At 37.0% G+C, this 72,089-nt stretch overlaps 2 protein-coding genes across 6 annotated transcripts; one reads left to right on the top strand and one right to left on the bottom strand.

Moving 5' to 3' along the window:
- Positions 1–16,907: 16,907 nt before the first annotated feature.
- LOC125683440 (PHD and RING finger domain-containing protein 1-like) lies at positions 16,908–42,598 on the bottom strand. Of its 5 annotated transcripts, none has more exons than XM_056142715.1 (16): positions 42,474–42,585; positions 39,218–39,279; positions 38,384–38,476; positions 37,191–37,426; positions 36,980–37,063; positions 36,409–36,530; positions 34,652–34,749; positions 34,080–34,309; positions 33,327–33,587; positions 30,436–30,638; positions 29,033–29,173; positions 28,459–28,598; positions 24,120–25,112; positions 20,474–23,139; positions 19,115–19,243; positions 16,908–17,827 (listed from the first exon to the last, which is right to left on the bottom strand). In XM_056142715.1, exons 3-16 carry the CDS (start codon positions 38,466–38,468, stop codon positions 17,693–17,695), a joined length of 5,523 nt encoding a protein of 1,840 aa, XP_055998690.1. In that variant the 5' UTR covers positions 38,469–38,476; positions 39,218–39,279; positions 42,474–42,585; the 3' UTR covers positions 16,908–17,692. The 5 variants fall into 5 exon arrangements, with proteins under 5 accessions (XP_055998690.1, XP_055998691.1, XP_055998689.1 ...); XM_056142716.1 differs by having other exon boundaries at positions 42,527–42,577; XM_056142714.1 differs by lacking the exon at positions 39,218–39,279 and having other exon boundaries at positions 42,474–42,598.
- A 10-nt stretch (positions 42,599–42,608) lies between these two features.
- LOC125683452 (cytosolic non-specific dipeptidase-like) lies at positions 42,609–66,327 on the top strand. Its single transcript, XM_056142718.1, has 14 exons — positions 42,609–42,768; positions 50,302–50,425; positions 51,627–51,797; positions 52,313–52,393; positions 53,352–53,426; positions 55,646–55,726; positions 55,922–55,995; positions 56,242–56,316; positions 56,919–57,063; positions 57,859–57,958; positions 60,473–60,644; positions 62,954–63,039; positions 64,376–64,542; positions 65,753–66,327. Exons 1-14 carry the CDS (start codon positions 42,746–42,748, stop codon positions 65,795–65,797), a joined length of 1,419 nt encoding a protein of 472 aa, XP_055998693.1. The 5' UTR covers positions 42,609–42,745; the 3' UTR covers positions 65,798–66,327.
- Positions 66,328–72,089: the final 5,762 nt, after the last annotated feature.

The following is a 72,089-nucleotide window of genomic DNA, read 5'->3' as shown; positions in this document are numbered from 1 at the left end:
TGATCCCACCTCTGGTGTGTCCAGGGGCCCGTGTTTGCCCAACTATCTATTTTTGTATTGCTTATAGGAGTTATGAGATTGATCACTGTTCGTTATCTTCACCTTGCATACAACAATGAATAGCCGTTAAAATATTCAGATATTTTTTTCAAAGTGTGAAAACAAAGGGTAAATCTAGTAAATATATTATAGAACGACAACTTAGAAAGTCATTCTTTTGAAGAGCAGTTGTAGATGAGGTTTACCATTCATCCTTATAATGAATTGAACAGCAAGACGGGGCACAAGGTCTTTGTTGTTTGGGACGCGTGGAGGACGGTAATAAAAGATAAAATAAGTAATACCAGAACCGTAATGCAACTGCAGCATTCCAGTAAAACAATAGCAGCATTCCAAAAAAAAACCCACAATAGCAGCATTCCAGTAAAACAATAGCAGCATTCCAGAAAAACAACAGCAGCATTCCAGTAAAACAATAGCAGCATTCCAGTAATTACAATAGCAGCATTCCAAAAAAACAACAACAATAGCAGCATTCCAGTAAAACAACAGCAGCATTCCAAAAAAACAACAGTAGTATTCCAGTAAAACAATAGCAGCATTCCAGAAAAACAATAGTAGCATTCCAGAAAAACAACAGCAGCATTCCAGAAAAACAACAGCAGCATTCCAGTAAAACAACACTAGTATTCCAGTAAAACAATAGCAGCATTCCAGAAAAACAACAGTAGTATTCCAGGAAGAAAAACAACAGCATTTTAGAGGGAAACAGCCTTCTAGAAAAGCAACAGTTCAGTTTTCCTGTGAAGGAACTCTGTTTGAAATCAAAAGATACTGTCAACTGTGCCCTAGGCCGGTTTACACGCTGCAGTTAACCCTATGCAATTGTTCATGGCATGCACCTCTCTGTACACACGGTGCAACAAAATACATGCGATTCGTTCCTCCATTTTTATGATAATTTAGGGACATTCCACAGATCATTCTCTTGGTCGAAAAGATCGGTCAGTTTATCGATTAGGGGGACGCAACATTATGAGACAGGGGGTCTGGGGGCCACCTTGAGCCTCCAGTGGGCTGGATTTTACAGATTTTATAGGTCTTGAAATATATCTCCTATGTAGTAATTTTTACTATTTTCTGTCATTTTTGATAGAGTAAAATCAATAAAATGACGCAAATTTTAAGGGATTTTGGAAAAAATGTAAGTTCTCCCAATAAAAGTAATTCAATAAATCAAAAGATTTTGTCATTTATTGCTCTGAGAGTATAAAAAATAATTGCTTCTTTTATCGTTTACATTTTTCTAAACAAGAGACCGCGATTTACCTTAAATTTGAAAATTGGGGGGAGGGGGGTGCCCCCCCCCCCTAAATCCGTCACTGGTTACTATACATGGAGACTATTAACTTTGTTAGTTAGAAAATACACAAATGAATTGAAGAAAAATTTTTTAGGAGAAAACTAGGTTAAAAGGGGGGGGGGGATTAAAAATATGGATATTAAGAGTAGTGTATTGCTAAATTGATATTACTATGCTTCACGTCAACTTGACGTAAAATGCTGGTTTAACAGATCTTTGCACTTCTTGTTCATCAGTTCTTGTCACCCATTTACTATACACAAATCCGTTAGTGCTCAGCTATCATTGTAAATGTCTATTCTTGCTCGACCATAGTACATTAGTCCGTTTCCAGTCTGAACACTTTTCCAGTCTGAACATCTGAAATACCATATGATATGAACTTTGAAGGTTAAATGTAAGTCAAAGACGATTCACCAGTAACAGATGAAAGGTGAGGATAACGAACAGTGATCAATCTCCTAACTCCTATAAAGGTGAAGATAACGAACAGTGATCAATCTCCTAACTCCTATAAAGGTGAAGATAACGAACAGTAATCAATCTCATAACTCCTATAAAGGTGAAGATAACGAACAGTGATCAATCTGCTAACTCCTATAAAGGTGAAGATAATGACCAGTGATCAATCTCATAACTCCTATAAAGGTGATGATAACGAACAGTGATCAATCTCCTAACTCCTATAAAGGTGAAGATAACGAACAGTGATCAATCTCACAACTCCTATAAAGGTGAAGATAACGAACAGTGATCAATCTCACAACTCCTATAAAGGTGAAGATAACGAACAGTGATCAATCTCCTAACTCCTATAAAGGTGATGATAACGAACAGTGATCAATCTCCTAACTCCTATAAAGGTGAAGATAACGAACAGTGATCAATCTCCTAACTCCTATAAAGGTGAAGATAATGAACAGTGATCAATCTCACAACTCCTATAAAGGTGAAGATAACGAACAGTGATCAATCTCATAACTCCTATAAAGGTGAAGATAACGAACAGTGATCAATCTCCTTACTCCTATAAAGGTGAAGATAACGAACAGTGATCAATCTCCTAACTCCTATAAAGGTGAAGATAACGAAAAGTGATCAATCTCATAACTCTTATAAGCAATACAAAATAGATAGTTGGGCAAACACGGACCCCTGGATACACCAGAGGTGGGATCAGGTGCCTAGGAGGAGTAAGCATCCCCTGTCGACCGGTCACACTCACCGTGAGCTCTATATCCTGATCAGGTAAAATGGGTTATCCGTAGTCAAAATCAGTGTGCCAAGAACGGTCTAACAATCGGTATGAAACATGTCAGACAGCATTTGATCCAATGATAAGTTGTATTGACGAACTATATCGTTATAACGACCATAACATTTGCGAAAAGCTGACTTCAATAGAGACTGCTGAAACCCCATTACCATCAACTTGTTTGTCAGTAGCTTGCCTCGATTTAAAAATTGATTATACGCAGAACAAGCTCTTGCGTATCGAATCAGTTGTGAGATATAAACACCATATACAGGTGATAATGGAATATTGCTACATAAATAAGGGAAGTTGACGATGGAGAAGCTGAAATCATCCCGTTTGTCATACAGTTGAGTTGTCATTTTGCCGTTAATGTCTACTTTCAATAAAATATCTAAGTATGAACAGAAGTGGTCGACCCTGTGGTGTCTTATATTTCGAGCTCACCGGGATATATCGAATCGACATATGAATGAAAGGTATCATTAATAATAGACAAAACGTCGTTGATATATCTAAATGTCGAATTGAAGGCCACAGAAAGATCCTCGCCCTTTCTGATGTCTTAATTAAGGTAGCCTGCATTGATTTAAAAACTGATCATACGCAGAACAAACTCTTGCATATTGAATCAGTCGAGAGACATAAACACCATATGCAGGTGAAAATGGAATATTGCTACATAAACATGGAAAGTTGACGATGGAGAAGCTGAAATAATCCCGTTTGGCATAAAGTTGAGTTGTTAGTTTGCCTTTTATATCCATTTTCAATAGAATATCTAAGTACGAAGCAGATGTGGAAGACTGTGGTGTCTTTTATTTCGAGTTCACTGGGATATATCGAATCAATATATGAATGAAAACGATTGTTAATAGATAAAACGTCGTCGATATATCTAAATGTCGAGTTGAAGGCCACCTGACTGGACGGCTTCTGAAAGAACTGCAGCATATAACTCTTTTTTGCCTTCCATTTGGTCTGTAGGAATTTTCTAATAAGGTTGCCCATCCATAATTAAGCATATCTAAAACAAATATTGCATATTTTTACAGAAATATAGTCAAATACGTTTACCGAATAGATTCATTGTATTTCGACTTTCTGAGATATTCGCAGAAATTATCCTGTTCCCTTAGACTTCATTGTTAGTTTGCTTAAGCAATAGTTTGAGAGATAATAAACGTGTTTGAAAAATCTCGTGGTGAATCGTTTTGATTTGGTAAATCCGTCGACATGATACGGTGTTGATTTTCATCACCATAACTGATAGATATAAAATGTGGTCGGTTTGAATAAACAGCCTTCATTAAGACATTAGAAAGGGCGAGGATCGTCTTTGACTTACATTTATGCTTCAGAGTTCATATTAAATGGAATTTAAAATTTAGTTCACCTTTTCTTTCAAGAATAAGAGACCACGGAATGGACAAACAATGCAGATTTCATAATTCTGATGAGCAGCAGGCTGGTTATAATGCTAGAATTATAATGAACAAGTGAAAGATCAAAAACGAAAAATGTATGCTCGCAGTGTTACCACCAAGCCATTAACGTCTTCTGTTGATCGACATTTCATTTTCATAACATAGACTCCCTTCTCTACAAAGTCACATGGACGTTCCTATGACATTTAATGTTCATTAATTTAAGAATTTTTTGCTTTACTTTAGTATGCAGCTTTCTATACATACAAAAGTTACAAATTAGAAGATTACTTACTGCAAATTACGAGGCTGTGTGCCTACCATATAAATTAATGTAAGTGTATTATACATTCTGTAGGATATTGATTAGCATCTAATTAGCACCGCATTGATTACAACACACAGAAGAAGCACTCAAATTTGATACATGAGACGGACGGAGTAATATATTACAGTATTCAAACATAATAATGAAAACCATTGAATGATTTACATTTATCAATGACTTTTAATTTTGTCACGTATTAAATTGCTTGGTCCTTCGAGACTACAAATTTACAATACAGTTTTATTTCAAGACTGTTCAAGAGAGTTTGAAGAGAGTTTGAAGATTATATTGCATAATACGTCAAAACATCTTAATTGAGCTCAACTATTACGTATAAAACAATATTGTGATTCATATGTATCTATTTAATTAAACAGTCAGGTAGTAGAATATGTGGGTCCAAGTCGTGCCAGCACATACCCCTGCGGGTTCTCCATATCAGAGTGGTCGGGAGGTTAAGGTTATATCCCCCTGGATTATGTTTGTCTGCTTCTCCTGCCCAATCCTAGAATCCATATTCTAATATCTGCAAAGCTTTGGATTGGTTATTTTCTAATATATATGTATATATATAGGGGCTAAATATGCAACTAAAAATTGCACCCATCCCCACCCCCACATTGTTTAATGCAGTGGTATATGGAATTTGTATGGAAAAGAATTACGTGATCCTATGTATTTCAGGAATGCGGTAGATTTCCATCTACCGAATTTCTGGATGTCTGACTCAGTTGTGCCTTGTAATGCAAGATCTGTTGCCCTGCCGATTCGACAACTGTGTGTGCCGAAATGGCCTAGTATTGGTAAGGTGGTGATTGCCCTTTGAAGAACAGCGTTGAATTGGTACCTTGTTAATGGTTTGGTATCGAGATGAGTTAGATTATAGTGGTTTGCGGGGGTATGGGGCCTAATCTGCACGAAATCTAAGGTGGCTTTAACTGGGCACAGGGTGGACTGTCTCTGGCTATGGATAATGAGGGTAGTGATCTTGCCAACCTGATAAGTTTTGGAGTGTGGTATGGTTAGCTTTAAATAGAGCTTTTTGGGGTGAGCTTCTATGTGTTGAAATTGTATGCAGTGGGACGAGTGTGGTATATTTGGGTTGATTACGGTAAATTCACCTACACGAAAGAATAGTTGCAAACTGTTGTCCGATGACCAGAAGCCGGACGTAATAACTGTGACACCATTAAAGTATTCTAAGAATTGCTGCCATACTGCTAGATCAGCTTTCATAGCTTTATTGACCCTTATCATGTGGTATAGTTTCTTGATACCAATAGTGGCATCAATTAGTCGTCTGCTAAAGGCTCTGCCAGGTCCGACTGTTTTGCAGGCAAAATTCAGTAGTCCAATAAGGGACTGCAAGGTCTTTAAAGATACCTTTTTACTTGTGACCACTGTCTGGATACTTTGTCGTAAAGTGACCACTTTGTCCTGTGGGAGTTGCATTACCATGTGTATGTGTCAAATTCGATTCCTAGAAAAATTATAGTTGTGCTAGGCTCAGTGGTTTTGTCATGAGCTATAGGGATGCCGGTATGGCTAGAAATTTGTTTGAAAAGGTCAAGGGTTAACTGGCACCCATTAGAATTTGGTGGTCCGGCAAAACGGAAATCATCTAAATAATGTAAAATATGAGGGTTGCGCGATTGAGATTGAATGATCCAGTGTAAAGCCGTAGCAAACTTTTCCCAGATCGCACAGCTTATTGATGCTCCGAATGGCATCATTTGAAAAATTTTGTTCCTGGAATTTAAAACCTAGTAGCTCAAAATCCGTTGTGGCAACGGGAATGAGACTGGAAGCAGATTCGATATCAGATTTTGCTAATAAAGTGCCCGCCCCCAGAGTAGCGATAATAGCTGCTGCATCATCGACTGAAGCATAATGTACTGAGCATGCGGCTGGGTCTATGAATGAATTAATGGATTGATGTTCTGGAAAAGACAGGTGATGAATGAGTCTAAACCCCCCCCCCTTTTTGGGGGACGAGTCCTAACGGTGAAATTTGAAGGGATGGGAATAGTGGGTATTCAAATGGTCCCCCAACCCTCGAAGGAAGAATTTTGCATGGAAGGGTTGGGTTTACTTTGGGCCTGTGTGGGTACATAATTGTTGGTGACATGAATTAACCACAATTCTGGGTTTATGATTCCCCAAGATGAATGTGGATCCGAGGCTTTGCGGAGCCGAAACTGTTCATCATAAGAGAACCACCCGTTCCCGGATCTGGCGGCTACCATTCGGATATCTCTCATATATTTTAATAGTTCTTGGGCCCTTGTTTGGTACTTTTCTAACATAATGTTTGTGAAAATAATGAATGCTGAAGTCCATTTGTCAATAGATAAGAATGTACGAGCATTCTGCTTCACTAGGCACATGGTGTCATCTCGTATCTGAATCTGACCTTGCGTATCCACGTGATCAGAGATTTCCCGCGCAGATTTATTAAGGATCGACAGATCGATGTATTTACCCGCCCAGATTTTTTGTTTAATCTTTTGAGGTACGTGGGCGCTAATTGGGTAGAAAGAACTGGGGGTTTGAATGGGTTGGTATTGAGCAATATCGAATGAAGGGCCCTGGAATTCAGTGTTACTTGTATTGTAAGGGAAGATAGTGTCAACGGGAGGTAAAATATTGATTTGAGACTCACCCGATAGCCTGTCTGTTTTTTCATCAGAATTCATGATAGGTGTAGGTACGTGTGTGGGTTCTGCCACTGTTGCTGTGGCATTTGACGTTGTTCTGCGAGCTCGTGGTGACGGTTGGTTTGTTCCGCGAATTCCGTCTCTCCGTTGTCTCCCCCGTGCTCTGGTCGGAGAGCTGAAATTGGCGTCTCTCTCTCTCTCCTGCTTCGGGTGTTTTGATGCCTCCTCACTGGTGGCATGATGTCGATGTCGATGATCGAGTTGGGAAAATTTTTGATAAAACTGTGATATGGCGTCTGCAATAATTCGTGCTGCTTGACTTGTGTCTGGTACGGAAGAGGAAGTGCTGTCTGCACATTAACTCGTACTATGATGACTTTGGTATTGATTAATTCGTTCGATTCTTAGATCGTCCAACATTGGAAAAAGTTCTTCCGTTAATTAAATGAGATTAATTTGGTATTGAAGCAAATTAATCTGTCATAGACGTGAAAATTATTGTTTTCATATGGAAGTTTCCAGAGTGATGTATGCAAATTAAAAGATAACCAAAAGTCTATATAGAAACTTGGTAGTTCGTTCGCCATCGTATGTTCGTCCTTGTGTATAAAATTTACTGATCAATGATGCAAAAACGGACAGACATCAATGCGTGCAAAACGAGACAAGACGCGACAACGCTGGATGGCGCGTAAGTTTTCCACCAAGGGTTTATTCGGAGAATATCTGTTTGTTTTGCCTTGATCACCGTTCGTTTTCATTTGAATATGTTGTTTTGACTTAGCGGTATATTTTATTATTTATTGTTCAATTTGCATAGACGTATTTTGACCACTAAATGGATACACACATATTGAATATAGACATTTGATAGAAGATTTATCAAGAGATTGATACTATTTTGTATATTCATATCTAAAACTGATTCGTTGTTTTGACCCAGTCCTGGTTTCAGTTAGGAGCCTAGTTTTAGTAAAGAATTTGATTCTACAATATCAAAGGATACTTACATATATTGCAGGCGTCACGCTGTCCCGAAATTAACACCAGGTGGTCAGACGAATATGGAATTTTGCGCGAAGATGGTCCCGAAGTTGGTCAAAAGTCAATAAACAGCCGAAGCAAGTAGGATGCCCACAGGAAGTCACACGATGGCACCCAAACCACACACGAAGGTAACAAAAAGATGTGATGTAGTTTACCCGCAACACGACGTCGTATTGAAAGCACGATGCGTTAAAACTAGATAACGAAGGGGTCACGTGATTTCTTGAGGGTATAAAACCTCTAAAATCAATGCGCCAATTTTAACCACATTTGGCAGGGATGGTCCTTAGATGGTTCCCTTTCAGGACTGTATCCGATGATCCCGGCGTACATAAAAGATGGCTATCATCAGCCGACAGTTTTAACATAGGACCCTATGGGGAAAATGTTTAGAAATTTTCTTCGACAAAACTGTTTGGCCAATTGGGACCAAACTTTGGTGGAATGACCCATAGGTGGTTTCCTTTCATACTTATATCTGATGACCCCGACATGCATACCTCAGTACCCCTTGCTTGTCATAAGAAGCAACTAAATGGGACAGTCCTTCGGATGAGAGCGCGAAAACTGAGGTCCCGTGTCACAGCAAGTGTGACACGATAAAGATCCCTCCCTGCTCAAAGGCCGTAGGCGTCGAGCACAGGCCTAAATTTTGCAGCCCTTCACCGGAAATGGTGACGTCTCGAGAGGGACGATAAACAATATAAAATCAATCCGAAATATCCAAGAGGCCTATACAATGAGGTCCTGCAACTGGTAGAAGCCAGAGAAGAGAAGAACACGTGGTACAGAGAGTATCTCCCTCTGGTCTCAAGCTTTTCATCAGTCTACGACACCTTGCCTGTGGTAAAAATTATCAAAGTCTGTCATACAACTTCAAAGTTCCTCCAAACACCATCTACCTTGTCATTAACGAAGTCAGTAATACCACCATAGCCGAGTTTCCTGCTGAGGTGATCCAGTGTCCTACTTTGATCAATAAACAATTTTCAACATAGTCTGTTGTTGGTGCCATGTGTACAAGGGAGGAATGAGGAGGCATAAATGTGTATATAATCTAAATATTTATGTATATAATATAAGCTTTCAACGTGGCTTCCTTTGGTGATTCCCTGGGTTTTGGATCAATACTGCTGATGAACATCACGTTAAACGATGGAAGGAAATTCTTAAGATATTGAAAAGTTTTATTCTATAGTACTTTCCGGATATTTATTTTCCGCTTCTTCTACAAATGATTAATGCTCAGCTGTACAGAATTTTTAACCTATGAGGTGCCGTTTTAATATTTTTGAAGTATTTTCTGATATCAAAAAATCATTTTTTGATATCAGAAATTCTTGATATCAAATAATAACAGTCATTTTCTGATATCAAAATTTTTATTATTTGATATCAAAAAATCATTTTCTGATATCAAAAATTCGAATATCAAATTTTTTGATATCAAGAATTCGATTTTTTTTATATCAAAAAATCAACCTTATTTTCTGATATCAAGAAATTGATTTTTTGACATCAGAAAATGATTTTTTGATATCAGGAATTCTAATTCTTTGATATCAGAAAATGATTTTTTGATATAAAAAATATGTTGATATTAAGGGAAAAAAATTCATATCAAGAATTATTTTTTGATATCAGGAATTGGAATTATTGATATCAATAAATATCAGAAAATACCTCAAAAATATTAAAACGGCACCTCATATTAACCTTACAGAGTATTCGTGCGTATGTGGAGGAGAAATACGGACATGAACCAAACGACCGTCCAGATTCCATTTTAGCATGGAATAATGCACACCGCCAAGATTTATGATTTTTCCAGGAACAGCACGATGAAGAACGATGAATGCCGAGAGAAGGCCAATATGTGAAGATCACGACACGTGTAGTAAGGTGTTTTCATTCAGATATTGTAAACACCAAAACTGGGGCGAAGACACCAAGAAGTGAAAGTAGAATTACCTTCAATAATGAAAATCGTATAAACATTCCACAGGGCGTTGTATTGTCTGATAGGTAAAATGTAACATTTGTTTTTAGTTACTTAACATTGCAATGCATGTTTCTCATATCCATACATATATATTTATAAAACATTGCTTAAATTCGTCAATTATACTATATATATTTAGATGACCAATCGGGTTTAGTAATACACATTAAAATATGCAGAAAACTGCATTTTTTCACGGACTATTTTCGTTGCTTTGTCAGAGCCAACAATGCGTAGTATGTAATGAATGTCGACATATCTACACTCTAATCGCTACAAGACAAAAAAAGTACTATGATTACATGTGTATAATTGGCATAACAGAAACGAAGACCCTGTCGACAAGTAGAAAACCATGCATATATTTCATCTCCCGAGTCTTTGTTTTGTAACATATGGCACATCTAAAAGGCTACTTAAACACTTGGACCGATATTTTTCAGAGGCCTGGGCTGTTTAATTTTGACTAAGAATAGTACGGATATTCCTTAAAAGGACCTAGTTGACACGTGATGAATGATATGCATTAGTACATTCAGAGTTAGGTGGAAAAACTCATTAAATATTTAAATTTCTACATCGTTTGCTCATTGTGGGTGTCATCACGTATCATGTGAAATGTCGGACATTATCTATGACAAATAGCTCGTTAACAGATTAAGGTTTCTGTAGCTAGTTAATGAATACCATGTCCAGATCTCAATACTGTCGACAGCTAACAACGTTGATGGTCTCCCATACATTGTTCCTGGTCCTAATCATTCAAAGCAAGCGCGAATTTAGAGAGGGAACGAGGTGGGGATGGGGGTCGGACCCTTCCTGACAGCCGAGATTAGTTAAACATGATATATTATACTAAATGTTTGACAGTAAATATAGGTTGAATTCACTCACAAAAATGTAAGCCCCGAGAAAACATCCCTGAATCCTAACCTGGAAACCGTTCCGCAAAATTAATTAAGAGGGAGTAGAATAGTACTAACTTATTGTATCGCTAGTGAATCAAAGCAGGGAAGTCATTGTTAGAAAATCAGGAAATCATAATTGTTTGTGAATCAAAACATGGAGGACATTGAATGTTGTGAATTCATGCTCAGTCTAGTAATGGTTCACGGGGAGATTTGACATCTATAAATTAATCCTACCAACACTCTAACAACACATTGAAGTTTCGGAGATCTACTTTCTTTGATAACTTTTATTGTAGACAATGTTGTTACTAACAATCACTGGTCACTGGAGTGGAGGTCCCCCCTCAATATCAACTTCATCGACTACGAAAAAGCGTTCGACAGCGTGGACCACGAGACACTGCGGGAGATACTGAGGCACTATGGACTATCCGAGAAGCTCGTCTCCCTGATTCGTAACACCTCCCATGGGGATCCGGGTTAGAATCTAATATCATTACAAGTGTTTTCTTTTATAACATCCAAATTTGACCCCGTGGTATCCGGGTTAGAATAGGTCTTCGGTACTCCTTGATTCCCGTGTCACAGCAGGTGTGGCATGATAAAGATCCCTCCTTGCTCAAAGGCCGTAAGCGCCGAGCATAGGCCTAAAGTTTGCAGCCCTTCACCGGCAATGGTGACGTCTCCATATGAGTGAAAGATTCTCGAGAAGGACGTTAAACAATATTCAACCAATCAACCTACCAAGGCATGCCATGCAGATTTGCCCATGCTGGCCAGATGTCCGAGAGTTTTGAGGTCAAGATAGGAGTTCGACAGGGATGCTGTCACCACTCCTCTTCCTCTTAGTTATTGACTGGATCATGAGGACTACCACATCAGGCAGGAATAATGGTATACAGTGGACACTCCTGACGCAACTCGACGATCTCGACTTTGCCGATGACCTTTCGCACAACCACAGTCAGATGTAGGACTAAACAATTCACCTTGCAACAACATCAACAGGAACGGGACTCAAGATTGATTGTATATTGCTTAACGTCCCTCTCGAGAATATTTCACTCATACGGAGACGGGACTCCAGATCAATTTGAAGAAATAAGAATTGATGAAGATCAACACCACTGTCCAATTACCAGTCACAGTTGGTGGTGAGCCCATCAAAGAAGTCGAGTCCTTCATCTACCTGGGGAGTGTGGTAGACAGACAGGGTGGCACAGACCGTGACATCAAGTCAAGAATCGGCAAGGCACAAGCAGCGTTTACCATGCTAAAGAACGTATGGGCCTCAAAGAACATCCGCATTAATACCAAACTGCGGATCCTCATCTCCAATGTTAGTCCGTCTTACTGTATGAGGCAGAGACATGAAGAACGACCAAAACAACCCTGCAGAAGATCCAGACATTTTACAACATCTGTCTCAGGTGCATCTTCAACATCTGATGGCCTGAAAAGATCACAAATGAAGAACTATGGGAGAGAGCAGGACAGGAACCATCAGACATGCAAATCGGACGGAGGAAGTGGGGCTGGATTGGACACATCCTTAGGAAAGCCACCTTCCAGCACCACACGCCAGGCCCTGACCTGGAACCCACAGGGCAAGAGAAAGAGGGGGCATCCAAGAAACACCTGGAGGTGTGACTCGGAGACAGAATTAAAAGCCCAGGACATGACCTGGCACGACGCCGCAAAAGCAGCCCAGAATCGTGTTCGTTGGAGGACTGTCGTCGATGGCCTATGTTCCTCACGGAACGACAGGCCTAAGTAAAGTAAGTAAGTAATGTTGTTACTGAAAATTTCGAGTTCGCGTCTTTTATGTCCGTCATAAGGAGTAACACTATGGTGTTTGATTTTGTTGGCACTCCACACGGTCCTCTAAAATCCGCATGCAATGACAAAACAAAAATGTAAAATATTAATCCAGCATTGGTAGTCAATCCATAACTAACTCAAGCATATTTCAACAAATAAATGTTGCTATAGAAATGAATAAATCTTATAAAGACTAGAAACTGATTTAAGTCAGGAAGGGTCCCGCAGAGAACTTGATAGATATAAGTACATGAACTTTTACTTTAAGTTGTAACATTGTTTTACGTGCAAAATTATGAGAAAATATAAGTGCTTTGATACTGCAGTAGTTTAAAACCATGAAAATATCAGATATATTTGATAAATGAATGAGAATTGTAAGAAATCTACCAAATCTACGGTAATTAATAAATCATTGTTAATTGTGACGTTATCCTAATCAAATGTCATAATTTTGTTCTATTTTAAAAGTTTTCAAAACCAGAAAAGCAATCCATTTATGAAAAAAGAAAAGAAAGGAGAATTAATTTAAACTTTCGGTTGACAGTAAGGATTAAGTATTGTGTTTTTTGGTCTTCTATTCGTGATTTTTTCGACCTTCAAAATAAGTGACAAATAATAAAATTGCGCCATATGGAAGTGCTGACCTTCACGTCTCTTTGTGACACATTATGCAACTTTTCTTAATAGTCTTTCTTTCCGAGACATTCACAGAGAGTACGATGTATATATTGGTAAATTTTTCTCAAGTACTAAGAGATTCGGTGCCGAGAGAAGCGAGGGACCAAATCGCAGTGCGAAAGAAAAGATTAACAACAAACTTAGTACGTGTTTCACACGAGAACTTTAAACTTTTTGTGGATTCTGTTTAATTTATTATAACCCTTCTACATCAATCAAGATCATCCATATTTATCTTTAAAATTGGCGCAAATTTGTATTGGTTGGGTTTGATAATTAGTACCCCCGAGAGGGGGGGGGGGTACCTGTACTCAACAGCCAGTCGACGATGCACAGCGAGTAGTTTCAAGAATAAATAGGTTTTTAGTTTTTTATACACATTCAAAATAATTTCATCCATGTTTAAATCGTGTCTGCCATGTCTTTTCAAATGGTTCTGAGTAGTTAAGCACTTGCATGCTAATGCTATTTTTGGGGGTATTTTAGGGCATGATATAAAAAAAACTTAGAACTATGCGTTTTCTAGATATCATTTCCGAAACAGAGAATATGTGGATGACCTGGGTGACCAACAGATCTATTCAGACATGCTGATAGAGTGATATAAAAATGCCCTCTGTCTTTTTTATTTCAAATGACGAGTTATATTGTTAGATGTGTCACTTTGTGACCGAAGCCCGAAAACAAGATGGTAGGTACTCATTTCATACTATTCTAATGAGGTGATGAGGCATAACAGATATGTCTCAGAGAGAGAGAGAGAGAGAGAGTATCGCGCTACCAGCATGTCTGATCTCCTGTTTCTGTTGGTCGCCGAACCCACCCAAACTGTGTGCGGATTTTTTTTTTTTATATTCAACGTCCCATACCAATTCTGTGAACTAAATCAATGGCAATTATTAGTGTGATAATTATACATACAATGGCGTGGTTACCCAACTATGAACCTTGAAGTAATTTGGTATAGGCACACGTCTTTGGTGTGAAACAGTAATTTCTCTTAGACTTCATCATCTAACATCTCTTTGTATGCAGTATGCCCCGCCTCCATCTAGAGATAATGAACACGTGCATGTATTATTGATATACTTGTACTCTTGGCAATATTGTTGTACTAAATGAATTTAACCTAATTAGTATGTTTGCATGAACATTTCTTGGTGAATCATGCATTTTCATTTGTTAAAATCTTTAAGGATGAATACTACACCACAGAAATTTGATATGGATGAAAAGTGGATGTATGAAACAATATTTTTAAATTGAAAACTTTCAAATTTACTTCATTTAGTCAAAACAATGCAGTTTTAGTAGAAAGCAATCTGGAAAAAATGAAAACCCCTGCTGACCTACAGTTCAGTTAAATGTTAACGATCGCTAACCTACTGATATGAAATGAATAAACAAATTATTATTGCTGATATTTATATTTTCATCCATGTTTTAAAAGGAAGTCAGTCATTGTGACGATGCAGAGTGCCTCCTTAAATGGTAATGTACACCACCATTGATGACAAGCACCCCGCACGTGTTGCAGAACATTATAATGCATATCCCCCACGGATACCAAGTCAAGTCGTTTGCACAATACAATGCATTCTGCGCGATTAATCTCACGTCAACGGTTTATGCATAATCAGATAAAAAATTTTAAAAAAATTCTCAGGAAAATTATTTGATAATTCTATAGATATCGCTTAGACCATGTCAGATCTTGAAATTTCAATTGTATCATCGCTATTAGCCATTTTCTGGTTAGCTTAGTATATTCCGTTATAGTAAAACTCCATTATTTGTGATAAACTTAATCCGTAAACAAACAGTAACCACATAAGCATGGAAGTGCGGGAAATGATGTGGAACAGCAGATGTCGAGGAAACCTAGTCCCCCGTGGTTTCACTGGAGGGGACTGAAAATGTAAAACATGACTGCTGTGGATTAACTACCTTATGTAGCTTCAAAACCCCATGTCCGGTTTTCAGAATTTTGTATCCTTCGTTGGCGAGAAAAACGAATGCCACCAGCAATTTGTCACAAATGACGTTGTTCATTTATCACAGGTGCCAAATATCTCTCACTTCCAATACATAATCTACTTGTGCTTTGTTGATATTCCGCATTGTTGAAATTATCTTACTTCAACACCCAATTGCATACGGATCTCCGTTTACCTGTTTAAGTTATAGGGCTCACGGCGGGTGTGACCGGCCGACAGGGGATTCTTACTCCTCCAAGGCACCTGATCCCACCTCTGTTGTGTTCAGGGGTCCGTGTTTGCGCAACTCTTTATTTTGTATTCCTTACATCAATTTCGTTAACTTCACCCTTCATTATACAGGTGCTGATTATCTTAATGACCTGACTTTTACCTATGTTGGTATATGAGCGCAGTAAAAATTCAGATTCGCATTCGAGAACTGCTATTGAAACTTAAGGAGATATGCTACACCGGAGAAATTTGATATGGATGAAAAGTGGAGGATATGTACAACAATATTTTGAAATTGAAAACTTTTCAAATTTACTTTTTAAAGTAAAAAAAAATACAGTTTTAGTTGAAAGCAATCTGAGAAATTCTTTTTAAAAACCCTGCTGGACTCGGAACACGCGATCTACAGTTCAGCAGTCAACGTGCTAACCTACTGAGCTACTCATGTAGGCGAGAATGTTTTAAACAAATAGGCAAATATTGCTAACATATTTTCATCCATGTCTTAAAGGGACGGTTCACGTTTTTTTTAAAGAAATATTTTTCATTCTTGATGTAAAAAAATCAAAAATATGGCTCAATTAATGTTGACAACCAAAATTTGGACCGTCTGAATGTAAGGATAAGGGCAATATTTTAGCTTTGATTCTGTGTTATGTAAACAAAGACTCCAGGATTTTTATGTAAACAAACAAACTAGTGAAACATTAATTTTGTAATTTAAAGCATCTTCATTAAGTACAATCACAAATTTTAACTTTTAAATGACACATTTTATCTAAAGTATAATTGAGATGTGATATATATAATAAACTTGGATCAATATCCATTTATTTTGAAAACCCGTAAACAATAACACACCTCAATCTTTCAAAACGCTTAATAAACTCTCTTATAATGAGCTTCTGTCATGATGAATAGCTTTAATTTTTTGTGAAACCTTCTAAAACATATTAGACTGTAAATTTTAATCATCTAAAGTGAAAAACAAAATTTGGAGGAAAATCCTTAATCAGGAAGTCAGCCATTATGATGATGTAAAGTACCTCCTTAAGCCAACTAGTTCCCTTCTCTCATATTGCCACTGGGATCATATTTCAAAAAACATAAGAGGGGTGCAAAGCATACACAATCTCTGGTAACCATCACACGTACTTTTGATACTCCTTTCTTGTTTGTTTTCATAGAAATAATGTAAATCCAAGTTTTGTCAAATTTCATCATTTATTGTGGGTCTACTCCTCACAGTTTATCACTCCATCAGAACACATTACATAAATGTCACAAGTCTGGGTTTTCAACATTTAAAAAAGTCTCCATTGTAGTTCTATCAAAATATTGTATAAACGTTGTAAAAAAAAAAATGACTTGGGGAGTTTCAATTAGACAATTACCTAATTGCTGATGAAGAAAATTAAATACATGATGTTTACAAACACTCCTACATTTTTATTCCCATGTATATAGTTAGATAAAACCACGCTTGAAATGTAAACATAAACTGTATAAAGGGAGACAAGTTGTAATACTAACACCAAATTGGATTGCTGCCCACAGTATTTGACAGCACTTCTGTATCATTTGCCATAATCATTTTATGAAATGGAAAGTGAAAACCACTCTTTGACGTAAATAGTGAAAATCCTATTATTTACAAGTAAATGCAATCGTCCACTCTACCATACAAGGACAAACCTTGGGAGTAACTTTATACACAACTTCAAAAGCAGAAATCTCTGCAAACCATCTTCATGAAATGTCTTTTGATACAACTCAAAAATGATGCGCCCCTGCCATCTTACAGTAATCAATTAATTATGCTGCCCTCCAGCTTTCCTTGTGAATTCTGCATGGTACCACCAGTACACCACAGCAACACTTGGAGCTCTACAGGATAATTGGACAATCTCCTAGAATTTGTTTTCAATTGGATTACAATCCTTCACTCGGACTTTTTCTTTAAGCAGTCTTCTAGCTTTAGGGGAGATCCTTAAGACTTTTTCTTTGTTTGATCTCCATTCTCTAGCTTTGGGGGAGACATGTTTCTGTTGAACTTGGCAACATAAGCATCTACCAAAGCTCGGATTTTTACTGGGTTGATGTCACCACTCTTACTGTGGCACACCTGAAATATACAACAGGTGTCAGTCACCATGGTAACACAAGTACATACATGTACAGCTGTGCATATATACCTTATATGCAAGTAGGAACCTTGGAATGTACAAAAGGTTTAAGCTTTAATATTGTTTTACCCTGCTCTGCCTTTCTTTCTACTTTTCTTTTGAATGCCGTAACCCAGTTTTAGACAGTTCTACTTTTCTTTTGAATGCTTTAACCCTGTTTTAGACAGCTCTACTTTTCTTTTGAATGCTTTAACCCTGTTTTAGACAGCTCTACTTTTCTTTTGAATGCTTTAACCCAGTTTTAGACAGTTCTACTTTTCTTTTGAATGCCGTAACTCAGTTTTAGACAGTTCTACTTTTCTTTTGAATGCTTTAACCCTGTTTTAGACAGCTTTACTTTTCTTTTGAATGCCGTAACCCAGTTTTAGACAGTTCTACTTTTCTTTTGAATGCTTTAACCCTGTTTTAGACAGTTCTACTTTTCTTTTGAATGCTTTAACCCTGTTTTAGACAGTTCTACTTTTCTTTTGAATGCCGTAACCCAGTTTTAGACAGTTCTACTTTTCTTTTGAATGCTTTAACCCTGTTTTAGACAGTTCTACTTTTCTTTTGAATGCTTTAACCCTGTTTTAGACAGCTCTACTTTTCTTTTGAATGCCGTAACCCAGTTTTAGACAGTTCTACTTTTCTTTTGAATGCTTTAACCCTGTTTTAGACAGCTTTACTTTTCTTTTGAATGCCGTAACCCAGTTTTAGACAGTTCTACTTTTCTTTTGAATGCTTTAACCCTGTTTTAGACAGTTCTACTTTTCTTTTGAATGCTTTAACCCCGTTTTAGACAGTTCTACTTTTCTTTTGAATGCTTTAACCCAGTTTTAGACAGCTCTAATTTTCTTTTGAATGCTTTAACCCTGTTTTAGACAGTTCTACTTTTCTTTTGAATGCTTTAACCCTGTTTTAGACAGTTCTACTTTTCTTTTGAATGCTTTAACCCTGTTTTCGACAGTTCTACTTTTCTTTAGAATGCTTTAACCCTGTTTTAGACAGCTTTACTTTTATTTTAAATGCTTTAACCCTCATAGAGTTGTTCTACTTTTCTTTTTAAAAGCTTATTACCTTGTTTACCCTCGCCCTACCTTTTTTCGTAATACTTTGAACATAATTACATCGCTCTGCTTTGCTTTTATTTATCCAGCCCTGCTTTTCTTTCTAGTGCTTTAACCCTATTTTACCTAGCTCTACGTTTCACTTTAGTGCTTTTTAAAACTTGTTTAACCCTGCCCTACCTTTGGCACAGCTCGGCGCAGGATTTCCTTGTATTGTTCCTTATTGACTTTCTTGGCGCTGTAGAATGGTTTCAGCGCTGTCTTTACTTCATCTACAACCCTCTCTTGCAGGTGAAGCTTTTTGAGGTACTGTAAAAAGACAGAAGTATGCATGTTTAGGGTTTTTTAAATCTTAAGTTCACTTTTCAACACAGGATTTTCAGTACTTTGTACATTGTGTCATTACAAAATACATTTACAACATTATACAAGTTGACATTTCTTCAAATTCTCACTCAAAACAGCCAGTAAGAAATTATTTCAAAATTGTTCATGCAATACAACCCGTTATCTTAACATTATAAATGCATACTTCATATTTAAATCAAGGGCTGCGCTAAAAATCAAATTCTTTGTAATATTCTATATATCAAAATGTATAATTCATCAATAATTTACTAATTTTTATTCTATAATCTTACATGAACTACCAGCTTTCCATTGAATAAAATACCAGCATTTCTTACTATAATCCAGTATAAACCATTTTCCTTTCCCAGTATAAACTAGCAGCATTTCCCAGTATAAACTTGCAGCATTTTTCCAGTATAAACAAGAGGTACTGTGAGCAATGCTCACTAAGAATACCCCCCACTTACCCCAATCTCCCAAAGGGTGTTGTTAATAGGTATAAATTACCTCCTTCCTGAGTGTAAAAATATGGTATGCCTTTGTAGAAGAAAATGGAAGATGTAGTCCAAACACAAATTCATGGCATAAACCTATAATTTTGACCTTGATATCAAAGGTCAAGGTCAAAAGAGGTCATGAATGTACATGACACATAGTCTCATGGTGATACACCCATGTCTTATGGTATGACTATGTCAAAACCCTATAATCAATTTTGACCTTGAGGTCAAAGTTCAAGCTCATATAGAGGTCATGAAGGTACCCGACACATTGTCTCATGGTGATACACTTATGTGTCAAACATGGTATGCCTATGTCAAAGAACAAAGAAGTTATGGCCCAGACACGAATCCATTGTAAAAAACCTTTAATTTTGACCTTGAGGTCAAGGTCATATAGAGGTCATCAAAGTATTCGACACATCGTCTCAAGGTGATCCACCTGTGTGTCAAACATGGTATGCCCGAGTCAAAGAACAAAGAAGTTATGGCCCGGACACGAATCTGCACAGACAGACGGACGGACAGAGTGATTCCTATACCCCCCCCCAAACCAATCCCCAGTATAAACTAGCAGAATTTCCTGGATAAACTAGCAGCATTTCCCCAGCATTTCCTGTATAAGCTAGTAACATTTTTCCAGTATAAAACACATTTTGTCAGTATACACTAACAGCATATTCCATACCTTTTCCTTATTGGTCAGCTCTACAGCTGAGGACGGAATCTCATCAGCATTGTTCATTTCTTCCATCATCTGATCAAACGTCCTCTGTGGCTCTACAGTGGACGACACTCGGTCCTCATGGCTGGACCTGTGGCGGTCCCCGGACCGGTGTCTGCGGCTCTTCTTCTTGTCCCGCCTCCTGCTCCTCTCCGACTTCTCAGAAGATGAGGTAGGGATTTCAATATTTCCGTTGTCTTGAGGTGATGACATATCCATGTCGACCATTTCCATGTTCTCTTTCTCTGATTTGACCTTGTTGATTGTGTGGGTCAGGATTGGGGGCAGGGGAACTTTGAATACACTGTTGGTGTTCTTTCGTTCCATTGGCTCCTGCTTTTGACTAGCATGGTCTAGACCTTTTGGTTCTTTCCCTAACATGGCCAGTTGAGCCTGAGTGTTCAGCAGTTTGGTGATTTGAGAAATCTGTTCTAACTGAGATGCTGATGGAATGATGTCTGACTGGTTCATGGAGAGAGCCTCACTAGATGATACAGAAAGGGGTATGCTCTCAGAAACAGTAATGGGTACTACAGGAACTTCTGGTCGTATCGAGATGACGTGAGATTCTGCGTGGGGTGGATGATGTAACCTAGGATCACCACGGGGATCCGTAGTTAAAATTAAAGGAGGATCGTGTGACAGATGATCTAAAGCTCCATTTATAAGCCCTGGCTGTCCCGATAGTGACACAAGCGAAGGTATTCTGGGTGAAAACTGGTTCTGTACAGTAACCATGCCTGCTGGGGTGGAGACAAGACGAGGCTGTAGAGGGTGACCTGCAGGGAGTTGGTGTAGATGAGGAAATGATCCTGGGCGATTGATAAACATAGGATGATTCACAATCAGTTGCCTCTGGGGCGGCAGACCCCCTCCCTGCTGACCATGAAACCCTGGAGGTATCATACGAAGCTGGAGTGGCATCTGCTGTCCTGCCCCTTGTAGCAGAGGCTGTGGAGGCTCTCCTACAGATGATGGAAGGAGAATGGAGGGTTCCCCCAAGAGCCCCTGGCCCGGCATGGGAGGTGGAGGTGGACCTGATAGTGGTGAAATCCTTTGCATAGAAAAATCTTTATGAAGCAGTGGACTGACATGCAGATGGATTGGTTCAGCTGCCTCTTCTACATCTGATGGAGACTCTATAGGTGACTCTTCCATATCCACTGTGGGAAACTCGGGATCGTATGCTAATTCTTCATCATTCAAATCAAAATCGTCTCTTTCTAAAGTTTGTTTTGTTCGATTCTCTTCTTTTTCAATATTCTCTTCTATTAAAACTTCTTTAAGGTGACGTTTGTCTTTATTTGGCTCTCTGGCATCAGTTAATACTTTGACATTGGAAATCACTGGAGGCATGGGTGGTAGACTAAGCTCTTCCGTCGGGAGAGGAGGCTCTTCCACAACACTGGAAACATTGGACCGATGACTTGCAGACGAGCGCGGAGTAATTATAGGCTCAATTCTATTTGAGATCTTATCTTCTAAATACCTTTTTTCTGACTTCCTCTTCGGAGTTGGATCTTGTTCATCATCAGATAATATCACAATAGGTTCAGTCAGCGTTGTTTTTATCTTTTTCGCTTTTCTCCCTTTACCATCATGTAGACGTTTTATACCAGAGCTAAACAAATCTAATTTCTCTTCCTTTGGATAAGATCTGTCCTCACTCTCTCGTCTATATGGACTCCGACTTGATTTGGAGTCTCTGTCACGACGCTTTTCAATCATTTTTTCACTCTTAGTTTTCTTACTTGTGCGTTCCAAGGACCTTGATCTTCTCCCGTCTGCAGATCTTGATCGTTCACGCCTCTGCTCTACTGACATAGATCGATCATGCCTAGATTTTCTTCGATCCCGAGACCTGGACCTATCCTTTCTTTCTTTTGACCTGGACCTGTCACGTCTTTCTCTCAATTTGAACTCAATTGACCCTGATCTGTCTTTCCTTTCTCTTGATCTTCTGGTTTTCTCCCCTGACCGATACCCATCATATCTCTCTCGAGACCTTGACCTTTCTCTTCTGTCTCGAGATCTTGACCTCTCTCTTCTGTCTCGAGACCTTGACCTCTCTCTTCTGTCTCGAGATCGAGACCTCTCTCTCCTGTCTCGAGACCTTGACCTTTCCCATCTGTCTCGTGACCTTGACCTTTCTCTTCTGTCACGTGATCTTGACCGATCTCGTCTATCACGCGACCTAGTCCGTTCTCTTCTATCTCGTGACCGTGACCTCCTTTTTCTCTCCCTTGATCGACTTCTAGAGCGATGCTTGTGCGACTTAGACCTGTGGTAATCCAAGTCCTCTCTTTTAGAAGCTTCTTCTAACCTTTGAAAAGATCTTGATTTATTTGCAGATTTTTCTTTTCCATCTTTAGAGGACCGTCGTATGGATTCAGTATTTCTAGACAGCCGTTGTCCCAACAGCTCTATGTTTTTCTCTGTCTTCTCTGCTACACTCCTGTCTTCTGAATTTCCGGCCACTGTTATCAATAATCCAGCATCTTGCTCTGTGCCTTTGGACTCCGACCTTCTCTTTGAACCTCTTGGAGATTTCCTGTCACTCTTAGAGGAGACATTTTTACAGTCCATCTCTCTGTCCAGATAACGTATTTTGTCCACTCGCCATTTTTTATCTGAAACAGAGTTTCAAAATTCTTATATAAATGTTTATATTCATCTGTCACACCTGGCTCAATGACCATACACAGAGAATTGTGCAAGTCATAAATTTACAATTCACATCATCCTAAACATTTAAATTTAACTGAGCAAAGTTAATCTGTAGTGCATTATTCCTTTAAGTATGATTCTATATTTCAATAAATTAAGCTGAAGTCCCTCTCAATTGACATATACAAGACTTTGACTCAAGTCTGCTCTCCATTTATGGTCACCAGGCTTCATAATTTTTTTTAAAAAGTACTTCTTAATAAAAACAAGAGGCCCATGGGCCACATCGTTCACCTGAGGCACCTTGGCCCATATCTGAAGGCTTTCCATATATATTTGCATGTAAAACTTATTGTTGCCCCATCCAACCTCCGGGGGCCATGATTTGAACAAACTTGAATCTGCACTATGTCAGAAAGCTCTCATGTAAATGTCAACTTCCTTGGCCCAATGGTTCTTCAGAAGAAGATTTTTAAAGATTTTCCCTATATATTTCTATGTAAAACTTTGATACCCTATTGTGGCCCCACCCTACCCCCGGGGGCCATGATTTGAACAAACTTAAATCTGCAATGTGTCGGGAAGCTTTCAGGTAAATGTCACCTCCTCTGGCCCAGTGGTTCTTAAGGAAGAAGATTTTTAAATGACCCTACCCTAATTTTGCATTTTTGTAATTATCTCCCCTGGCCCTTCATTTTAACAAATTTGAATGCCCTTCACCCAAGGATGCTTTGTGCCAAGTTTGGTTGAAATTGACCCAGTGGTTCTGGAGAAGAAGATAAATTGTGAAAAGTTTACAACAATGACGCCAACAGACAACGGACAAATTTTGATCAGAAAAGCTCACTTGAGCCTTTGGCTCAGGTGAGCTAAAAAAAGAAGAAGCTTGTAATAGAGTATAAACTGTGATTAGATTATTAGGATATAGTAATCCTATAGTTACCATTGTATTCTTTTTCGGTGATGATAGCACTGCCGACACCTGCATCGGACCAGGATGTACTGGGCACAGAATCATTGGAGTCCTCATATTCAAACTTCACATCATCAAGAGCTGGCCTCCTCACTTCTGGAACATCACCAGGCTTTGGAGATTTTTCTAACTTAAAGTCAGCTACATGTGTATTGTCAAGCTTCCCACTATCACTGTCATTTGTTCTATCATCGAACAGGTCACAAGGATCACTTTTATCAGTACTACTATGTCGTTTACGAGAACTAGATTTGTCTTTTGTTTCACTGTGTTTCTTAGATTTTTCACTGTCTCTTTGAGAGGATTTACCGGATGACAATAAAGACAAAGGCAAGTCAATATCATCTTCTATATCTGAATACAATTCTGCACTATTTTTACTGGCATTGATAAACGCTTGTTTGGAGCGGTAATTCCGACTTTTGCTGTCTTTTCCCTTCCCTGTAGTTTTAGTTTGACCACTAACAGAAGTCTTCTCCGACTTTTCTTCTTCTGATTTGGATAAGCTAGAGAAATCTTCTCCTATAGAAGTCTCCGCACTCTTCCTGTCACTCGTAACGAATTCACTACCCAACTTGACTTTCTGACCGCTATCTGAAGCAGTGCTTACACTGTGTGGTTTTGAACTGTTGGATATCGTCTCTTCGTGTTCCTCTTTCTTCTGACGTTTTTGTATCGTCCACAGAGAATCCCCGAGACCGTCATCCTCCTTCTCTAATGTCTCGGCAGGTTCTTCGGGTATTTCAACCTTGTCGTCTAACTCAACGTTGGAGGAACCAGCAAATATAGGAAGACGGAGAAATTTACTGCTTGCCCCGCCCTCCGCACCTGCTTGCTCAGTATCAGGTGAGCTTTCCTTGGTCTGGACATCATCTACGGTGCCCTCCGATACCTGGTTTTGATTTAGAGACTTGGTTTCCTGATCCTTGGAATCTGAACTGGACTTCATTGCAGACAAGGAGCCTGAAAGAAATATATAGCATATAGCATACATGACTGACTACAATTCTGTCAATTAGTCTCATTACTATGGTTCATACACATTGTACATTGTACTGCACTGTCAATTAGTCTTATTGCAATGGTTCATATACATTGTACATTGTATTGCACTGTCAATTAGTCTCATTGCAATGGTTCATATACATTGTACTGCACTGTCAATTAGTCTCATTACAATGGTTCATATACATTGTACAATGGACTACATTTGGCACATAACTAGTATCTGCCTCTGTGACATTAAAAATTCAAAACTGATTGCAATGTCTATTTACAGTAACTAACTGGAAAAGAAACACCCACTTTTGTAGGTATTGATCACATGTCACTCTAACAGAAACAAATCAATGGAGCACACCTGTCATTCTGCAAACCACTTCAATACCATGTTCAAACATCGATTTTTACAATTACAAAATTATATCAATTTTGTGGAATAAATAACAAAACAATTATCTTATAATTCTAATAATCATAAAGAGATATTGTTTTTTTTCTTCTTTTTTAAAATTTGATTTCTGGTGCAGTTACAATGTATATTGTCTCCCATATATTGTTCCCACTAAATACATGTTTATATATCTAAATAAAATTCATGTGTATAAGACTTGAAATGCCAAAATAACACCTCATTGCACAGGACTTACAACAAGCTACAGGATTTACATGTAGTAATATCATGATGAAACATGCACACTCATGAAAACGGACCAACAGAAAGAATTGTAACACAAGAATTTCCTGTTTATTAGCAAAGTCTGACAAGACATAATAAAAGCAAGTATACTTCAAATTGACATTCACTGGGTGGGGTTGTTAACATTTTAATTCATAGTGTTACATAACAAAATGCCCATAGGCCAAAATACTCAACTGAGAGAGAATTATTGCATGGAATGAAAAACAAGTGGGTATGGATACTATTGTACAAGATGATGCTTTCTATCAATTTGACCAACTGTAGCTCTGTGTTTTTCTTGACAAAAAGATATTTACTGATGTTTCCCCTATCTATACATGTGTGAGTGTGTATGTGTGTGTGTGTGTGTATATATATATATATATATATATATAATGTTTGTTGAAATTAAGTGTAATTACTGACAAATGATATGAATGTACAAAAATCTTATTCATTGATATTAATGTGTCCCGTGTGTTATTTTTTGCAGTCCTCAGCATCTAGGGTGTCTTTAGCATGTCAACAATTCTTCACTTTTACTTTTTATTAATTGTCGATGACCAAAAACACAACAAATATGCCAGATATTACATGTGCAACCAATGCATGTAATTATTAACTTGTAATCATTTCACACTTTGGACAAAAATGTCAATGAACAGAAAATGTTAATTATCATCGGACTTGTATCTCTAATGTAATATTTCTGTTGAAATCTGGTTTTTAACAAACGTGACTGTGTGATTCAATCTTTCGAAAATTAATGATTGTGTAAATCAACACAAAAATAATAATTAAGTACACATAGCAAAAGAGAGAGAGAGGGGGGGGGAGAGAGAGAGTAGCAAAAGAGAGAGAGAGAGTAGCAAAAGAGAGAGAGGGGGAGAGAGAGAGTAGCAAAAGAGAGAGAGAGAAGGGGGGAGAGAGAGTAGCAAGAGAGAGAGAGAGAGAGGGGAGAGAGAGTAGCAAAAGAGAGAGAGAGAGTAGCAAAAGAGAGAGAGAGGAGAGAGAGTAGCAAAAGAGAGAAAGAGAAGCAAATGAGAGAGAGAGAGAGAGAGAAGCAAATGAGAGGGAGAGAGAGAGAAAAGAGGGGGCTGTCCTTTCTTCCAACAATGTACTTTTTCTGTTATCATTACATTCTAAGTTGGTTATTTTAACAAGCAAAGTTTGATCTGTGGTTTGCCCGGTTTTTCTATAGTAGTATTGAATTATAGTGGAATTATAAAATTTAAACCAGCTTAGCTCCCCACAGGTAAACACGCCCTTACTTCTGGTGCAAGGGCAGTAACTACAACAAGATATGTTTGTAAAACACAAATGCCCCCCATTTTGCAAAATTGAAAAGGGTTATACACACACACATCATTTAATTGAGAGTAGTATCATCAATTCAAAATATTGAGCAGACAATATCTTCCTATGTCAAGAGTGGATTGACCATGTGACCTAAAAATCAATAGGGGTCATCAACTCCTGAAGATGTACCAGTGTACCAAGTTTGATGTCTGTCAAGCAAAGGGTTCTCAAGATATTGAATGGACAGTATATTCCTATGTCCAGTTTGACCCTTGATCTTTGACCATGTGACCTCAAAATCATTAGTAGTCATCAACTCCTGAAGATGTACCAATGTACCAAGTTTGATGTCTGTCAAGCAAAGGGTTCTCAAGATATTGAGCAGACAGTATATTCCAATGTCCAGTTTGACCCTTGACCATGTGATCTGAAAATCAAAAGGGGTCATCTTCTCCTGAAGATGTACCAGTGTACCAAGTTTGATGTCTGTCAAGCAAAGGGTTCTCTAGATATTGAACGGACAGAATATTCCTGTGTCCAGTTTGACCTTGACCTTTGACTATGTGACCTCAAAATCAATAGGTATCATCTTCTCCTGAAGATATACCAGTGTACCAAATTCTACATGTATGTCTGTCAAGCAAAGGGTTCTCAAGATATCGAGCAGACAGTATATTCCAATGTCCAGTTTGACCCTTGACCATGTGATCTGAAAATCAAAAGGGGTCGTCTTCTCCTGAAGATGTACCAGTGTACCAAGTTTGATGTCTGTCAAGCAAAGGGTTCTCTTGATATTGAACGGACAGAATATTCCTGTGTCCAGTTTGACCTTTGACTATGTGACCTCAAATTCAATAGGGGTCATCTACTCCTTAAGATGTACCAGTGTACCAAGTCTGATGTCTGTCAAGCAAAGGCTTTTCAAGATATTGAGCGGACAGTATATTCCTATGTCCAGAGTAGATTGACCCTTGACCTTTAACCTTTTGACCTAAAAAACAACAGGGGTCCTCTTCTTTTCATAACCAACCCACATATGAAATATCATTACGATCAAGTGAATGGTTCTCAAGATATTGAGTGGACAACATGTGGTCTACCTATCGACTGACAGGTGCAAACCAATATGCCCCTCCTCTTTGAAGGGGGGCATAAAAATGTAGGATATTGAGCAAGTGATTCCAAGAAGTAAAGTAAAATATGTAACAAGTTCACAACTGTCATACCTACAGTAAAACATCTCTCAAACAGAAAAGCTCACTTGAGCCTAAGGCTCGGGTGAGCTAAAAATGGGCTGCGTTTAATTTCAAAAGGGAGAATGAAAAATACCATCTCTGTGAATTTTTATCTTCTCGGTCTTCATATGTAGCATTTGTTGACTCTGAAATATACTCCCTAATAAATCACATGGTGACTCAGCACTACAGATGGACGAAGACACTGGTGCAGACTCTTCTCGGGGTCGGAACCTGTAAAACCCGCAAAATCGTCTAATCATAGAAAAAAAACGTCCATATCCAGAAAACAGCCAAAATATAAAAATTGTTCATAACCCAGAAAAAAATGATCACACAAGTTTATGTGATACGAATTGTTTTCAAATTACAGCAATTAAAATTAAAATGCTTGATCTAAATAAAATTCTAAAAAACTCTCAACAGTCTGTCCTATATTGACAGCTAAATAAAATACATAAATTTTCGTTGAGGTTTCTCTCCTTCACAAGAATTTATTTTTTAAAAATTCTAATTTTTATAAATTCTGCATTTTATATGACAGACATCCAAATATGACTTTATGCTTGCCAATGATTTTGATATAGATAGTGCTTTAGAATGTAATAAATACAACTGGAAATAACTTATTTTGAACTTAAATCTTCATTCCGCCCCCTTGATTGTACCTGAGTGAGGAATCAACAGACAATCTGACTACTGGGGTCCTTTTCATGATTTCCTCCACTGAGAAATGAATATTTGATGAGGGTTTAGACTTCTTTCCTGAGTTTGAATATCCTGAAGTACTGGCCTGGTTGTCATTTTCACTGAGAAGATTTAAAACTATACATCAATTTTGCTGTGTTACACATTAGGTTCAATAAAAAAAATCTAAAACTTTCTGCAACTACACTGGACTAATTTGATCAAAATCAACGCATCACTGCTTTAAATTAATTATAAGTCTCTTGCAGTATGTTCACTAGGAAGCCTTGAAAATTCAAATTCCTCAGGACCACAGAAAAACTTTAAAAATGTAGTATTTCAATATTACAATCGATAATAAAGCACATTAATTAATTTGTCATGTAAAAGTTGAAGTGACACTGGTATATACATGAAATTAACAGAACAAGCAGCAAACATACGGTACACAAGCCATTAAAATTTATAATGGTATATACCACATGTCTATAATTAGAACACACCTGTCTGATTGCTTGTAAAAGCAATGCAACTTCAAGTTACAGAGAGTAAAATTCTAATAAGCATAACCAGACCCAGATATTAATTGGAAATGTTAAGGACTTCTAAAGTAAAGGACAATTGTATACTATGGCCTAATTTGGTCCCCTGATACGAGTTTCAATTTTATTTTCAACATGCGCTCTGAACATGTAGGAAACTATTTGGATGAAGAGTGTATGCTGTTTTCTGCTCTCTGTTATTTGTAGAAATGAACCTTTCACAGATTTTTTTAACTCTTGATTGAAAAAGTGCACATTATGGGCCCTTTTTCAATCCACAACCATAGAACATGCATTAAACTGTTACTACATATATATGTATGTATTAAAAGAAATCATATTCTTCAATGTGCTTGATGTTTTTGAAATGAAATTATTTAGTTATTTCAGTTGTAAATTACATTTTCAGTGAAAAACAATGAAATGTTTCATTTGTGACGTCAAATTACAAGAAATAGCGTGTAATTCGTATTTGGCAGAGAGTATCAATATGGTGCCACATAAAAATTGAAGTTTACACGTGAATTTTCAGGTCATATTAGGCCCTACACTTCATAGGAAAAAATTAAGATAGGGACAAGACTTTGACAGATTAAAATTCATATGATTAATAGTAACCAGTACTTTCACTAATGAGTCTATTGTGTAGTGAAGTTTACACGTGAATTTTCAGGTCATATTAGGCCCTACACTTCATAGGAAAAAATTAAGATAGGGACAAGACTTTGACAGATTAAAATTCATATGATTAATAGTAACCAGTACTTTCACTAATGAGTCTATTGTGTAGTGAGTCAAGTAACCTGTATACCTTTCACTGCATAATTTTGAGTCATACTTACTCATGAAAATAAATGAGATCATTTGAAGTCCCCATTATACTGAGTGGTGCAGGGCCATAATCCTCTGCCCTCTCCCGGGGACGTTTTTGTAAGGGTAAGGTACGACCTGCTGGAGGCTTCGAAATTCCCAAGTTTTTAGCAATTCTGGATTTGACTGAAGTTACTGTTGCTTCAGGTACATTCATCACTCTTCGGACGATTTTCTACCAAAATGATTCAAGATTTAACATGCCATTCATGTACACTTGCACATACAAGTTATTTTACGAAACATCTAGTAATATTTACATTTCCAATGTTTTTGCATGTGAGATATCTCTACAAATTGCAGAGATGCCAACCTCTGTAAGGCCACATTTAAAAATGTGTTTGTTTCCCCTCTCCCGACCCTAAATTTCAGAGGAAGGTCGGTAGGTAGGTAAAAAGTTTTTTTTTAAGCTAGCAGAATTTTATTTATTATGAAATTCCCATAACCATTAACAATGCCCGATACCAAACGTCGTGAAGCACATCATCCATGTTTCCTCATCAAACTCGTATAGTCAGTTCTCGCGTAGATTCTGCTTTGATTTCCACATTTTGCAATTAGGGAAGGTGTCGATATTTCGGACAGTACTTCATGTATTTTGGAAATGCTCATTATCTAACCACTAAACTTAGGCATTGGACTACATGTATACATATTGGTTGATTTGACAAACATTGGGTTTCATCAGAATTTTCTCTGCTATTTATGCCACATACTAACACTTAAATAAAGTTAGGGAGAATGTTGCAACTATGGACAATGGTGTTAGTTTTGGACACATGGTGTTATAAAATTGGTAAACTCGGTTGCTGTCTTTTATTTATGGTTCACTGACATTTTATGCTTTTGTTTTTTGCACGTTATCTTAATTTATATATGATAGTGATTTTGATTATATTTTTAAATGATATCAGTAGATCTAGTTTACCAGAAAATGTTTCAACGGGACTTGATTTTGCCGATCAAACAAAATGGATGCTGACATCAACCAATCAGAGCTGAGTTACACATGTGCATATAATTAGGTGTTTTCCAGTTTGTAAATATAGCATTAGTTCAGAAATAAGTTAAATTGAGAATGCTTCTGATTGACTGTCAAAAATATCGCATCCGTCCGAAATATCAACACTTTCCCCTACTGAAGAACACAACTTGCACACTGGATGCCCCGAATTCTCTTGTTTCCTCGCTTCTCGTATAGACAACATTTCTCCATCTCGATCTTGCAGATCACTATTCCGAATTGTGAGCCGAATTCAATGTTAAACTCACTTGTAATTAATCAATAAAACAATCATGATTCTTGTACTTATTAATATCGATTAAAAGAAAATATCAATCCAAAATTCGATATTAAACAGAAGCCAACAATTGTAGTCAACCGAATTTTCACTGACATTTGAGCAAACGAGTCTCGTGACTCAAAACAAAGCTCGACAGTTTGATAAAATGTTTTCAAGAGACTGTTTGTGTGATGAAAGAACCCATAAAATCGATATTAGTAAGTACAAGAAGAATCGTTTTATTGATTAGTTATGAGCTTAAAATTGAATTTGGCTTGTAAGTATTTGAAATCAGCCAGAGAATGCCGCCTCCAGTGGGAGGCGGCAAAATTTCTAGATTTCGGACCAGAGCACCTCCTGTATTCGTATTATTAATTTTTAATTTTGGATCGAAACCAAAGAAGATATAGAAAATTTTCGTCATTATAAAATACTGATCTGCAACAGAAACGACCTTGAAATTTTCTTAAAATTAAAAAAAAAAAACTTCACCAGAATGGCGTAATAAAAATTTATGGGTCGGTGTGAATTTTCAGACTCGGTCGGGCGAGGGGAAACAAACAATATTTTTATTTTGGCCTAATGAGAGCCATTTCCTCATGAATGCACTTCAGTTGTAAACAATTCACACATGTATGGATAAAGATAATTTATATGGTATGTCTAGCTTAACTTCTGAGAATTTTGACAGAAATGAAAGTAGAATATGAACAGAAGAAATAAACTTTTATTTTTGAAAAGATTTAAGGTAGAACTGCAATGCTTCACACCGACATATGTTTCACAAAGTGCTTTATTCATGATATGCCTAATGCTTTATTCATGATATGCCTAATGCTTTATTCATGATATGCCTAACGCTTTATTCATGATATGCCTAACGCTTTATTCATGATATGCCTAATGCTTCATTCATGATATGCCTAATGCGTCACGGTTAACATCCTCAGGTATTTTCACAATAAAATTCACTTCTTACAGGTAACAATGGTTCCACAATATAGAGCATTCCTTCATTCAAAGGATCTCAACAAAGACTGAACTTTTAAAACGACCCCGTACTCCGATTTTAGTGAAAGACATGAACCACCTGATCAGCAACTGATTTGTTAACATTCTGACCTTTCTCGCTTTACCAAGAATATTGAAGCAAGCACCTGTTTGGCCTTTTATTGGGTTTTATCACTGCACACATCATAATGACAGGTGCAACAAAGTCCTAATACCTATGTGATGGGTATTGGACACATATATCTTATGAACATTCTTGCTAAAATAACAGGCCTTCACAAAGTAAAAATATGAGCATGACTCAATCAATCTATTAGTCACACTACGGATCCATTTGCCAAATTCCTGTTTCAGGGACTTTTCAAGGTTGTAATTATACAGTATGCAACATGAAATGTTATGACTATTTCCAAATTCCTGTTTCAGGGACTTTTCAATTTTGTAATTATACAGTATGCAACATGAAATGTTATGACTATTTCCAAATTCCTGTTTCAGGGACTTTTCAATTTTGTAATTATACAGTATGCAACATGAAATGTTATGACTATTTCCAAAATCTCTCCTACCCTTTTTCTAGATCCCTTCTTTCCAGCGGTGGATTTCTTGGTCCTGCGTGATTTCCGTTTTGTCCGCCTGCCCTTTACCTTCCTCTTGGCAGGTTTTTTTCCTTTGGTTTTCCCCGATGTCCTCTTTCCTTTCCCAGCAGACTTCCTCTTAGCCTTGGTTTTACGTCTGGTGGTCTTTTTCTTTCGTCTTGTGGCTCGTTTCCTTCTAGGAGCCGGAGCTGAGCTTGTTGAAGGGGCATCTTCATTAATCTCATAGTCCTCCTTAAATATGATATACAGTATCATGAATACCGAACCAGGAATTGTGAGAAGGCTTGCATAGGCTTTGCAGCATATACATGTAAATAAATATAATGTTTAAATTAGGAATGGAGACACATTATTGACATTAACATGTAAACACAGTATTTGAGATGAGACTAAGGTATACCAAGTAAGTATATGTAATCGAGATGAAACTCAAGTACATCGAGTAGGTAATTGAGGCTCATCATACTAAGTAAGTCATCAAGACAAGAATCCTGTATACTGAGTATGTAATCAACATGAGATTAATGTATATCGAGTCAGTAATTGAGGCACATTCACAGAGAATTCTCTTCTGCACTGTGCTCATAAAGTGAAGAATAATTTTTTTTATATCAAATTGTTGATTTCAGACCTAAAATCACCTTAGGACTTGTTTTGAATATGAAAGGGGTTCATAACACATTGAAGTAATATAACGTCTTTTACAAGGTAAAACGTACATACCTCTGAATATTCAGACTCTGACGAACTTTCTGAATCGGATAAAATAATCATTCTCCTGTTAAATCGACTGCGCCTTATTTCCTGGATCTGTTGGTAGATGCGCTCACTCATGCGTGTTCTTGCCACCTGTCGTCTATGTACTCTAGGACGTAAGGAGTGCGGCAAAACACCATTTTCTTGAATAATGTAGTAGATCTCATCGTCATCATTCACAGTCTCTGCTGCTGCACCTGAAAATGTTCATTTTATGTGTGTAGCCCTCAATCTTGAACATACACTGCAAATCACAATCAATCAAGAACTTTAATCAAAATTTTATCTTCTACACCTACTTCAAACCAAAAATGTAACTAATAGCCCCTAATCCCACCATTTCACACTATCACCTACTCCACGTGATTTCAGTATTATATATGTATCCCTTAGCTTTAATAAATACAACAGTCAAACTCTTAGAAACACATCCATTTTTTAAAATGCATAACGGAATTTGTCAGAGAGATGACAGATGTTCATTATTTCTCACATTAGATAGAAATCAGCAATGTTCGCACAAGTTTTCAGCGTTATACCTTCTCTCTCCCCTTCACGCAGAGTCTCACAGTCTGGACAGTACCACTCCTCTACTGGCACCTCGGCCAGGGGTGGATCCAGACACTCACAGTGGTACCTATAATACACACAGTCAGTAAATGTATGAACTGCAAGGTGGATCTAAACTCTCTCAGTGGTATTCAGAAAGCACACAGCATCTATCTAATTTAAACCACAACAACTCCATTCTTTACTGCAGGATACTACACAAGCTTCACTTTCATCTCTTGTTGTCTAACTTACAAGAATCTTGTAAAAAGATTAAATGTCTAACTTACAAGAATCTTGTAAAAAGATTAAATGTCTAACTTACAAGTATCTTGTAAAAAGATTAAATGTTTAACTTACAAAAATCTTGTAAAAAGATTAAATAACAGGTTTTGTATATTTCTTCCTTTATCTTCAGTGCTCCAAGTCACATCTGCTATCAGGTCGCAAAATGGCGACCTAGAAATATTTCTGGTCGCCATTTTCAAATTTCTAGTCGCCGTGTTCAAAATTTCTACTCGCCATGGTAAAAGATTTTGTAAATAAGACCTACAAGTTTTTTTTAAAATTTGAATATCTTTCAAGAAAAAAATCTTCACCCATGAATGCGTTTTGTTTGTTTTATTTTTAAACTGAATAGAAATGTGCTCTGAAACATGCTGATGCTAACAAGTCAAGTATTTACTCTGGCAAAAGTTGTATTGCATTGAGCCATCCTGTATATTTTACAATATGCTTCTGGGGAAGAAAACCCGGTGTTCCACACAGGGATTTGCTTTAAACATGTTAAAGTCCTCAATAAGTGGGCCTTCACTGCTTATGTGAATAAGAGCTTCTACTTTTGTTGGATCTTTTGCTGAACAATCAGTACCAGCATCAATAAGAATACTACATCCCGAGTTTGTAATTGTCTGTGAAAATTACCAGCAACAGTTGACCTGCTCGACTTACTGCTGATAATACAGTCACAGACAAAGACATGTCTCTTACTGTTACCGTGAATAGTCACACTTCCACATTTGAAAGATGTACACCAGGTCGTGGTGAAATTGGACAACGGGTGTCCATAAATGGTGGAAGTTGCTGGCTGATTGGCCTCACAAATTCTGAAAACATTTTGCAATCTCTGAATATCAACCACGAAAATTCCTTCAGCCATTAGGACTGGGGTTCTTCCTTTACTTTTGCATTTTTCTTTAGACACAGCTACGTCATCTTTAATTGCAGAACTTTCTCAGTGTGATTTTTTAATTTCTTCGTTACATGTACTAGGCCGAGGCTTCTACTTTTTACTACTGATAAATCCAAAGTGCTTTAACCCTCGTTTTCCCGTCATCTTGATTGCTTTCAAACGCTGTTTTGACCGAGACTGAAAAATATTTATTCAGACTTTCGATCCCGATTACTAAATTTTACTGGATGCCCAATTTTTTCCACTTGCAAAAATGCGACTTAATATAATCTCTAGTCGCAAAATCGATTTTCTTATCGCAAATACGACCGTTTCACTCGCACCTTGGAGCACTAATCTTTGCATTGAGAATAGGAAAAAGAATATTATATTGACTTTTTTTTTATCCCTGTAAATGATATATTTACATACACACTCAAACTAATACTATATTCACGCGATTATTTTGCAATGAATCCTATATAGAGATGATAACAGGGGTGAAAGTGAAACTTGTGCTCTCTGGTAGAGATTGCAATAGCTTCTGTACATTCAAATTAAAAGACAGCAACCTACCCTAAATCACAACCATCACAGAGCAAAAGCCTGTCCTCTCTATCACTTCTACCACACGCCTCACAAAATATCGGATCCTCCTCTTCATCTGGATCACCTTGATGTTTGTCAGCAACAGTAATCTACAATGGGGGGAAAATGCTTCATAAAGTACATCATAAATAGGAATGACACATACATATATACATGGAGCTCAACAATTTAATTAAATTTTTTTCTTCTTCATTTTTGAAAAATACACCAGGATATGAACTTCGACACTTCAAAACTAGCATACTTCATGAAATAACTTGTTTTCATTTACACTTTCCGTTCATTTCTGTCGGAATTCCCAGACATTAAATAGACGTACTACATTCATATGGGCATTGTTCACAACTAAAATGCATTCATGATGAAATGCCTATCAATACAATTGGTAACGATATTAAAGGCGAAAACATTGGAAATGTAAATCAGTAAAAGTGTTTCAGTTATTCATTGTGAAGAACACATCGATACATTACATATAATACACATTGACTTTTGTTTTGTGTAAATACTCAGAGCTAATATATAAAACATGTCATACCCTTTTAAATATTGTATCTTCCCCAGGATGCTTGGCAAATATCAGGTGAAAAACCTGTCTATCCACTGGACAGGTATTCACATTCTGGACAATAAAGAAGAAATGATTAGCATCTTATATCTCACCCAGATATCCAAGAAAGTATTGTCAGCTTTTTATATTGATGGAACATCTGAGTTTTGATTGGATCTGATATAGAGAAAGTGACTACCTTTGACCACTCTTGTATACATTCCAGACAGAACGTGTGATCACAGGACTCGGGAGTACCCACATCTTGGTCCCTTAATCTGTCTAGACAAATAGGACAAGTCTCTCCCTCCCCATTTTCCTCATCCTCCTCAAACTCATAGTCTTCTGTCTCCTCTCCAGAGTCCTCACTACTCTCATCATCATCATCCTCTTCTTCATCCTCTTCATCACTTGTGCCATCCTCTGTCTCCCAGTCTGACAGATTTGAAAATGCTTATGATCAAGATAGTTCTCTTTAAATGCAATTACAATATACATGTACATAAACCATATCATAATGAAGAAGGAATAAAGAGCTTTTGTAAATCCATAAAGATATTTTTTTTTCCCTCATTGCAATTCCATCAAAACAAATTTTGAATTTTAAGTTAAAAAATATTCAGATAAACGTATTAAAAAATTCAAAAGAAAATTCAATGAAAACCGTGAAAATCAGAAATGTCTAAGCTAATAATATACTGTTCAATAGCCAAAGTAGAACTTCTCATACTCAATGAAAACGAGATACAGGCCCGTTCAATACGGACACTGAAGAAATATTCTCCTTATAAGGAACGCCTCACGTGAAGCAAGTATCTAGTTTTCCATAAGAGAAGACACACAGTACGGACTCGACAATCTTAAGTATCGGCCTTAGTCATTTCAACTAATATCAGTGCTCCGTAGTTGTATTTGCCGATTTGATTTCACAGCAAATACCGACAATAAAACTAAATATAATGGTTTCTGATTTTCACAGCACAAAACTGACTCACTGAAAAAAATTAGAAATTCACTACCATGTGATAACGACTTCATCCTCTTCTGCAGCCATTGCTGATAAAACACGAGCTGAACTGACCACGAACTGGTCTGCTGATTTATTTCACAAATACTGATTACTCTAGTACATGTAATCAACAAACCACATGTTTTTCCTGCACGATGTTCAACTCAACAGCTGAATATCTATTTCAATTTTGTTGAAGTTGTTGAAACCTGCCATTATTACAATAATTCAAATACATATGGCATTATCTGACCAACATAAATAATATCTTATACAAGTAGTAGTCCTGTGCAATGAACCCTAAATAAGTCCTTGATAGTCTTTAGGAGATGGAAATACTACTTTGACTACTGATTTTATCCAAAATGGAAGATGACCTTCACCTTCAGCATTGTCGTCCTTGACTTCAAGCTCTGGCCCTACATCAGGGTTGGTAGAGTTTTCTTCGTCACTGTTTGTGTTTTCCATCAGAGCTTCTAAAACAATGGGAAAAAAATAAAGTATGTACATTAAAATTTTAACATTAGAATACATGTTTACTCAGGAAATTTCAAAACCCATCAAGAAAATGTAAAGTTGGAATGAAATAAAACAGTCTTTCAGTGTATTATTTTTCTCCCTCAATACATATCATAATTCTCAGCCCAAATAAAGAGCTTATGTTCTACTTATTGTCACAGATCCTGAAACTGGCAAAAAAATCTACCAGGCAACTACCAGCTGTTTGACAATAGGATATGTGTAGAAACTTTGTCTCGCTGTATCTACACGCCAGGGGATTCTTAGACTGCAATCTGAATTTCAAGCCCCCACAAAAACTTGTATGCCTTGGTAGATGGCTATGTTTTGATTGATAGATGTGGAGGAAGAATCGTTTTACAGTTCTGAATAGGAATTTTTACAAAAGTTCATTGTGAAGAGTGGAGACTGAGAGTACTTTAAAAGGTTGCATAACTTTAATAAGAATATAGGTCACTGAATACTGGATTGCATCCTAAACAATAACATACTATCAAACTACAAAGATAAATGTGGCATACACAATTCTGGAGGAGAAAATCTCATGTCCATGACAATGTTTATCTTGCAATTTGTTGATCGGATGAAATGTTCGTGACAGTGAAAATGTTTAGTAACTTAAAAACATCATAATTTAATATTTGCTGGACATCTGGAACGATAAAGTCTAAATTTGATCAGTTATATTCAAACTTTACCCTAGATGTTCAGTGGACCGGCACATTTCGGGAACTCTGCATTGTCATTAACCATTTCTTGTCTATGAATCGAAAATTACAAAGTTACTCTAGAGTTAATAAATTTCAGGCAATTTCCAAAGTACCAGGGTATAATTGCTATCTCAAGAATTAAGCAGGAAATGCACAATCCATCATTTGGCAATCTATTCCCATTTTAACAAAATGATAAATTTTGTTTCCCATTTAATACAAAATATACTGAAAATTTTGCAAAGTGAAAGTATAAAATACACATTATAAAAAAGTGGCATATTCACAGTGCTGAATTTCCACATCTATAGTGTTCTGCCATGGCTTTATTTATATACACAAAATGTTGACCTTCCAACTAAACATTTAAGAGCCCGAAGATTTTCAGAAGCATACATAAATTTTGTAGTCCTTCCATCTGAAGCACTTTCTAAGAGTCCTCTATCCCCAGTATGCAGCACCATGTCTCAATAACATGCAATTCTGATGCAAATATCTGAAGCTGGTCTAGTTCGCTGTCATTGACAGACAAGCGTTTAAATGTGCTATGTTATTATTGGGAAAACTTCACAGTAATATAAAATACAACTAGCATACTGGAAATGGTACATAATGCGTCTGTCACAAGCTTATGTAAGGTGTTTTTCTTAGTCTCGAGTTGTAGAACTTTACTTAAGGTGGTATCAGCCATCATCAAGCTGCAACATACTTTCTTTTGCTTTAATAAAGGTACTAAAAACTGTGACAGGAGGTAAATAGACAAACTAAGAGCCAGTAAAATTGAATAAAATCAAAATCCTAGCAACATATGCACCCCCAATACCCATACGACCTGTAAATTAAGAAAACCCTCACTTAAAAATGGGGAGGAGTTAAACAGACAAATCATGCATCCCTCCACAAAACATTAAATTTCATATAAAGGGGCAAAACTCCTGAAAGAGGTCAAAATGGATCAAAATCGCAACATGATCTAGAGTGACCCACGAAGAAGCTATGTACACAGCAAGTTTCAGCTGGATATATGACAGAGAAATGAAATAAGGAAACAGAAAAACCCTAAAAAGATGGACTTACATACATCGCTGTATCACGATAGATGGGCATATAAAAAATGGATGGGATTTGTAATGAATAATTCAAAGAAGAAAAAAGTCCGCTTACCAATTGGGCGAGACAAAATAAGACCTGATCACACACTTTTTAATTTTTCTTTTGCAATTTTCCAATTGTATAACTGAAATGAATTGCTAGTCTCACATTTTAAAAAATAGTTTGAAAACAGATAAGTGCTGAATACAGCCTCGAAACATCTAAACTTTTTACAACATGTACTGTAGGGCTGAAACGATATGCCCCTTCATGATACAATACGTATTGCAATACTTATGTGCCACCATTGAATATTTTCAATATGATAAATTTTACAGAAAAAAACCAATGATAACTTTAAAGAAAAATTTAATTACGTAGATTCAGTCACAATTTCAAACATAAACTGTTTCCAAACCGCCAAACAGTACGATGCCTGTTGGCTTTGTAGTTTAAACTGATTCAGATTGTTATTTTTTTTTTTGTTAGACTGGAGGCTAACAACAGTTTGATCATTTAATATCAGACACCATTTTGTCCCTTATGCATGTAAACATAATGAGTATAGACATGACAAGCCCGATGTATTATATCAAACCTGATTTTAAACAATGTATTGAACCGAAGATTAAGGCAATGAATTGAACAGGTTGGGAACACTTCCCTTATAGCGAGATATTCTCGCTAAAACGCGATTATCCCCCTCTAGCGAGAGTAAATATATCCCGTACAACCGAGAAAAACACCTGTGGAGTACATCTCTTCGTGTTCCACGTGAAAAGAAGAAAAAGTGCTAAAATGTCTGATACTTCTGCAAATATATTAATCAAAACAAAAACACTCATAATGTGTATTGGATTTCAGACTGCTTCCCTCTTACACAGCAACTTTGATATACAATTTCTTGACTGTTATCAATTTCATAGAAACAATTTGCGTCATGTCGAGTATGTGTCGCACTTATTTAGCGTTGCACGGGATTTGCCATTATTTTCAATAAAGACGCCAAAACACCTGTTTATGGTCATGTTTACTTCTCACTAAAGAGGGATAATCGCGTTTTAGCAAGAATATCTCGCTATAGGGGAAGTGTTCCCAACCTGTTGAATCGAACGTTTATATTGAACAGTGTCGTTTATTTCGGTGAATCGTTTCAGCCCTAATGTAATATACTTTGAAAAGAACTTGTTAAAGGCAATGGGTTTTCAGTGGCAATACACCTATCAACACTTCGCCGCGAGTTACGTCCCTTTGCGGGGTCAGCCAAAGGTCAAACGGTGAAAAACCAAGTTTTCCTTCTTTACCTTACCAAATGTAAGATGTTATTACTTTGAATTTTAGCCATTTACCAAGTTTTCATACAAGTTAATGGGTTGCCCCAATCTGGGGCTATATTGTAGTTGACTGTAATTGATGGAAAAATAACAGATGTCAAAGCTACAGATAGTAAAATTACAAAGGCTAACGTAGGGAAATACGATTTTTATCCGGGAGATGGCGGACAAGGGACGTAACTTTCGCGAAGTGTTGATACGTGTATTCAAAATACCACAATGCAACAATTTAACTAGTCTGAATACAATGCATACATATATCAAAATAATGAAATCACATTTTAAAACAATAGTTTGATTAATCTACATCTTAATGAAGACATGGTGCTGGAATGGCATCCTACTTCACAAGAAACAATTTAATCCATCGCTTCATGCAACAAAACGAGTGTATGGCCACAATGTGATGTATGGTATCTGCTACGAAAGGACACCAACATTTTATTTTGATTACTTTTACAATAATGAAGTCCTCTAGCTCTGTCCTTAAACTCAGTAAAATTTATCATTACTGCATTTAAATGAGTGTTAACCATACATTGATCAGCAAAAATAGTTTTTAACGCCATTCATCAGTTTTGATATAATTTGGATCGACTATGGAATTGAATTAATCCTTTATTTAAGCGTACAAATACAGCTGGGTGTTCTTAAATGTAAAAAGTACATTCGATCGTGTTTTATAAAAAAAAAAAAGCGCAAGTAGAGGGACTAGCTAGCCAAAGACTGCCATTACTTGCACATTAATAACACTGCATGAAAGGCAAAAACATTAGTCATATGCAATTTTAGATGGTTGTTGAAATATTCATCAATACTCGTTAAATGTTCCAACCACGTCCTCTGTATTTGAGCTATATTATTTGCTCACCAAAGTTCACCGATTGTAAAGGAATACCTCGTCGGCGACCATATTGCCGAATGCCCGGATGTGAAAGCGGACGTGACGTTTATAGTCGCCTGTTAATCTCGTTCCCGTTTTTACAACCCTATCGAGACAAGAACCAGACAAGTGCAAGTGTCGGTTTACTTTCGGTTTACTTCTGGACTCGTGACTTGAAGCAGTTCTGAATTTCTGTAAAGCAGGGAGATGGCAACAGATAAACTTTTCAAGTAATTGTCTTACATTAGTTTTATTTTTACGCTATACTTTTCTATAATCCGTGTGATTTGAACTTTGTATTTTCTTTGTGCCTTTAGTTAGTATGACATATACTGTGTCAGTGTGTGTTAAAACTGGAGTGTGGGACGTTTCGCCCAAAAAGCATAGTTGCCAACCTTCAACATGTAAGAAAGAGAGTCATGACCCTCTTTGGAAAACAAAAATCTGGTCATAATGCGTAACGGCATTCACAACATATTTGCTAGGATGACATGTGTTTATATTTCAAAAATATTTACAACAGAAATGTATTTATTGAAGAGAAGCATCGTAACCGACAGTGGCACAGGACACAGATTGATTAAATTTACTCCTCCAAATTAAATTATAAAGTATTTTAGTCATTAAAAATTTACAAGCTAACTGACTTCAATCCCAGATTTGTCAAAACAACTGCTTTGATAACTTGTCTTTAATGTACATATTAACCATTGGCATTGTTTATGTAGGTCCAAGCTAGTGTTGCAAAATGGAAATTATGTGTGCGAACGAATTTACAAAACCAAATCCAGAAATCATGTGAAAGGTATGACCCAGCGGGTCATAACAAATAATCGGGTTACAGACCAAAAATAGGGTGTAATCCGACAAAATCAGGTGAGTTGGCAACTATGAAAAAGATGAGTTGCCCCAAGTCATTTCGCCTCAAAAGACGATTCGCTCCATTTTTGGTGGCGAAAGATCCTAGAAATCGAGGAGAATCGTCCCAAAATTCAAGGGGGAATATAAATAATATTTTCATTTATGGTCGTTAATTAAAAAAAAATTTTAGTTGTATGTTTTCTGTGTTCAACCTTTGATGGCTTTAAATTTGTCAAAATAGATTGTTTTCATATTGATGTAAGGTATATGCAGTGCATTGTTTGTAACTTGTGTCAGTTTTGTCAGGACACACAGTGGCGGATTAGGGGGGGGGGGGGGGGGGGGCGTGCCCCCATAAAAATTTCAAATTTAAAGTAAATCGTGGTCTCTTGTTTAGAAAAATGTAAACGATAAAAGATCGAAGCAATAATTTCTTCCACTCTTAGAGAAATAAATGACAAAATCTTTTGATTTATTGAATTATTTTTTTGGGAGAACTTGCATTCCCCCCATAAAAAACCCTTAAAATCTGGAGCGTCATTTTATTGATTTCACTTTATCATAAATAACAGGAAAAAGTAAAAACTGACTACATAGGAGACATATATTTCAAGCCCTATAAAATCAGTAAAAGCCAGGAGCTTCCGTTGGGGCTTGGCCCCCACCAGGACTTCACCATGGGGCCTCAAGGCAGCCTCCAGAGCCCCCGCCTCATAAAGTGGTGATCCATTCTAACCACAATTCCTGGATCCGCCCCTGACCCAGGTAGCTGCAATAATGTATGTAACCCTCTCCATTTTTTTCTTATTCTTCCTTTTTCAGGAGAGGGATACAATATCCCAAAGGTTCTTATTTTGTTAAATACTAACTTTGCACATGGGTATGTTTTTCAATTTAAATATCATGTACAACTGATGATGCAAAATTCTTTGTCTGTTTATTATCACAAGATTTTGTAAGTGTAAAAGATGAAATTTATCTATATTTGGACCACATCGGAATTACAAAATTAAAAATCCAAACATTGAACATTGACAATTAGCATGAAAATGTAATTGTTTAATATGGACTCAAGCTATTCCAACAAAGAAATGAAAATCATATGGTTTAATGCAGAAAAAGCTTACACTCTGCTTTCTTTCTTTTTTCTTCTTTTTATTATTAATTTGATATCAAATTTAACCCTTTCTAAAAGCGATGAAAACACTTTATCCTCCATACTCGTACATTGATGTAAACATGCACTACCTTATATGGGCTTACACAAATAAAGCCGAAAGTTCAGCTTCAATATGTCATACGTGGTGCGCATTATGAATCGAGAACTTGGGATATATCAAAATTGTTAAAAACAGCAGAATAGAGTCTTAAAAATTGCTAGTTGCACTTGTTTGTAATTTATGGACTATGAAACATGTATATCGATCAGTTTTGTTTATCATGTGTTTATGTAAAGAAAACCAGCAAACAGGGTTGGGCAGTCAAAACCGCCCCCAGTTTTAACCATTGGTTTTAACCGTCCCGGTCAATACTCCCCAAGTGATCAATAATGGTAAATTGTGATTTAAACTGTCCATTTTCCTATTTTTGTACATTTTTTGCAAAGATAAAGATGAATGAAGTCTTTTCATTATATGGATCAATTGTTGATTAATATTTTTCATTAGATAATCAAATGTAATATCATAAGTTTAATATATTTGGTTTGCTGAAACTGACCGAAATATCTTCAGTACCAACCAGAGGGTCACAGTTCTATAGCATAGCTTGACGATTGGAGACAGACCTTTTACTACATGTACCTGGACAGATTAAGAATATTAAAAGGTAGCTGGACATTACCTGAGCACAGGAAGCAGTGTTGACAGGTATTAATAAGCATAGGCTGGGACCAGAGATGACCAGTGTGCCTGTTATTGTTATGAAAACATCACTAACACACCCCCTCAAATGTTTATTCAACAGTTAAAATGAAGACTGATGAAACAATACTTATATAGGTAGTTCTTTTGTTAAACTAAGGAATTTGAACAGAAACTTTTAATTACATCTTCCCCAATTCAACAGAGTCATTTGTACATTATTTATTTAATATTATGACTTATTAGTATATTATAAGCTGATAGTGTATGTTATGAATTACAGAATTTACCATAATGGTCACTTAAACATTTAAAATAAATAACACAGACTATAATGACCAAATAATCTTCAATCGACCAGTATTGACCGGTTTTAACCAGTATTGACCACCGGCCCAGTCAATACTCATATTGACCACTTTTTTGCCAACCCTGCCAGCAAATGTTCAGAATGATTGAAAATGTGGGGGATCAGTAAATCACTTCGACAAATTGCACCATTACAGAGATCATAAGGAGTTGTAACCCCCCACCCCCCCCACCCCACCCCCCAAAATCATTATTGCAGCTAGGACCCAGCAATCATCATGAAATTTGAAAGTTATGAGATGTAATCTTTGTGTATAAAAATTGAAACTGATGTAATAAGTAATGGTGAAATTATTCTTACCAAATCAAAACGAGCAATTAACTTTATTACTGGTAGCCTTTTACCAAAATTGTATATTTCATGATGACAGGGATAGAGGTTTTAGTATCAGGTTGGGGCCAAATTTGGTATGAAACATCTTATGGACAAGGGGGACATAAATTGTAAATTTTACAACTCCTACACCCCTGGGGCCTTAAGAGTGGAGCAAAACTACCAAATACTGAACATTTTTCAAAAATCTTTTGTATAACCACACATATGTAAGAAAAACTAACTGCATATAGTCATGAAGTCATGAAGAAAACTGCTCACTTTGCAGTTTTCTTCATATGCATGAAAAATTCTTGAGAGGGACGTTAAATAATATAAAATCAATCAATCATAACAGTATATATGAGCATAATTCAAAAACACGAAATTGAAAAAAAACTATTATTTTCTTGAATTTTTGTTAGAACTGAAATCTTAAACATATGGGAATCAAGAAACTCTAAGAATCAAATAGAATATAAGTTGTCCCTGACTGTCAAATTCAATGAGTTTCAAATTTTCATTTATTGTGTTTGCAAGTATATAATAATTAAGGCTACACAAGAAACATGTGAAATGTGGCTATATATTTTACTGCCAATTTCTCATGAAAGATGAAAAAAAAAATCGGGGCTGGAGTTTTATTTTGGTCATGATTTGGTCTTCTATGGTTGATTTCTGGTTGATTTACAGGTGGATACTATGCTTAATTTCAAATGGGTACCATGGGTACAAGAGCAACAATTTGTACAAAACTCCTCAGCACAAGCCATGGCTGAAATGCATGCTCCTCCCCCAGGGAGAGGAGTGTATATATTTAAGCCGTGGCTTGCAATGATATATATAACTGGGAGTGAAGACTTTGAACTCCTCTGATATCCACCTATTCATAAGTCTATTATGTCTGTAACAGGAAGGGGAAAATGCAATGGACCAGACCCAGGCCCCTTAATCTCTAGACAGGTGCTCTACCAACTGCATGAGCTAACTGGCCACCAGCGATCAGACCTGTCCAACCGCCACATTCCTCTATCCTTAGATTGTCTTCATCCTCAAAGACACAACCCAGATTCTTTTGCCCCTGGCAGGACTTTTACCTGCAAGTCCAGGGGTGGTCAAGAGCACCAAATGTAACAGGAAGGGAGAAAATGCAATGGACAAGACCTGGGGATTCAACCCCGGGCCCCCTGAATCTCTAGTCAGATGCTCTAGCTATCAACTAACTGGCCAATGGTGATCGGTCCTGTTTGACTGCCACACTTCAAAAGCAACGATCAAACATTTGCAAATTTCTACATTGAAGTCCAAGATTCAGATAATATAATGTAAATGCATGATTCAGAAGTTGGTTTTTATTTCTCCCATTAAGATATGGTTTATGATAGCATTATCAGTACTTTGTCAAAGTTCATAATAACAGCTGATAATGACTGTATATGAATCACATGATCGATCTAAAGTGTCTGTCATACTTCAGAACTAAATGACTGTTTAGTATTATCAACAACAATTAGCCTTAGTGAGTTATTAAACTTTATCTGTCTTAAAAGTCCTCATGAGAATCTTAATCTTATACCAACATCAGCTGATAAATCGTGTACAGGAGGACTTGTCCACTGTAGAAAAATAGTTTACATTTGACACAACAGACAGACTTATGGCCTTCATTTCTGCAGTAAATTATTCACTTACACTAGGGTTAGGGTTAGGATTAAGTTAGGGCTGTGCTCGTCTTGCAGTGAATATTGTCATGTTTACTTAATGAAATTCTTTATCATGCTGAGATTTAACAGGTTGTTATTAAATCTATGATATAAACAAGGTTTTTAAGTTTCTCCTATTTCATAGAAAACAGTTTTTCAAGTGAAGAATGACACATGCCCAAGTTCAGAATTTTTAAAGTGTTTTAAACACAGTGTGATATATGATATCAACGTAAACTGTATATTTTGGTTTGAACATGTTTTTTCAAGTGTAGATTGAACTACACTTTTTTCATCGAAAATGTTGATGAAAAACAATAATGAAGAATTATTGATATGCTAAAAACGACTTGATATTTATAGAGCAGTCAAGAACTCTAAAGGAAGCTTGTCATATTCAGAATTACATATTCTGTTACATCATAACCTGAAATTACCTGCTAAAAATAATAACAAATAAAATCAGTAACTAAAATTTTTGTACAGTTATATTATTTTCAGACATGCACTTAATGTGCTGGTAGTTACTTACAATCAGATACAGTGGAGCCTCGGTAATCCGGACACCATTAATCCGGACGCTTCACCTTCCGGACGATTTTTCTAGGGAATGGAATTTCTATACATTATTTTGCATCATTAATCCGGAAATTCGCGTTCCGGATCCGGACGGTCACTTTTTACTACAAAACGTTATTATGCATTGAAAATTGTACCGTTAATCCGGACAGTAATTTTGGTTAGGGAAGGTCTGTGTCGGACAATTTTAGCAAGGCGTCAATTATAAAGAAAACAAGCCAAACTGTCTAATTGAAGCGATTACCTGTACCCTGTCAACACCTCCCTATAATTAGGTGGTGTGTGGTGATATATGTCAGTTAGATAGCACGTGCCGATCGAGACATTGTATTGCCAATTTTCGCACATAAGATCTTTATTGCGTGTAGTGTTGGATCTTGTAATTAAATCTGTAGCATATTATTTTATAGTCTTGATCAATAGCCTAATAGTATTAATAAATTAAACATCATGCCGTAATGATAACTGCTATACATAGTAATTGTACTGATTTGTAAATTGATTATCGGCTTATGCAAATCTAAAGAGTGTAGATTATACTTCTAGATTCTGGATTTTATACTGTTGATTGGCATGAAATATACATGTATGTTCATGCACATGTATATGTAGTAAGTTTTTAACGTTCAGAACGTCACACATGTAGAATGTACCTGTGTACGATTGATTCTTGTTACGATGTTGTAGAGCTTTATTGCTTTCGAATTTTTAAACTCTGGGTAGAAGTGAGAAAATTATCATTTTAAGGAAAATGACAATTAAATTTTGTATGTATCCGTAATGTTAGTTTCACCCGAGTTTTGTTCCATTATTATCGCATCATGAAAATAATAGGTGCGTGTGGCTAGATCAAAGCAGTAGTAGGTCTTGATATTATGAACTTAAATGATTTTTGTTCTCCCGATATTGTCGTGGATAATTATAGAATAAGAAATATAAACTCTGGCAGATGGAATTTTGGTTAAAGAATGTTGTCAACTGACATGATAATCACGAAATTTTTATATCAACATTGGACGATGAAGATTGTTTTAACAGACCGCCGTCAATCGTAACAGATGGAAATTACCGCCCTCGTTAAGAAGTAAAAATGTGATGAAATGTTTGAAGTGTAAATTATTATGTTAGTTACTAATGATTCATTTACTTATAGTTACGTAAAGTGCTTTATTATTTGTTTTAGTGCATACGGTAAACAGTTTTGTATTTTTATTTGTAGGGCTCATATATATGTACAATGTAAGCACAAACAAATACACTGAACGCGTACATTAAATTTTAGTGCTTTGAAATACATGTAAATGTTAACATTATCACAATTTATTTACTAATGCAAATGGTCAAATCCAATGATAGAATGTGTTTAATTCACTATGCATCAATAAAGTAGGCATCTATTGGTTACTTATGTAAAGATAGAAAATATGCGATTCAATTATCTGGACGCTTCATTTATCCGGACGATTTTGCTGGGAACCAAAGTGTCCGGATTAACGAGGCTCCACTGTATATGTACTATATAATCTTTATGTATTTCTAATACCGACTAGAAGCATGAATAATAAGCCACGTCATTCGGTGTGCCTGATCCAATTTTCAGTTGGAAAATCATGTGATCAGCAATCAGGGTGAAAATATCTTTAAAAACAACATGTCTGCTGCTCACCTTGCAGTTTTCTTCAAATGAGAATTGTTTGCATGTGAACAGATACTATCTGACCATGTGACCAAATGCTACATGTACATTTGTATCGAACCAATGTGTGGTTAGGATTGCTATCTGACCATATGATTCAATATTGACCGTTGATATGCATTTTCAAAGTCTTACAGAGTTTTTGAAAACTCTCTATCAAAATATTTTGTGCATAAAAAAATTCCTGCAATCTGCATAAAATGATAATACATTTCAATGTTTGGACTAGAAAAATTATTATGAAAATTAATGTCCAGCATACAAGAATCAGATCCTTTAAGTACATCACGGTGATATTGTTCGATTGGACTTTATTTTTTGGGGTTTTTTTTGACAAGTTTCTTCAACCATCTACATGTTAGAATACATTGGTTTTACAGGCAGATTGATGGTAATGAGGAGAAGTATATCAAAAGACTAGCAGATACAGTGGCAATCAAAAGTGTGTCAGCATGGCCCGAAACTCGTCCAGACATCACGACAATGGTGGAGTGGGTGAAAGCTGTAAGTTCACTCTAATTAAATGACTGAAACTTGTTCCATGTATTCTTAATAGTAATACTGATTAAATGACTGAAACTTATTCCACATATTCTTATAGTAATACTATTTAATGATTTTTACAAACTAGAAACTGCACTATGTCAGGAATTTTTAAGCTGTTTTACTTTGACCATGATTGGAAGTTTTATTAGCTCACCTGGGCTGAAAGGTTTAGTGAGCTTTTCTTATCGCCTGTTGTCTTTTGTCTGTCTGTCTGTCTGTAAGCTTTTTACGTTTTCGACTTCTCCAGAACCAATGGGCCAATTCTAACCGAACTTGGCAAAAATCATCCCGGGGGAAGGGCTTTGAAGTTTGTTCAAATAAAGAACCATGCCCCTTAAAAGGGGAGATAATCACAAAAATGTAAAAATAAGGTGGGGTTATTTAAAAATCTTCTTCAAAGAACCACTGGGCCAGAAGAGCTGAAATTTACATGAAAGCTTCCTGACATAGTGCAGATTCAAGTTTGTTAACCAGGGGTAGGATGGGGCCATAATAGGATATCAAAGTTTTACATACAAACATATAGGGAAAATCTTTAAAAATCTTCTTCTCAAGAACTGATGGGCCAGGAAAGTACAAATTTACATGAAAGTTTTCTGTCATAGTGCAGATTCAAGTTTGTTAAAACCATGACCCCCCCCCCCCCCCCCCCCCGGTGGGTAAGATGGGGCCACAATAGGGGATTAAAGTTTTACATGCAAATATGTAGGTAAAATCTTTGAAAATCTTCTTCTTGAGAACCACTGGGCCAGGAAAGTACAAATTTACATGAAAGCTTCCTGACATAGTGCAGATTCAAGTTTATAAAAATAATGGCCCAGGGTTAGGATGGGACCACAACAGGGGATCAAATTTTACATACAAACATATAGGAAAAATCTTGGAAAATCTTCTCAAGAACCACTGGGCCAGAGAAGTTTACATTTACATGAAAGCTTCCTGACATAGTGCAGATTCAAGTTTGTAAAAATCATGGCCCTTTGGTATAGGTTGGGGCCACAATAGGGATCAAAGTTTTACATACGAATATATAGGGAAAATCTTCAAATATGGACCATTGTGACCCATGGGCCTCTTGTTTTAACAGGTATTGGCAGTTTGATTTTGACAGGGATGGGCTTTTTAATTTTGACAGCAGTTGACTGTTTTATCTTAACAGGGATTTGAGAAAATTGGAGCTACAACTGAATTAGTTGACATTGGAGAACAGGATATGCCAGATGGATCCAAGCTTCCCCTTCCTCCAATTCTGCTTGGAACCTTGGGAAGCGACCCCAAGAAGAAGACACTTTTAGTGTATGGCCACCTGGATGTACAGCCAGCAAAGAAGGTGTTGTTTTGACTTTGATATTGCAAAAGCATGATAGTGTAATTAACAATTTAGTGGCATTTTCCCTCTGAAATGCTAGATATATAGTTTCATGTTGATTAAGGAGGAATGCTACAACAGAGAAATTTGATATGGATTAAAAGTGGAGGATTATGTTCAATAATTTTGAAATTGAAAACTTTCAAATTTACTTTATGTATAGTCAAAAAAGGCAGTTTTAGTAGAAAGTAAACTGAAAAAATTAAAAAAAAAACCTGCGGGTCTCCAACCCGTGATCTACAGTTCAGCAGTCGACATGCTAGCCTACTGACCACGAGCTACTGAGCTTGGCAATGATATTTTAAGTGAATAGACAAAAATTAATGTTGCTGATATCTATATTTTCACATGTTTTTAAAGGAAGTTGGCCGTTACGACAATCTAGAGTACCTTCTTAAGATATGATATTTGACTTTAAAAATTTGTATTTGATGTGTAGGAATGCTGTAAATGAGTTTGTTATATTTGGTGTATAGGAAGATGGCTGGGACACAGAGCCATTTGTTTTGACAGAGAAGGATGGAAAGCTGTATGGAAGAGGAAGTACCGATGACAAGGTCGTTATACATTAGATTAAAGATTGCAATACATTTCTTTATAAAGTTAAGAGTTTGCTGTACAAGGTGATATTGAGTACCGTATATACTCGCCTATAAGTCGGTCCGCCTATAAGTCGGTTGTATTTTTTAAGGTTATTTTGTAGGAATTTGCCATTGACCCGCTTATAAGTCGGTACAAATTTTTGTCAGATTCGGTTGACAATTTCAAGTCAATGCTCTAGTGTTTTTACCTATGTTTCAACAAATATTTCGAGAAATTAATAATTATGATCTGCTCAATATCCAAGCCATATCTATTTGGGGTTTAAACGCAACCCTTGTTCTATTATGGGCAATGATCCCTTGTTACCTAAGCAATTATGGTCTAATTACCAGTACCTGACACCGTGTTTACTTAATGGCACGCGCCTCGCGCATACTGTTATTGTGGGATTCCGGTATAATTCATTGTATCAACAATAGAGTTTTTAAGAGTCAAGAATGATGATCTAAATTATCTGTTAACAATATTCAATCTGTTATGAAATATATTTCAGCCGGTATACATATGAATATTTCAATATTAAATCGGGTTCGTAATTCAATTTTACCGATAAATGATAGATTAGTTGAATTGAAAGTATTAGTTATTGGTATGTAAATTATTTTTAACTAGATAAAAATATGTAAATACTTGTACTTTATACATGATTTTAAAATACACAAACCAAACAATACAATATGTCTAGATATTTGTGAACAATAATCATTTGTGTGGTATTCCATGATAATCGTCATAGTTTAAAAAACACTACATTTCGCCGCCCAGAAAAATACCAATCTTCTTAGGACGCGCCTATAAGTCGGACATAGGGTTTTGGATCAAACATTGACTCCCAAAAATCCAACTTATAGGCGAGTATATACGGTACTGTACATACAGTTGCACATGATGAAGACTTTCCTTCTGTTACAGGGACCAGTGCTGGCCTGGTTGAACTGCATTGAAGCCATGCAGGAAATTGGAATGGAAGTTCCCATCAACCTCAAGGTATGTGATATCAGCAGGACTTGTTAACTTGTCATTCCTTTTTAGCTCACCTGAGCCAAAGGCTCGATGAGCTTTTCTGATCAAAATTTGTTCGTTGTCTGTCGTCGTTGGCGTCGTAAACTTTTCACATTTTCGACTTTTTCTCAAGAACCGCTGGGCCAATTTCAACCAAATTTGCCACAAAGCATCCTTGGGTGAAGGGCTCTCAAGTTTGTTCAAATGAAGGGCCATGTCCCTTTCAAAGGGGAGATAATCACAAAAATGCAAAAATAGAGTGGGGTCATTTAAAAATCTTCTTTTCAAGAACCACTGGGCCAGAAAAGCTGAAATTTACATTAATACTTCCTGACATAGTGCAGATTCAAGTTTGTTCAAATCACAGCCCCCAGGGGTTGGATGGGACGACAATAAGGGATCAAAGTTTTACATACAAATATATAGGATAAATCTTTAAAAATCTTCTTCTCAAGAACCACTGGGCCAGAAAAGCTGAGATTTACATGAAAGCTTCCTGACATAATGCAGATTCAAGTTTATTCAATCAAATCATGGCCCCAGGGAGATGGATGGGGCCACAATAGGGGATCAAAGTTATACATACAAATATATAGGAAAAATCTTTAAAAATCTTCTTCTCAAGAACCACTGAGCCAGAAGAGCTTAAATTTACATGAAAGCTTCCTGACATAATGCAGATTCAAGTTTGTTCAAATCATGGCCCCCGGAGATTGGATGGGGCCGCAATAGGGGATCAAAGTTTTACATACAAATATATAAGAAAAATCTTTAAAAATATTCTTCTCATTAAAGGGACTGGTTCACGATTTTTGATAAAAATATTTTTCATTTTTAATGCTAAACATTAGAAATATAACTCATTTAATGTTGACAGCCAAAATTTTGACCTTCTGAATGTAAGAATGAAAGCAATATTTTAGCCTTAAAGATGTGTTATGTAAACAAAGACTCGAGTCTTTTTATGTAAACAAACAAACAAGTGAAATATTGATTTTGTAATATAATGCATCTCAATTTTGCATTGTCACAAATTTTAACTTTTAGATGACACATTTCAACTCAAAAATGCTTGAAATATGAAAGATATAATAATACTTTGATCAATATCCATTTCTTTTGAAAATTTCGTAAATATTAGCATACCGCAATCTTTGTTTACAAAACAAATAATAAACTCTCTAAAATGAGATTCTGTGATGTATAACCTTAATTTTCATGTGAAATCTTTCAAACACATTAGACAGAAGATTTTGATCATTAAAAATGAAAAACAAAATTTTGGGTAAAATTGTGAACCAGTCCCTTTAAGAACCACTGAGCCAGAAAAGCTGATATTTACATGAAAGCTTTCTGACATATTTCAGATTTCAGTTTTTTAAAATCATGGCCCCCAGTGGTAGGATGGGGTCACAAGGGGGGATCAAAGTTTTGGATACAAATATAATGGGAAAATCTTTAAATATGAGCCAAGGTGACTCAGGTGAACGATGTGGCCCTTGGGCCTCTTGTTGGATATTGCAGCCTAGCCCACCTATTCATGAAAGAAATTGAAATAAATATTTCTAAATAATCTAGTATTTCCAGGAAACCTGTCCATCTTTCATCAAAGTGTTTATAAATCACAATAACTTAATCTTGGAGTAGGTATACAGATATACACAATTAGTGGTTGATCAGGATCACTGTTTTTATGTGATGAATTCTATGAGTGATGTGGACCTCCATTAGGCTCACAGTGTTTTAAAATTCACGGTACATTTTGTCTACAGTTTATATTTGCATTTTGTTTACAGTTTATATTTGCAGTTTGTTTACAGTTTATATTTGCATTTTGTTTACAGTATATATTTGCAGTTTATATTTGTGTTTTGTTTACAGTTTATATTTGTGTTTTGTTTACAGTATATATTTGCAGTTTATATTTGTGTTTTGTTTACAGTATATATTTGCAGTTTATATTTATGTTTTGTTTACAGTTTATATTTGTGTTTTGTTTACAGTTTATATTTGTGTTTTGTTTACAGTTTATAATTGTGTTTTGTGTACATTTTATAATTGTGTTTTGTTTACAGTTTATATTTGCATTTTGTTTACAGTTTATATTTGCTTTTTGTTTACAGTTGTTTATGGTTTATATTTGCTTTTTGTTTACAGTTTATATTTGTATTTTGTTTACAGTATATATTTGCATTTGTTTACAGTTTATATTTGAGGGTATGGAGGAATCTGGATCAGAAGGTCTGGATGACCTTGTCATGTCCAAAAAAGACACATTCCTTAAGGTAATACGTGATTGTACTAACTCCTTAATATTTCAAAATGTTGAAATCAAATGAATATGCCATCATGTGTAATGGATACAGGGTGTTTTGAAAAACAAACAGTGTGTAAATTAGTGTTTTTCTTGTGTTGCAGGATGTAAATAAGTGTTTTTCTTGTGTTGCAGGATGTAAATAAGTGTTTTTCTTGTGTTGCAGGATGTCGACTATGTGTGTATCTCAGACAATTACTGGTTAGGGAAAAAAAAGCCTTGTTTGACTTATGGGCTCAGGTAAAAAAAAAAAAAACCTTATCTAATGTATGGGCTCAGGTAAAAAAAAAAAAGACCTTTAAATTGAGTAGGCGATGTGTTGATTGGCTAACATCAAGTTCACATGCACATGACTCCTAGTCGGGTTATGTCAGATCTTCTTACACAGAGTATGCGGCGCGGATCTAAGAAGTCTGATTTTAATTAGATTGTCTATTTGATATTAGTGATGTTTGTGAAAGTTTTTTTTTTTCTTTTTGATTACAGAGGAATCTGTTACTTCTTTCTGGAAGTGGAATGTTCCACCAAGGACCTTCACTCTGGCGTGTTTGGGGGCACAGTGTAAGTCACAATTACACAATATGTGGATACTTCAGACAAAGCTTTCCAGTTAGAATATTTTCAAAACATCTTTGGATTGAACCCAGGACCTCCTGTGTGTTAAGAGAGCACCCAACCACTAGACTTCCATGTTTATTGACTTCTTGTTGAAAACCATGGGATTTAAATGTGTCAATGTTTTGACATATCTTGTACAATTTGCATCATGTTTACATTTTTTTTTACAGGCGCCTTGGATCAAAATGGCATCTCTATTGCTTAATTTCATGCTGCCATATATTTCTCATCAGTGCAATCATTAGTTCAATATTTCTAATTCTCATGTATTTTAAATCTATTAATTGGCCAAAAAGCATGCCAAAAATAATGATTTCGTATTTGTTTGTTGATTACAATTATTAATTGGCCGTGACAAGCATGCCAAAAATAATGACTTCATATTTGTTTGTTGATTACAATAACATTAATGCCCTGTTGAATGCATATTCCTTATCACTGCTCTCTGTCGTTAAAAGGGTTGTGAAATAAAGATCAATGGCATTTAAGAATTATGTATTTTGCGTGCGTTGTTACTTGTATATATGATTGACATTTTTCTACAGACATGAAGGAATGGCTGACCTTATTGCACTCCTGAACACGTTGGTGGATAGCAAAGGTCGTATCTTGATCCCTGGCATCAATGATTCTGTGGCCAAACTGACAGACAAGGAAAAGAAATTGTACGAACCCATCGACTTTGACCCTGTAAGTGCATTAAAAGCAACTTTTAAATGGATTGTCTGTTTTGGAAAAGCAATTTTTTCAATACTTTGAAATAATCAATTAGATTATTAAACAAAATTTTTTTTAGTAACTTGCAGGCATTTACATAATTATGAAATAAAACCCTGATATAGCAAATTTCTTGGGACTTAAGAAATGATAGATATACAAATTTGTAAAATGATTTATAGCATATTCAGTATACAGCAGATAAATGAAATTTTGAATGATTGATACTAATGAATTTAGGAAAACCTCTAAATGAATGTAATTTCATCCAGTGACAAGAAAGAAATTTCTTCGAATTCAGCAATTCCTTCGCACTCAGCTTCTGATAATTTTCGACTTATTTTCACTAATAATGATACTTAATAAGTGATATACTCAATTTGTTAGGTTAAAGATGTTGAACATTGCAGTAATGTCTTTTTCTTGGACATAAGATTTTGTATATTGTATTTAGAAAAACAGCCTTCCACTTGCTTCTTTGTTAAACTGATTTGAACTCAATAATTCATAATGATAATTATGAACACAGTTCTTGGGTTTTTAGGTGCATATCTAGAAATAGATATGAATTACAGTTCAATCCAGTTCAATTTAGATGCCCTGGGGGTAACAATTTTGTCTAGTTATTAAATGATTTTTGTAATAGTTTGTTGTGTTGTCAATTTTACATGTAAGAATATAAAGAGACACACTTTCCAATTATTCTAATGTGCTATGTAAGAATATTAGATATACAGTTAATCAATAATTGTCTTTTAACATTGTTAGGAGGAGTATAAGAAAGATGTGGGAGTAACTGAGTTAATCCACAACAAGAAGGACGACATTCTGATGCACCGCTGGAGGTACCCCTCCCTGTCCATACATGGTTAGTAGTTAGCTAGAGGTACCCTCACTCTCTATACACGGTTAGTAGTTAGCTAGAGGTACCCTCACTGTCTATACACGGTTAGTAGTTAGATAGAGGTACCCTCACTGTCTATACACGGTTAGTAGTTAGCTGGAGGTACCCTCACTGTCTATACACAGTTAGTAGTTAGCTGGAGGTACCCTCACTGTCTATACACGGTTAGTAGTTAAATGGAGGTACCCTCACTGTCTATACACAGTTAGAAGTTAGCTGGAGGTACTCTCACTGTCTATACACAGTTAGTAGTTAGATGGAGGTACCCTCACTGTCTATACACTGTTAGTAGTTAGCTGGAGGTACCTTCATTGTCTATACACAGTTAGTAGTTAGCTAAAGGGACCCCTCACTGTCTATACATGGCTAGTAGTTAGATGGAGGGACCTTCACTCTATACACAGTTAGTAGTTAGATAGAGGTACCCTCACTGTCTATACACGGTTAGTAGTTAGCTAGAGGTACCCTCACTGTCTATACATGGCTAGTAGTTAGCTGGAGGTTCCCTCACTGTCTACACACAGTTAGTAGTTAAATATAGGTATCCTCACTGTCTATACATGGCTAGTAGTTAGATGGAGGTACCCTCACTGTCTATACACAGTTAGTAGTTAGATAGAGGTACCCTCCCTCTCCATACACAGTTAGTAGTTAGAGGTACCCTCACTGTCTATACACAGTTAGTAGTTAGATGGAGGTACCCTCACTGTCTATACACAGTTAGTAGTTAGCTGGAGGTATCCTCACTGTGTATACACAGTTAGTAGTTAAATAGAGGTACCCTCATTGTATATACACAGTTAGTAGTTAGATAGAGGTACCCTCACTGTCTATACACAATTAGTAGTTAGCTAGAGGTACCCTCACTGTCTATACACGGTTAGTAGTTAGATGGAGGTACCCTCACTGTCTATACACGGTTAGTAGTTAGCTGGAGGTACCCTCACTGTCTATACACAGTTTGTAGTTAGCTGGAGGTACCCTCACTGTCTATACACAGTTAGTAGTTAGCTGGAGGTATCCTCACTCAATACACAGTTAGTATTTAGCTCGAAGTACTCATCACAGACCAATTATAATTAGTAGTCAGCTGGAAGTAACGATCAGTTATAAATTGTAGTCAGGTATCACTTATTATCCATACAGTTAATTTTATTTGTTTGCACCATGCAGTGCTCCTCTCAGGAACAAAGCAAACCTAGCTATCAGTAAAACAATGGCAATTCTGAAAATTTTCAAAATGTGTGTGGAAAAAAACTGAGTGCATATTCAAAATATTAACATAACTATCTTTATTTAATAAAGATTTATAAGCACATTGTTTTTGGTGTCAATATTTACTTGTGTGTTTATCAACAACTGCTATATTAGCTACAGGTTATTTTAAGTATTTGTACCACATGCAACTATTTACAGGCGTAACAGCGGGTATAATGTTTTTAAACGGATTGGATAGGATCAATCCACTAGATCACCAAGTATGGAGAAACAAACTTTGACCTAGACAGGACAGCCAGGCCTCAGCCTTGTAAAAGGATTCATTTTGCCTGGATAATCAAAATGGATGTTGATGATGAGTCATTCCTGTACTGGTCAGCTCAACTCCTCTGAAACCGCTCAACAGAATTTCATGAAACTTTGTAGTTAACAAGAACTTACTGTGTAGATGTGCACATTGGCAAGGAATATTGATTCGGGGTTTTTCCTGGGAGTTATGCACCTTAAAACTTGGAAGTTTGGCCTCCATCAGTCATGTTCTTGTCAGTGCAACTCCTCTGAAACCTCGTAAAAGTGCATATTCATAGGAAATTCTAATTTAATTTTTTCTGAGAGTTATGCCCCATTTGAACTTAAAGGTTTGACCAAAATTAGAAATACTACTGAAACCGTTGATGAGCACAACTCCTCTGAATCTGTTGAAGAGAATTTCATGTAACTGTGGGGTAGATGTGCATATTCACAGGAAATTTTGAATCAATTTTTTTCTGGGAGTTATTCCACTTTTTGATCATAGAAGTTTGGCCCAAATATACTATTTGGTGCAACTTGCATGAAACTGGTATTCAAGTAATATGTAATTGAAATATTTCTGTTTAATGTTTTACAAAATTTACATTTCTAGACAATGTTACATATAAATTGAGTGATGTCATCTGCTTACATGGGTGAAAATAGTACAGCATAGCACAGAGGCATCAGGAGTTGTTGTATTTTATGTATAGCACTGCCATTCATTATGTGTAACATATGTCATTCATTGTAGGGGCATGAGGTATTTGAGCTTACTCACTCTTTCTTTCATTTAGAGAAAAGTACATGTATATCTAAAAGATTCCAATACGAATCACAATGTAATTTTCTTCTCTTCATACCTGCTACCCAGGAACTCATTATATTCTGTGTGAGATGTTTTCAGTGCATTTTATATTGTTTTATTCTAGAATCGAGGGGGTCTTCAGTGCGTTTTATATTATTCAGGAATTGAGGGAGCATTCAGTGAGGCTGGGGCTAAGACTGTGATTCCTAAGAAAGTGATTGGCAAATTCTCCATTCGTCTTGTCCCTGATCAGCATCCAGATGAAATAGAAAGACTGGTCAAGACACACTTGCAGCAGAAATTCAGCGAGAGAAACAGTCCCAACAAAATTGTGTAAGAAAAGGTTTTTGTATTTGTGAATTATATTCAACAACAAATTAGGAAAGGACTGTAACTCACATGACATGAGCAGAGCATCCACCTCTCTGCATGTCTCTCCATCCATCCTTCCATTCTGAGTTTCTGTTTTCATTTCTCTGTCACATATCAAGCTCAATCTTGTGATGTAGCTTCTTTGTGGATCACTCTTTATCTTGATCCATTGTGACCTCTGTTGAAGGAGTGTTGCCCCTTTATTTGGAATTTAATGTTATATAGAGGGTACATGATTTGTCCATTTAACTTCTCCAGCAGTATTCAAATGAGGACCATCTTATTTTACAGAGTGTTAATATAAGGATTGAAGATGTGCTTGTAGCAAGGATTTGATTTTTGAGAAAACTACAGGTTGTTAAACTTAGTCAGGTGAGATAGAGTCTGAGAGTACATGATTTGTCTGTCTAACTCCTCTCACAGTCCTAAAGGTAGGGTCTTCTTATTTTACATATAAATATTGCATGTAGCCGAGGGTAACATTGAAAATCCCCCCCCCCCCCCCCCCCCCCCCCCCCCCCCAAGAAAACCACTGTCAACTTGGGTGTGATTATGCAAATATTTGTTTTATTATATTGACTGTTATATATAAATAACAAAGCAGAAAAACTTGCCTCTGTTGACATTTGATATTTTGTATATCAATGCAGTATTCGTGTTTATTATATAGCTAATAAATAGTCTAATATAAAATCTGCGTCAAATCTAGAGAATGTTAGCGTTCAATATCCTGAGAATTTATTGAACGCTAACTTTGCATTGCGTAAATTGTATGCGCCCGAAACATTCCGAGTATGAGCGTTCAATATTGACGTTACCGTAACGACGTAAACAAGCCAAAATGGCAGACGACGGTCCTCTGAATCTGACAGAGCTGGTATTTTGATATTTACTTAAGCAAAATGTTTTACTGTACATAAATTATGATGTCCCCATTCACAAAATCAGTTTGCTTCATGCATTAATGACGGGTTAAATATCGAACAGTTAAGAAATGCATGCTGTTATTGCACACTGCCAATAATGACGAATTATCGTCTATTTTGGAGTAGTTTGAGTGAAAAGGGATATAATTTAACAACTAAATACTTTAGCTATATAATAAAAGGGTTATTGAACTTATATAGGTGAATATTGGCACTCGTTGGCTGTCAAAATGCACTCGCAAGCTCGTGCATTTTGACAGCCAACTCGTGCCAATATTCACCAATATAAGTTCAATAACCCTATATTATTGCAATTGAACACTCAAACAACATCATCTAACAATCTACTGCGAACCGTACATATATAAATTTAACACATGTGATAATATTTATAATGTCACCCGTTGTCAAGTAATGTTACCCGTTGCTAGATACTATTGCCCTGGGGTGCATGCTTTCTTTTCTCAGAGGGAAATATTAATATGTTTTTTCAACTGTTTCTTGACCAATCAGATTCGAGTATTTTACAGGAAAGTATAATGATATTATAAAATAATTATATGGTATTGAAAATGTGCATGCATGAAGGATTTAGATTTTCTTTTGAGAAAATTACACATTGTTGAACTTGTTCAGTTTTGAGGGAATATTACAAAGTGAGTACACATGGACATGGTTTGTCAGTTTAACTTCTATCACAGTTTTCCAGTTAAGGCCTTTGTAAACAACTTGAGAATGTGTGTATTGCTAGGATTTATATTGGGATGTTGCCAGCTGTAGAAAAATGAATGACAAGTATTCTATAGATTCCTTATTTTACACGAATACTTAATATCACGAAATGACTTGTAGGCGTCAAATCACAAGAACATTCTGTGAGTTATCTGTTGATCAAGAATTTTGACATGTATTTTAGCAATATTAAACTGACAAAGCAAGTAATTTTATTTTGCGAGTGATGCTTCTTGTAAAATTATACGATGATAAATTCCTGCTTCTTTCTCTGACTAGTGGGCTAATTATTCTGACATATATGTCTACTAATGCCAGTATCCTTCATACTTATCATTCATTTTCTTACAGCTAGTGATGATACAACGTCAGATTCTCAATGTGAACAGTAGTAAACATACTGTGGTTTCAGCCATTTTTGTTGTTATTGGGATTGTGTCAGACCACGAAGTCATGTACTATTCTTGCTCATGAAGGATGGAACATAGAATTGCTTTCCATTATATTAATACATATATTAAACAAAATTTTATGTTCTATGCAAGCAATATAGCCAATATAGACAAATGCCTGTCATCAAAGAAAGAAAAAGAACACTTTTACTTTTGGTAGGATCTCTATGGGTCACGGAGGAAAGCCATGGGTCAGCGATTTCAATGATCCAAACTACATCGCAGGCAGGAAAGCCATGAAAACAGGTACTTGTAAACAGATAACAAGTGTATAATTGTGGGGAGGGGGATGAAATGAATGAACTCGTATCAGTGGTTCAACAAAGAAATGACTCAGAATCTACCTCATTATGAGAGAAACAGAATCTGTGAGGTCCAATCACTTATAATTATGGATTCAGTTTAGTCATTACTGATTTAAGGAGCAGTTGCTTTTTGTTTTATTTTTGTTTATGTCAAGTTTATGAGAATATAAAGTGGTAAAGCAATTGTTTTTAATAAATTCAATTAAAAAGATATGCATACCTACATGAGAAAGCAAACATATTATGTCTCAGTATGTTTATTGTTTTATGTCCTATTCAAGGGTTTTTCACACATTTAGAGACATCGCCAGCTGTAGGTGAAGTGCTACAAGTTTTGGCATGGCGCTTATGGTTATAACTGAGGAGGGTTCTTTATTGTCCCAATGCCTTGACATTGGGAACTACATTTTGTAGGTCACATTATCCAAAAGACCCACGATTTTGACTTCTAATGCTGGGGGGAACATGAAGAAGGAACAGTCACTACCTGATATGTTAAATGTCAGAGGTTTGACACAACGCTAGTATCAAAAATTGAACCCAGGCCTCCTGGCTTGGAAAGCAGTATCATTCCTTATTTTCTCCCTCAGTGCCCTTGTCCGAAAATAAATAGTTTCTTGACTACAGTATTTGATAATAAAACAAAACAGAAAAAGTGAATAGGTTGGTTGCGTTCGTTACAAGATCGCTTTTGATAAGCAAACATCAAATCGACAAAGCTGAAAAATCACTAATGAAAGCATATGAATTCAAAACTGAAAATGGGCTGGGTGGGAGGCAAGGCTAAGGCACAGAAATACAAAAGCAACCTTTGTTGCTTGTAACGAACTTCGCACTGCCCGAACACCAACCAGTAGTAGTATATATACTAAGCGCAAAAGCGCTCGTGCATGAGCTAAAAAAACCAGCAAAATGTATTTGCGGAAAGTAACGAAAAATTACGAAATGTAAAACGTAAAGAAATTAATCTAATTACTAGGCTTCTGTGACAGATCTACATATCATGTTCAGCACAGCTAGTATTTGCATGAGTATTTATATATACCAATTTGTTATTTTAATCAAATAGTTTGGCATCTGAATTATTACAGTTCAACTGTAATATGATATGATTTTTTGTATTGCTGAGATTCTGGCACAAGGTGGAATCTTTGGTAACCAAGGGTTATGAGCTGCAGGGGAGAAGATGATCGTAACCCTTGGTTACCGTTGGAATAGCTTTCTGATTTTTATGTGACAGTGTGTGCAGTATTTTGAAGGGATTCAATATTTTACAGTGTTTGGAGTTGAACCAGATTTGACCAGAGAAGGTGGTAGCATTCCAGTGACCTTGACCTTCCAGGAGGCAACAGGCAAAAATGTTATGCTTCTTCCCATTGGAGCTTGTGATGATGGGGCCCACTCCCAGAACGAGAAAATCGATAAGTCAAACTACATGAATGGGGTAGGATTAATGTTAGTCTAACTTCATCAATAGAGTAGGATTGCTATATAATTAGTCAAATTCCATCGATGGAGTAGGATTGTTATTAGTCAAATTCCATCAATGGAATAAGATCAGATTACATCAATAGGGTAGATTACTATCATTACATTGGTAGGATAGGATTCATCTCATAGTCAAATGACATTAAGAAAGTGTAAACATTTTGTTTTCCTTCAGATATTTTTGTGTTGTATGTCTGATTTGTGTAATAATGCTTTAAGTATAAATGAAATCCATTAGAATACGCCGGTTTTGAGATACGTCCGAGTTATTTCCCTTTGGAGAACTCTCGTACATAGTAAGGCGCGAAAGAATTTGTTTACACGCGGGAGTGGGACAGATATTCATCACAGCGTAAGTGAATGTACTCAGCAAGTTTCTCATACGCTGTTTGATAACCTGAATTCGACTGATACACAAACTAAGTTAGTGATAAGTATTTAGGGGGTAATTGAATACATAAAATTCTTATCCTATCACGTTATTTCGCTGGTCATAAGTACCATATCCAAGATATTTCTTGTAAATATGACATTGTTTGTATGTTTCCACTTCGGTAAAACATTTCTTTCGATAGTATTTAGTATTTCCCACATTTACATATTTAAAGAGAAGTCGCTTTTAATACATTTCATCGTCTTCCTCATTGAATGTATATCCACTCTGTCCCACTTAGGCATTCAAAGTTCCACTAAATGCACCTCCTATACAGAAGAGTTCGTATCTCGAAACTGGCGTATTCTTTAACTTAATGAGGACTAACAGAAAACAAATCCTAATTAACGGACAGTCGCAGATTAGACATATCAGATGAACTCTGTACACCTTGTCAATTGATAAAGATCTGAGTATTCCGTTATTCTAATTATTATCATGATCTTTGAAAAGTAAATGTTTAATTGAATACCGTGGAATCATTAGAATTCGTGGTGGCTCAATTTTCGTGGAATTCGTGGGTACTCCTCACCCACGAATTTACATCCTCAACGAAAGCAAACATTCCAGAGTTATCTTTCTTACAAACATATAAATCCATGAAGTTACGTCCCCACGAACCCGTAAAAATTCAGCAATCCATGAAAATTGACCCCCACGAATTTAAACGATTCTACAGTATCTTATGTGAGAAGAACCTTGACAGTATGGAATATGCTGTGTTTCGTTGTAGACCAAGGTCCTGGGAGCTTACATGATGGAGCTGGCTTTGTTGTAAACAGCAGTGTCTTCCTGGCAACTGTGATAGGAACCAGTCATATCCAGTAGTGTGGAATTGTCATGTGATTTACTAAGTACCATGTGATTATCATGTGATAAATGTGAAACTCATTTTTGTATGTATACAAAAGCAAGGGAACAAGTCATCACTTTATTTTGATTTATAGTGTGCCATTTTTCAATATTGCTTATAGATATTGTTTTTAAAAAAATGTGAGTCACATTAACTGTCATTGAACAACCTGGCCATGGTATAATCATGCCATAATTGTGTTTATATTTAATCAAAAGCAGTTGCTATTAATGAGAATTTCTCTTTTTCATATATAATTTATCAGACAGAAGATATGTTATATTTTGAAACACTGAATTAACAAAAAGCTATGCATAATTTAGATGTCCCATTGAGTGATCATGTTTGATTATGTATGTATAATTACATGCAAAGCAATATAGAACTGTTAATGATCGTCCTGGGTTAAGGGTTATTTGTACATGTTGTATAGGAATTAAAGAAAAAGATCAATGTATATTTATTAATTTTGAAATAATTGCATGTTCGTCAAAAGTTACAGTAGGAGCTCACTTATATAGCTGATTGAATTTTTGTCCAGGAAGCAAAAATTCAGGAGATATAATTGGAGGATTATAATTGCTTTAAACTTCGGGGGAAAAAATGCATAAAATAGTTATCATTTACAGGAAATGACTTGTACAAATCATTTGGACTCATTTTAATTCCACAAAAAATTTGAACAAAATGGTGTGCAAGTTCCTTGGGAATGAACCTGCCTCTAAAACATTCAACTTGATTCCTCATCCGCAAAGAAAAATAGATCACCTGCTTCCTCCAAAATCTTTTTTTATATCCACGGACCAAACACATCCATTCCACAACTTAAAATCTGAAACTCTAAACTATTTTAGTTGTACGAGATGATGGAATCCAGGGGCCCGTTTTACAAAACAACTTACGACAAAATCGCAAGTCTTAAATTCTATTACACAGTTATTATTTTAAATGAATGAAGGAAAACTTTTCTGAGGCTTAATTTTCAACAATTTTTAAAAAACTATTTTGCATTTGGAGTGAATGATCTAACAATAAACTGGAAAATTCCAGTATGTATAGTTGGTCGTAAGTCGTAAGTTCTTTTGTAAAACGCACCCCAGGTTTTGATCTGATATGTACCATTGTCTGAGGAATCCATCTTGTTGTTGCGATGTGACAGTGTGTTTGTATGTTGTCTGAGGAATCCATCTTGTTGTTGCGATGCGACAGTGTGTTTGTATGTTGTCTGAGGAATCCATCTTGGTATTGCGATGCGACAGTGTGTTTGTATGTTGCATTCATTACATTCGGTACATGTGATGATGAGGGAATCTGTCAATATACTGTACTATAAACATATTGCATTTGGCTGTGTGATATGTTAGCACCTTCGGTGGAGAGAAGATCCTGTGAATTCAATTATATCGCTACATTATTTTTACTTAGAATGAGAAAAATTGTATAACATATAATGCTTAGCCTAGTACTTAGTACATTTTGTATGTTACAGTAAAAGTAGATGAATACTGTTAGAGTAATGTGTATGGCTCAAACCTACTCCCACCCCATCCCAGATATTGCTTAAACATGGAACGGAAAACGGAACAAAATATTAGACCGTATGCAATGTTATGAGGAGAGGAGGTCAGCATTTAGTAAAATCAAACAGCTTATCATGAACAAGGGAAGTAGAGACTACAGAGAGATCACATCAAATTTTAAAGCAACTAGTCTGGTGTATATAAAAGGTGTGCCTAATTTGGAAGTGAAAGTTGGTACATGTACCAGTATCCTGCGGATTAGTGTTAAACCCGAACAGATACAGAGGGGAAAAGATTGAAACAGAACCAATGAAAACTGAGGTGAAAATTATGACCCTTGTAAGAGAAATTATCAGATTTATTTCATAATATGAAATATCTAAGAGTCTAACAGAGAATTTATGTGGCCTTCAACTCAACATTTAGATATATTGATGACGTTTTATCTATTAACAATAATCATTTTCATTCATATGTTGATTCAATATATCCCAGTGAACTCAATAAAAGACACCACAGAGTCCTCCACATCTGCTAAGTACTTAGATATTTTATTGAACGTCGATTCTAACGGCAAACTAACAACTCAACTTTATGACAAACAGGATGATTCCAGTTTCTCCATCATCAACTACCTATATTTATTTAGCAATATTCCATTATCACCCGCATATGGTGTGTATATATCTCAACTGATTCCATATGCAAGAGCTTGTTTTGCATATGGTCAGTTTTTAAATCAAGGCAAGCTACTGACAAACAAGTTGATGGTACAGGGGGTTCAAGAGTCGAGATTAAAGTCAGCATTTCGCAAATTCTATGATCTAGTTTGCCAATACAACCTAGCATTGGGTCAAATGCTGTCTGACGTGTTTCATACCGATTGTTGAGCCATTCTTTACACACTGACTTTGACTATGGATTACTCCGTTTACTGATCAAGATATAGGACTAACGGTGGGTGTGACCGGTCGACAGGGGATGTTTACTTCTCCTAGACACCTGATCCCACTTTGGTTTGTCCAGGGGTTCGTGTTTGCCGAACTTTTAATTTTGTAATCATTATAGGAGTTATGAGATTGATCACTGTTCGTTATCTTCTCCGTTTTATGTTATGTTATTTCATCATCAATATTTATAAAAATAGATACGTATCTGGATTAGAAATGAAGTCCTCGCCTATTTAGGAATGCTGCGGTCACTCGGTCTCCTTTAGTTAAAAAATAATCAAACACAAATTGTTAAATGTTTGACTTGAATTAACGTTGTTTTGTATGTACATGTAACACCCTCCCTTTTGTAAGTACACACATAAACTGTATTGTGTAAATACATGTGATTTAAAGATGTTTTTAAATCGAAGATGACAAAGGCGGTGTGATGTGTCTCGTGTGGTAGTTGTAGAGTAATGCTTGAAACTTCTCGCTTTCGGCTAACGCTGCTGGCTAGCACTCGTGCGGAAAGGGGAGCCGAACGTGTTGGTCTTCCCCTGCCAGCACAAAGCTTCTCCACCACAAGACCTATTCTACAGTGGTTCCCTGTACCGTCATCTGGACAACCTTAGCACCTCACGGACTCGGGCAGAACTGACAAGGACTCTGAGGAGGTTTGGCCTCAGACATGTGGCATGCAACCCAATGGCGTGTGGATATGCCCTGGTGCCCCACGAACCAAACCCCCTAAATAAATAAAATAGATAAATAGCTCTACTACCCTGTAGGCATCTCGGGAGAGAAGAAGGCTAAGGGAGTAAACCCCAAAAGAAAATCCGTAAGGCGGACAGGCATACTTGTCACCATCCGGCAGTTCCTGCATCCTGGTCCGTCCTCAGCCGTCTTGATTTCGTCTTGCCACTGGATCCGGCGCGTCAGGACGAGAGAATGAGGCTGATCCTGCGCAAGTCTCCCTCACTGTAATCCAAGTCACGCGCAAGTCATGACATCACTATCCTGTCATCTTATCAAGTCGAGCGTGGCGATGGGGAAGCGGCGAAGCAGTAGGTGAGGATACACTGGGAGCTGTAGTCGTGGCCCTGCACACAGGCGACTCAGGACAAGTGGTCGCTCTTCACTGGCCCAAGGCAGTAGTGGAGCCCGACAGCCTCCTGAGTGACTGAGCAACCCTCGTTAGGATCGCTCTGCTTGTCTCTGTAGGCTGAGGATGGGGCCAGAAAAGGTACCCTAAAATAGCCTGCCTTACCTCACCCTGATCAGCATACCGCGACTGGCGGGGATCCATCTTTAGCGGTCAAAACACAAGAAAGAAGAAGACAAAGGTGCTCACTTTAGCGTCATGGAACGCTAGAACACTGCTCGACAACAACAAAGCGGATAGGCCGGAGAGATGAATTGCACTAGTGGCAAGGGAACTGGTCCGCTACAGAATTGATATTGCCGCTCTTAGCGAAACGCGCTTTGCAGACAAAGGTCAACTTACTGAGACTGGCGGCGACTACACCTTCTTCTGGAGCGGGCGCAGTAGTGAAGATCGATGCTAGGCAGGAGTGAGATTCACCATCAAAACAACGCATATCTAGAAGCTGGCAAGAATTCCCGAAGGTCTTAATGACAGAATTATGAAGAAGCAACTTCACCACGGACACAAGACGAATGCCACCCTGATCAGTGCTTACACTCCAACAATGACAACCCCTGAAGAAACTAAAAACAGGTTCAACGAGGACCTCGAACCTGTGTCATCTGTCCCACAGTCTGATAAACTCATCATTCTCGATGATTTGAACGTACGCGTTGGCACCGACCACCAAGTCTGGAACAGAGTCGTCGGAAAACATGGAGTGGGCAAATGAAACAGTAGCGGACTCGTCCTCCTCCTCCTCAGACTGTGCGCATCACTTGACCTGACCATCACCAACACCATATTCTGTCTGCCAAACTGCAACAACCTCATGGATGCACCCTTGCTCTCGACATTGGCATCTCATTGACTATGACATCACAAGGACAGGCAGGACGTTCGATTGACTAAGGCCATGTGTGGCGTAGACTGCTGGACGGATCATCGCTTGGTCAACTCCAAATTCAACCTCTTTATCCAGCCCAAGCGAAGACCACGAGGACAGAAAATTGCCAAGAAGCTCAACATAACCAAACTGAAATGCCCTCAGACTGCTCAAGAGTTGTAGATAAAGCTGGACAGCAAATTCAAGGACGTTCAGTCCGACAAGGACAACATCGAAGAGACGTGGACTTCCTTCAGGGACAATTTTCACTCTGCTGCCCTGGAAGTCCTTGGTGCTGCTAACAGACACAACCAGGACTGATCCGACGAGAACGACAGCGACATATATACATTTCTGGAAGAAAAACACCATCTGCTCCGAGAACACCAGAACGATCCCGCAAACGAGTCAAAGAAAGCCGCCTTCACTGGCAAACACAGCGAAGTCCTGTCAAAACTGTGCTCCAGGCACGATTCCTAGCTCAGTGCTAAGGCCGAAAAAATCCAAGGGTACGCCGACGCACATGACTCAATGAAGTTCTACGATGACTTGAAAGCAGTCTACGAACCACAATCCTCTGGATCCTCCTCCTACTCAGCGCAGTTGCTACAACCCTGCTTACAGACAAGAAGAAGGTCCTTAAGAGATGGGCCGAACACTTCGACAACGTGCTCAATAGCCCTGCTGCGATCAATGATGAAGCAATGTCACGCCTCCCACAACTGGCAATCAACCAAGAGCTTGGCATCCCTTCCTCTAACGAAGAAGTCAGCAAAGCTACCAAGCAGATGACCAGCAGGAAAACGACCCCATCTGCAATCAACTTACAAGTCTGTATGCGGCCATGTGGAACCAAGAGCATTTACCCCCAAAAGTTCAGAGACGCCACGATTGTCCACATCTACAAGCGCAAAGGGAATAGTCAATCCTGCGACAACCACCGAGGAATATCCCTCCTGTCGATAGCCGGCAAGATCCTTGTCCGCATCCTCCTCAACCACTTCCTGAGACACCTTGAGCAGGGATACCTCCCTAAGAGTCAGTGCGGCTTCTGTGCAGGTCGAGGAACAACGGACATGATTTTTACCGCCCGCCAACTCCAGGAAAAGTGCATGAAACAGCGTCGCGACCTCTACACGAATTTTTTAGACCTGACCAAGGCCTTCGATACAGTCAGCTGAGACGGACTCTGGAAAATCATGGAAAAGTTTGGGTGCCCAAGTACATTCATTGCTATTGTCAGCCTATTCCATGACGGCATGGTGGCCCGAGTCCTGGATGACGATGAAGCCTCCTGGTGCCAAATGGGGCAAAACAGGGTTGTGTCTGTTTAACATGATGTTTTCAGCAACGTTGTCTGATGCCTTCAGAGACACTGATCCTGGCATCAACTTCAGGTTCAAGACAGATGGAAAGCTGTTTAACCTCAGGCATCTACAGGCCGTCAAGAAAGTGAAGGAGTCTTCTCGGAGAATTTCTTTTCGCTGATGACTGCGCCCTTAATGCCAGTGATGAGCAAGAGATGCAAACGGAGTCGGACACCTTTTTCACAGCCTGCGACAACTTCGGTCTCACCATAAGCACAAAAAGACCAAGGTAACGTTCCAGCCAGCCACAGGCAACCAGTACCATGAGCCGCACATTTTGTTGAATGGACAGACTCTCAAGACAGTTGAGACTTTCACCTACCTCTGCAGCACCCTCTCCCGCAACGCCAACATCGACGCTGAAATCA

This window comes from Ostrea edulis, chromosome 6 (assembly GCF_947568905.1).
Source record: "Ostrea edulis chromosome 6, xbOstEdul1.1, whole genome shotgun sequence".
Lineage (NCBI taxonomy): Eukaryota > Metazoa > Mollusca > Bivalvia > Ostreida > Ostreidae > Ostrea > Ostrea edulis.
The sequence above is the reverse complement of the archived record's forward strand: the minus strand, read 5'-3'. Positions and strand labels throughout refer to the sequence as shown.

Bases quoted from the DNA above. Each gene is read 5' to 3' on its own strand.
- LOC125683440 (XM_056142714.1), bottom strand. From the start codon at position 38,468: ATGGAAAACACAAACAGTGACGAAGAAAACTCTACCAACCCTGATGTA. The intron at 37,427-38,383 runs GTGAAGGTCATC...CAAATCTGTCAG, and splicing joins CAAGGACGACAATGCTGAAG to ACTGGGAGACAGAGGATGGC. The intron at 17,828-19,114 runs GTAGGGCAGGGT...TGTATATTTCAG, and splicing joins TGCGCCGAGCTGTGCCAAAG to GTGTGCCACAGTAAGAGTGG.
- LOC125683452 (XM_056142718.1), top strand. From the start codon at position 42,746: ATGGCAACAGATAAACTTTTCAA. The intron at 50,426-51,626 runs GTAAGTTCACTC...TTATCTTAACAG, and splicing joins TGGTGGAGTGGGTGAAAGCT to GGATTTGAGAAAATTGGAGC. The intron at 60,645-62,953 runs GTAAGAAAAGGT...TACTTTTGGTAG, and splicing joins AACAGTCCCAACAAAATTGT to GATCTCTATGGGTCACGGAG.